The 57,305-nt window shown below is 46.8% G+C and overlaps 1 protein-coding gene across 1 annotated transcript; it reads right to left on the bottom strand.

Annotated features, from left to right (window-relative positions):
• Positions 1-9,824: 9,824 nt before the first annotated feature.
• DESI2 (desumoylating isopeptidase 2) lies at positions 9,825-56,712 on the bottom strand. Its single transcript, XM_030302296.1, has 5 exons — positions 56,465-56,712; positions 25,665-25,737; positions 22,987-23,080; positions 21,201-21,342; positions 9,825-13,130 (listed from the first exon to the last, which is right to left on the bottom strand). The coding sequence occupies exons 1-5, from the start codon at positions 56,504-56,506 to the stop codon at positions 12,897-12,899; spliced, it is 585 nt and encodes a 194-aa protein (XP_030158156.1). The 5' UTR covers positions 56,507-56,712; the 3' UTR covers positions 9,825-12,896.
• Between the last annotated feature and the right edge of the window lie 593 nt (positions 56,713-57,305).

A 57,305-nucleotide genomic window follows, 5' to 3' on the forward strand; every position in this document is an offset into this window, starting at 1 on the left:
CCTGGGACGCTAGAGCCCGCATGGTCCCAGGAGGGGGTGACCCTGCTAATCCTGTTGTTTATTTTCTGTATTTTCTCTTTTCTAATTTTTTCACGTTTACTTTTGAGAGAAAGACGAGAGTGCGAGCAGGGGAGGGGCAGAGAGAAGAGGGAGAGAGAGAGGGAGACCCAGAATCCGAAGCAGGCCAGGCTCCGAGTTGTCCACACGGGGCCCGACGTGGGCTCAAGCTCATGAACCCGGAGATGGTGACCTGAGCTGAAGCCGGATGCTTAACCGACTGAGCCCCCTGGGCACCCCTATTTTCTGTATTTTCTGATGCTCTGACACCTTTGGGTCTTGTAGACCCGGCAGGGGCTGCCCACGTCAGGGTGAGCTATCCTTCCATCAGGATCCTGCGGTCTGGGGCACTCTCCTCCTGTTCCACATCAGCCCAGGGAAGGTTCTGGAAAACTAGGACCTCTCTGTAGCCCGGGGCCTGCTCAGCTATCCAAACTCTCCAGTCTTCTGCCCGCTCAGCTTGCCGACCCCGCCTTGCCTGTCTCCTTCTGGGAAAACCACAACAAAGGCTCCTGCTTTCTCTTGCTTATTCGGCTTCCCCACGGCCCTTGGTTCTCCCCCACGGGCCGGCGTGCCTGCTTCTGGGGATCGGTGAGTGTAACGTCTTCCTGCACGGCCCTCGTTTCTGTGTCTGCGTGTCCTACTGTACCTGGTTAAAATCAATCTGGGTACATTTTTCTTTAATTTTTTTTAACGTTTACTTTCTTTTTTTTTTCGTTTTTTTTTTTTTTTGTTTGTTTGTTTTTTGAGACAGGGAGAGACAGAGCATGAACAGGGAAGGGTCAGAGAGAGGGAGACACAGAATCCGAAACAGGCTCCAGGCTCTGAGCCGTCAGCACAGAGCCCGACGTGGGGCTTGAACTCACGGACCGCGAGATCGTGACCTGAGCGAAGTCGGCCGCTCAACCAACTGAGCCACCCAGGCGCCCCTAACGTTTACTTACTTTTGAGAGAGAGAGAGAGAGAGAGAGACCAAGAACGAGTGGGGGAGGGGCAGAGAGAGAGGGAGACCCAGAATCCGAAGCAGGCTCCAGGCTCCGAGCTGTCAGCCCAGAGCCCGACGCGGGGCTCGAACCCACGAACTGTGTGGGATCATGACCTGAGCTGAAGCGAGACACCCAACCGACTGAGCCACCCAGGCGTCCCAATCTGGGTACATTTTAAAACAGTGGCCAATTTAACTCGTGAATGTCGAGTGCCTCATGTATATTATGCATATTTGGTTAGGCATTTTGGTGCCGCGGCTGCCTCAGGTAGATTTGCCGCATCGTGGGATTTTGGAGTCCAAGTGCGTGATGTGGCGTATAATAAATATTTGGAGCTTTGTGTTCCTCGTGAGGATTTGGCGCCTCCGTGGGCTTTCCACGCATGTCATCTGTGTCAGCGCACAGGTGCTCTATTTCACCCGTGCCTAACGCGCCTCACAGGTGAGGAAACTTCTGTGCTCTAACCCCTCCTAGGAGTCTTGTCTGTATTCTACAGGCTGCTTAACCTGTGAGCTTGCTTTGGGGTGCTTGGGTGGCTCAGAGGGTTAAGCGTCCCACTTCGGCTCAGGTCATGATCTCACGGTTCGTGAGTTCGAGCCCCGTGTCGGGCTCTGTGCTGACAGCTCGGAGTCTGGAGCCTGCCTCGGATTCTGTGTCTCCCTCTCTCTCTGCCCCTCCCCCGCTCACACTCTGTCTCTCTCTCAAAAATAAATAAACATTAAAAAAATTGAAAAAAAAAAGAAGTTAGGGAGACTTGCTTTAACATACACTGAGACTTATTTTATTTTATTTTTTTTAAAGAGATTTTTTTTTTTCAACGTTTATTTATTTTTGGGACAGAGAGAGACCGAGCATGAACGGGGGAGGGGCAGAGAGAGAGGGAGACACAGAATCGGAAACAGGCTCCAGGCTCCGAGCCATCAGCCCAGAGCCTGACGCGGGGCTCGAACTCCCGGACCGGGAGATCGTGACCTGGCTGAAGTCGGATGCTTAACCGACTGCGCCACCCAGGCGCCCCACTGAGACTTATTTTAAAGTCTTAGCAATTAAGACAGTGTATCATTAGTCTGGAGATAGTAAATAGACCAGTGGAAGTAGAGAGAGACGAGAAAGAGACTCACATATGCACGGAAACTAGGAATTGTAAATCAGCGGGTAATGGACAGGCTACTTGGTGCAGTGTGTTAGGGCGACTTGTTACCCGTAAGAAAAACAACCAGATCGGGTCTCTCTCTGCCTCACATACACATACAATCGATTCTGGATGGATTGAACACTTGCACAAAGCAAACACTAAAATATTTAGAAAAACATGTAGAAGAATATCTTTATGGTTTAGGGGGAGAGATGAATTTGCTAGGACAAAAAAACATTTACCATAGAGAAACATACTGATGCTTTTGACTACTTTAAAATGAACTTCTGTTTATCCACACACGCCTGAAAGACCGCGAAAAGAGAAGCCTCAAGCTGGGAGGAACGATTTGCAGTACACAGAACTGTCAAAGAGTAGCCAGAACATGTCAGGATTTCCTACAAATCAGTAAGAAAAAGACACATAACCTCATAGCGAAACAGACAAGGGGTAGGACGGACACGTCACAGGAAAGGAAACGTAAGTAGCCCGGGAACACTGAAGAGTCTCAATCCTGTTAGCTGAGCAGGAAAACGCAGATCGAAAGCACAGCTCGGTGCCAGTTTACGCTGGCACATTGCCAAACGCTGGAGAGTCGGTCAGTATCAGGGACCGGCAGGGGTGCGCAGCAGTGGGAAAGGGAATCTTCTCCGGGGCGCAGACAGCGCTGCAGCCACACTGGCAACACGGTTTCCATCACCACGTGCTGACGAGATGACGCAAGAATGTGACTTTCAGAGGATGTGTCAAATAACAAATCTCGCAGGGGCTCCGGTGTCTCAAAAATGCACTCGGGAGAGAAGGGTCACGATCCTCTCTTGATCTGCGGGGGACATTTTTTTCAAGTATCTATAACCTTTCGGAATACTGAGATGTCGTCTACAGCGCTATAATTAAGCCCGTGAATTATGGGGTAAGACGGACAGCAGGTGTCCCTTAAAGGTTGCCTTCCCCTGGTGGTTATGTTCACGGGGCACGGCAACCATTTCTAACGGGCGGGCGTCTAACCAACCCCTGTTGCTCCAACCAGAGTCGCAAATGGTGGTGAATGCTCGCACATGTCCACTTGACTGGCTTAGAACAAGGCGTTCTGTTCTGAGTTCTAAAACCAAGCCAACCGGATTCTCGGCACTACTTTTGTGCTGTTGAACGTCCTCCGTCCCGGCGACAGAGCTGTGGGAGCGGGGCACGATTCTCACCTCTGTGACTGTGATGTAGTTAGCATCGAGAAAACCTTTTTGAAGGCCAGGCTCTGAAATTTCATCGTGTGACATTATAAGAAAATAGCTAGCCTGTGGGGCTCTGATTAGCAGGTGGAGAGAGGGCTGGATAGGATTTTTTTTTTTTATTTTATGTAATAAAAGTGTAATAAGAAGAGTGCCTTGTTTTTCCTACATTAATAAAGTTGAACAGGTACATTCCTTGTGATTCTGTTCCGAGAGAAATCTTTACACGTGCAGTGGGAGATATGCATTATAATATTCATAGAAGCATTGCTCATAATACAATAAACCAGAAATGGCCCCAAATGCCCATAAAAGTAGAACCTATAAATAAAATTGTGGTTTATTTCTGTGGCAGAATACTACACAGCAGTGAAAAATGAACTGTAGCTACACACATTCATATGCCTGAATTAAAAGATAGAATATGGAGGGGGGCTCGGGTGGCTCAGTGGGTTAGGCGTCCCACTTCAGCTCAGGTCATTATCTCATGGTTTGAGGTTCAGGCCCCGTGTCGGGCTCTGTGCTGACAGCTAGGATCCTGGAGCCTGCTTCAGATTCTGTGTCTCCCTCTCTCTCTCTCTCTCTCTCTCTCTGCTCCTTGCCCACTCACACGGTCTCTTTCTCTCTCTCAAAAATAAATAAACATTAAAGAAATTTAAAAAAATAGAATATGGAATTTGAAAAGTCACAGGTGAACATATACAGTGTGATTTCATGTATATAACATTTAAAAATTTTTAAAGTTTATTCATTGATTTTTGAGGGGGGAGGGGCAAAGAGAGAGAGAGAGAGAGAGAAGAGAATCTCAAGCAGGCTCCTTGCTGCCAGCCCACAGCCCATCGTGGGGCTCGATCCCACAAACTGTGAAATCATGACCTGAGCCTAAATCAAGAGTCAGACATTTAACTGAGCCACCCAAGAGCCCCTATAACATTTTAAAGTAAGTAAAACCAAATAACATATTGTCAAGGGGATGCCTATGTGGGTGTTAAAACCATAAAGAAAAGCAAAGAAATAATGAACACAGAGCTCAGGATGGCGACATCTCTGTGGAGGGAGGAGGAAGCCACCACAGAACGGGATGACTCTTCTGAGGTCCTGCCTGTGTTCTGCTTTTTAAGCTGGGTGGTGGGTACAGGGAGCTGTTCGTTTTACTATTTTTTATTATTTTTAAAAGTTTATTTTCGCGCTTGCGCGAGAGAAAGAGCACAAGTGGGGGAGGAGCGGAGAGAGAGGGAGAGAGAGAATCCCGAGCAGGCTCCGCGCTGTCAGCACAGAGCCCGACGTGGGGCTCGAACTCTTGGAGCTGAGACCAAGAGTTGCACGCTTAACCGACTGTGCCACCCAGACGCCCGCATTTTACTATTTTTAAACTGTACACATGCATCTCACACATCCTTTTGCATACGTATCTTGCCACAAAGATGCCGTTTAAAAGAATGACTGGGACGTGAAGGTGAAGGGTGTTCTGTTGCACAGAGAAACGGAAACGCAGCGCTGTTATAGGGAGGGGGTCGAGGCAGGGTCGGGGTGTTTTCGGTTCTGCTTTTTAGCTGAGAAACCACGGAACGTATTTTATGCTGCTAGGAAATGACCCAGTGGAGAAAGGGAAATGGGTGTCGTGTGACAAGGGAGGAGCTGGCCTTCGGGAACAGTAGAGACCGCCTCCCATGGTGACAGGGATGGTGATTCTGGGAACAAATCCATGTGTTTGCAGATTGGGACATTGGAGGCTGGGAGTTAATAGGAAACACACACGCTGGTCTCCGCCCCTGTTCTGGACACAGGACTCCTGAAACGCTGGTAAGTTCCTACGTGGTAAGAGAACTAGGGGCACCTTTAGTTCTACCGAGGCCACTCGGGGGTCGGGGGGAGTCCTGGACGGCTCCTGGATGCGGGCTGGTCACCTGAAAGGCCAAGCCATGACTAGAAGCTTGGGATTTTCACCTCCCCCTCCACCCCCACTTATCCAGAGAAGGGGGAGGGGCTGAAATGGAGGTAATGATCCATCACACCTTCCTGAAAATCCTCCATAGAAATCCCAATGGTACAGGGTTTGGAGAGCTTCAGGGGGTGGACGCTTCCACATGAGAGAGGGTGACGCACTCCAGCCCCACGGGGACAGATTTCCTGCACTCATGACCTTCCCAGACCTCACCTTATGTATCTCTTCGTGTGGCTGTTCATCGTGTCCTTCATCATGTCCTTTAATACCCTGAGGTCTGTGAGCCGCTCTAGCAGGTGCATTGGACTCAAGGAAGGGGTCGTGGGAACCTCTGATTTGTAACCACGGCAACCAGAAGTTGTGGTCACTGGGGACACCTGCAGTGAGCGGAGCCCTGAACTGGGGGGGGGGGGGGGGCTGGCATCCTCTCCGGGCACCCGGCGTCAGCACTGACATCCATCGCAGGACACCTTGCCGGTGTGGCACAGAATTGCTTGGTGTGGGGACCAGACGTGTCAGAAGTGAGATGTTCTGTGACAGTAGAGGCGCACAGGGGATGCTGAAGCCCGGGTCTTCTTAACAGACCCAACTGCCCAGGTTGCCTTCGGGCTCAAAGACGCACACGGTGAGGTTCTGGGCTGATGTGGGTGAGGGATCAGCTGTGATGGGACATAAGGTGTCACCCGGGGTAGTGCTGGGCTCCCACAGGAGCTGCGTGGAGGGGGCCACGTGGTGGATTGGCCACTGGGGCTGGACCTGCCAGGCCATGATGCCAGAGAGAGGGGCCCAGGCGTGGAGTGTCCCGGCCCGGAGCTGATTTCACTGCTGGCCGCGGACCGTAGGGCCGAGCCTCCCGCAGGGTCTGGTGCTCGCTGAGCCCAGACGTCAGGAGGTGGTGACAGGCTTGTGGCGAAAGAGGGACTGGGACACGGACAGTGGTTCTCAACCAGGGACTGACCACCCACCCCCTGGGGACGTTAGACATGGCAGGGACTGGGGGTGGGGAGTGCTCTGATTAGTCCATAGTCTACAGATGCCACATGTGTGATAGGAAGGATGGTCTAGCACAAGGGACTGTCTTACCCAGTGGCAACAGAGCCCTGGGGAGAAATGCGGGGAAAGGGTGTGGGATGCGTCACCCGTGTGGGTGATGTCCCTGGGAATGGATGAGGACAGGACTGGGGTGGAGGGGAAGACAGGCAGGAGGAGGCGGAGCACTGGGGAGCTGGGAGGGAGGAGGAGGTCTGTGGAAGCAGCCACGAGGGGTGGGGGTGCACACTCTGGGGGGGGCACGCCTGCAGGGGACAGCAGGGTTCACATGAGGCGGAGAGGCCAGGAGACGTTTGAAGACGTGAAGGCTACTGGGGCACTTGCCTGTGGCCAACGGGGGGGGCCCAAGGAGGATGAACAGCAGGCCACGCTCGGGGTCGTGGGGTGTGCAGACTGGGGCAGGGCGGCCCGTGAGCTGGGACTTGGGTGACACACTGGCTGGGCTGGCCGCGTGCTGGGTGCCACCCTGGTGGCCTCTCACAGGGGGGTGGACAACAGTTCAAAGCACAGTCCAGAATCCTAGTGTGTGGATCCGGGGCTTCCTGTTGGCAGCTTGGACGGGGTCAAGTTTATGCTTCGCGTTTTTGGATTGCTCCTTGAGTAACTTAGATGGATTCCGTCAAACCCAGGAGACATTCAGAAAACCATACCACACCTCTTGAATTTTGGAGATTCAGTCACCAGGTGTTGCAGACATTCGTGCGTCTGACTGACGACACCTGCCGGACAGTCACCTCTAAGCAGTTCTCACCTCGGTGGGCAGAGGGGCTGGAACCGCACGGAACAGAGTCCTGAGGTACAGGGCAGGGCTTCTCAGACTTTAGTGCACGGGAATCACCCCAGGGTCTTGTCAAATGCTGGATCTGATTCAGCAGGTCCTGGGTGGGCCAGGGATCCCCCCGTCAGCAAAGCAGTGTGTTTGAATGCAAGGAGAAGCTTTGTGATGGGCTGGGTTGAAACGTGGGCGTTTCCTACGCCGCCCGTGTGGTCTTGGGCTAATCGCCCCTCGATGGTTTTTGTGCAAAGCAGGAATCATGCATGGCCTAGGCTGTTGCGATCGTTGAAGTAATGTGGGTACGGTGCCCAGTGCTGCCCCGGGGAGTACACAGCAGGGGCACAAGAGTCCCTTTACTCCATTGTCTTGGCCACAGAATCCACTGCCTTTTCAGACTCCAGATGACAACTTTTTGTATTTGTGGGGATGCTGGTCTTCTGAGGATGGTCAACTACCTGCTAGGGGCCATGGCCATGGCCTTCCCGTGATGCCTGGTGGCTGATCCTGGGGAAGAGGGAGGCAAGGGTGTCCTTCTGTCTTTGATTAGGGCCGAGTCTGGCAGCCCAGAATGCCTTCGTCTCTCCTATTCCAGTTTGGTGATCTGAAAATCCGTCCCCATTTGGATGCATGATCATTGGCCACATGGACGGAGGGTCCTAGGTGGACGGAATAACTTTTCCTTGTCTAAGTTTTCGCCACTCTGCCCAGTGCAGAGCAAGCACAACAGGTCGTTTCTCCCTCCCTCCGAGGGGTCTGGCTTCGCAACTTTGCCAACTGTATTCCCGAGTCCACCTGCCTGCAAAGCTTTAAGGACAGCCCATCAAGGCTGGTGGCTCCCTCTGTACAGATGCAGCCCCAGAAGCACCTGGAGGTTGCCCAGGCACCAGCTCCCACCGCTCTCTGGGAGTTAGGGGTGTGAGGAAAACAGCCTGGCAGCCAGGCTCCCCTAACTGGGCCCGTGAAGTGGCCAGGAGTGTTTTGTAGAACCAGGCAACTGCTCCTGAATGAGGGGGTCAGGGAGGAGCTCAAGGTACATAAAGGGCTCTACTCCGCTCAACAGCCTGGGACCGGAACATTCCTGATTGGGGTCACAGAGCCCTCCTCATCAGGAGGCGTGCCTGTCTGGCCTCTGGAAATGAATGTCTCTGTGATGAACTTGAGAAGACCCTTCTTCTCATTAGCTTTCCCCCGTGGCCTTGACAAGAAGGGAACTATCTACACTTCCCAGTGTAGGGTCTAGGGGTGATCTTTGGGAGGATTTTCTTTTGGGGAGAAGGATCAAAGGCACTAGTCTGAGAGGGCTCGGCAGTTCTCTGGGTTCAGAATCTGTAAGGAAAGAAACTGCCCGCGTCTCACGTGACTCTTGGAAAGTATAGCACGAAGCCATTTATCTTTATCAACGTATGCTTCTGCAAACTTAGAACAAGGTCAACATCTGGGTGATGAGAGCTTCAGGAGCAGATGGTAAGGACAGTTTCTCAGTGTATGTGGCATCTCTTCTGCAGCCAAGACCAGCTGCTTTACCAGATCTGAGCTTGTGGCCAACTTGTTATAATCTTTTCTTTTTAAGTCTATTTTCAGAGAGAAGGAGCACCAGCGGGGGAGAGGCAGAGAGGGGGGAGAGAATCCCACGCAGGCTCCGCACTGTCAGCACAGGGCCCGATGTGGGGCCCGATCTCATGAACTGGGAGATCGTGACCTGAGCCAAAATCCGGAGTTGGACGCTTAACCAACTGACCCCCGCCACGTGCCCTGCGAATTGTTATAATCCTATGAGAACCTATTTAGATCAGGGTGGGGGTTCTCTTCCATTCCTGTGGCTGTGTTTGAGGGGAGAACAGATATGTTCTAGATTGTTCCTTCTTAGCAGATCATGGACAGGCACTGACCACAAGACTGCCAGTTGGTTTAACGACACTTAATTCAAGAGAAGTTTTTGAGCTAGTGGAAGGGAACACTACTTGGCTAGGTACAAAAAGGCCAGTGGGGAAGGGGGAAGGGTTGGGCCGGAGGTGAACAGAAGCGGAACAGGTTCATAGGAAACAGGGAGTCCCAGCACCCTGGCTTCTGCTTGCTCGACGCCTCATGTGCATGCACATGCGCGTGTGCGCACACAGCGGGGGTTATTCCTCTGTGGGTCTCCCCTCCACACTCTGGGTGGACAGCAGAGGACACGTCTCCCTTCTCAGCTTGCTTTCATTGCCCAAGAGCAGGGGCTGACACACTGCCTGTGAGGGATGTAGCTGTCCTCTCTGGCAGCGAAGGAACCGGGCCCTAGATTTGGGCCAAGAGCAATCATGTGAGTAGATACACCGGGGCTCACAAGATGGCTGACCATGTCTGCATAGCAGATGGGATCCTTGGTTTTATTTTTTTTTGAGAGCGTGCAAATGAGCGAGGGGGAGAGGGAGAGGGAGAGAGAGAGAGAATCCCCCGCAGGCTTCGCACTGTCAGCGCGGGGCTCGAGCCCACCCGATATGGGGCTTGAGCTCACGGACCATTAGATCATGACCCGAGCCGAAGTCAGATGCTGAACTGACTGAGCCACCCAGGTGCCCCAGGATCCCTGGATTTTAAGTTTAGCTCCCCCCCCGCCCAACACAAACACGTAAGAGTTCGTGGTCTGGAGGTCAGAAAGCACTATAAAACGTTTCTTATAAAAGTATTTTTTTTTAATAAATCGATGTATTTCAATGTTGTTAACATGATAGCCCAATGCTATATATCAAGGTAGCAAAAGTGAAATTCCTGGTTTTTTTATAAACACTATGAATGACAGTACATTTGCATTCAACTTCACAAGAGATTATCTTCAGGTTCATGAAGATTCTTTAACAGCTGTAACACCTTTCAAACAGCGAAGATGTGTATCGACTGCGGAGACAATGCGAGTCTAACAACTGAGCTGAGCCCTAAAACCACACTGAAGGGAAAACGGGACGCGATGGCAGTATGGCCAGCTTGCCGAACAGAACCCGAAGAAACACAGCAGGTGTCAAGGTTGGAGTATCTTGCAGAAACCGAGCCACAAGAAGACCACACGTTAGAGCCCTGAAGCAGTGAATGTTTTCTACCCGTTTTGTGATGGAGGGAAGCCGTGGAAACAGAGGCCCGAGCTGCCTGTAGTGTGTCTCCTCGGCACACGGTCCATCGATCGGCTACACCAGAGTTCCCTGCTCTGTGCAAATAAATGCTGGTGAAGGGAGCTGTGCCAGAGCCGTGGGTCAGAGCAACCCCGGTGGGCTTCAGGCATCACTGTGGCTCACCGCCTCCTACAAGGCCAGAGGCCACGTTCCAGAGCTGACGCCCCTCTCAGGGTGGCAACCCCCCCCAACCCACCCAAGGGCGTTGAAACACCGCTCCTGACCCTCCAAACTCTATTTCTGTCCAAACGTGAGAAACGCGTTTCGCTCGGTGACGATGACAGAGTCTCTGACTCCATCCCGTCACGTGTATCTTCACGACTGGGTCTTTCTGAGCAGAGATCACAATTGCGAGAAACAATTCTTTTCCTCCAAGGGCAGGGAGACGCTGGTTAAATGCTAGTTAATTAAGTCCAGTCTCAATTTTGAACTGCAGCCTGGAACGGACTTAAATGAGATTTTCTACAGTGAAGACATTTCTGTATCTTTCAACCTCGAGTACAATTTAGGCTGCGGGCAATCTCACGCCCAGAACCGTATCTGCTGGCTGCCGGCGTGACAACGGGCCTCAGGCCGCCGTGGATTTCTCTGAGGACCCTTTACGCTATTTCTAACTCCGGATGCTGAGGAGAGGAAGTATGACGACAATGAAATCACGTGTGCTGAGGCGCTGGGTTCTGGGGACCGCAGATGGGGGTTCTGGGCTACGCACCAGGGTCTCACTGACCGCCGCCGCGAGCAGCACAGACTTCGCTCGCGTATGCCAGAATGGGTTAGAGAAAACGGTCCTCCACCACGTGTTTTAAAAACACTCCCCAGCAAACCGCATCCAACGCTTTTCACTAACCCGGGTTTCGGCGACAGGACTGTCCTCCGAGCGAGGACACCTGCCCGAGTCTCAGTGTCGTGTTCTGAATCTCGTTCCCGGGCCCGGACCAAGCCTACTTCTCACAAAGATCAGATGCTCGTCTCTTCTTGCTGTCACATCTCTTAAACAGGTGCTCTGCACCCCCTGAAGAACTGAGAATACAACCGTAAAGGCTTTCCTCTCCAGAAACAGAACAGTCAAAAGCATAAATTAGGTTAAGTGGCTTCATCTGCCTCAGGTCACAGCTTATAACCCAAGGTTCCGTTTTCCCCTCGAACAGGGTGTGCTTAGGTTGATACAATGAATCAGAGTCAGCTGATGGAAAAGTTAAAAATGTCCTTTACTGAAAGATATGTATCTTTACAAAGAGAAATAGCAAACAATCCGATCTAGGAGTTTAAATAAAAGGAGGTGACTTTAAAACTAACAATATATATAAAGCTGAAGTCACTGCCTTGGACAATTTATGCGCTCACCCAATATTCTATGTAGGACATTCATTCTTAAGGCAGAAAAATTGAATCTGACATGTAGTGACTTGGCTCTTACATCCAAGGGTCAAACTGGGAGTAGATGTGAGCAGACAGAGTCCTTGCTAACGAGGACTTATCTATCGGTGGTGACAATTTCCTTGTGGGAGGAGGTCACGTAAGAGACACACACTTGAGAGAACAGAAAAAGATGAGTTTTAAGACACACAAACATCCTTTAACGAGAGGTCAATGAGACTAGGTTTTTCTACTCTGAGGTCAAACTACCCCCGGAACGAAGCAACAGAACTCCGACGCGCTCCGTCTGGTACACGAAGTGTCGGGATATCAAATCGTGAACTTTGTGGAGGGCATTACTTCAGGCTCCAGTTTTCAAGGTCTAGTATAAAAGGCAGCCTGAATAGTTCAAAAGCAGTTGAATGTCAACTCCTGCTGCTACTCCCGCCCCGTCGGCGAAATCGTGTGCAGGGAGGTCAGTCCGTATTAAAATATCGATGAAGCCCCCAACACGTGTGCAAAAATACCCCTCGGTTCCTAGCAAGACTATCTCGAACGAAAACCATGCTAACGGCAGAATCAGAGGCGTCATGGGACGGGCCGGCCCGCCCGGGGGGACAGGTGTCAGGGGTGCAGGCCCCCCCGCCCGGCAGAGCCTTTCCCGCAGACCCGGGCCCCGAGCCCTTGGGCTGCGGGAGCTCCTCGGCCTTGGCGTCCCGGTGCCCGAACGCAAACAGAACCACACGCGAACCTAAACGACCCTTCTGGAGCAGGTAGTGGTGGCCAGAGCCGCTCAAGCGCCCTTCGTGTGCCGACTGCGGACGCCGTGGCTCTGGAAATTGTCGCAAGCGGAGGAAGGTGATCCACCGAAGTTCCCGAGACGTGAAGGCTGTCTTCTTTCACGGTGGCAGGAGTCCATGCAAGGTTTGTAAACAGCGATACAAAATACTGTAAACATAACTTAACAGAGCTTGTAGAAAACAGAAGTAAACCCCAATTTACAAGTGGGTAAAAAAAACCGAGGGCGGCTTCGTACAAAGTTCTCCCTCCTGCGCCAAGTGATTCTTTTGATTACAAATATAATCCTGAGCTGAAAAACTGGGATTTGGGGGAGAGCCATCTTTGCATACAAAATACCCAAAGGACGCTTCTTACTCTCTTACTTTTCTCTGGGGACAGTCACCGGTCGGAGACAGTTCTGAGGGTGAGACTTGGGAGACCTTTTATAGTTTGGTGTGGCGCCCGGGTCTGGAGCCCGCCGAGGGGCCGGCCACGGAGGCGGCCGCGGCCGCATCCTCGGCCTCCTCCAGTTCCTCCTGCAGCTCCTGGCTGACGCTGGACTGCAGGGCCGCGGGGGTGAGCCACTCCTTGGGGAGGCAGCTCTGGAGGAAGGGGATGCAGGAGCTGAAGTAGGCCAGACGATTGATCCAGCGAGGAATCTCCTTCCCGCAAAGAATCTACAGAGGAGAAGGGGCGGTCAGGTGAGCGAGGTGAGGGTCCCCGGTCCGGTGCCGGGGTGGGGGCAGGGGACGGGCAGGTGGGGTGCAGGGAAGCACACAGGCCGGGATGACAGGCAGCCGCCACCTCCGGAGGCTTGTCAAGTGGCTCACTTTCTCCACCTACAGCATCAAGCTAATTCCGTCTGGCTCCCTGCAACTGCTTTGAGACTCCATGTCAAGTGCTCCAAACAACACAGCAGGGAAGCCTTGCTGACACAGGGACCAGAGTAACACGCTCCAGACGGTCAGAGCGGCCGGTCTTGGGTATCCTCCCCGCCGTCAGTTGTCCCCTTTCACAGGTTCTTTCCTACTTCCGTCCAGTCTCCGCCACCCCATTTGTCCGGGCCTGCGTTCTAAACTGTTACTTCTCGTGTTGGTCGAGAAAGAAACGTCTCCACGGATGCAGACCTGGCCTTGCGACTCTGCGGTCAGAACCAGGCTGGAAGGCCAGGCTGAGCCTTCGTCTGCAGATTCCGCTAGGGGTGTGGGGGTGCAGGCGTGGGGCTGGGGGGATTCCCTCCCAGCTGACGGTCTGCGGCGGCTCTCTGCCCACTCCCCATCCCTACCCTGTCCTTAGAGGACTCTGGGCCATAACCCACATCCTCGCCAATCTCAAACAGTAAGAATCGGGTCTTCCACAACTAACTTCACTTTTTTGTTTTTTAAAGTTTATTTATTTTTGAGAGAGAGAGAAAGAGACAGAGAGAGAGAGAGAGAGACAGAGAGCACAAGCAGGGGAGGGGCAGAGAGAGAGACAGAGACAGAGAGAGAGAATCACAAGCAGGGGCTCCACAGTTAGCATGGAGCCCGATGCAGGGCTCGAACTCACGAACCACGAGACCATGACTTGAGCCAAACCAAGAGTACGACACTTAACCACCTGAGCCACCTGGACACCGCGGACCTCACTCTTGATCACCCTCCTTCCCGTCTGCAGACAACACGGGGCTGGCTTACTGTGTCCCTGCTTCATTGTCCCCTTGGTAGTCCTGCCTCCAGTCATGTCAAAAATCATGATCCTGACATCATATCTGAATTGATGACCTTGAAAAAAGGTTTCAAAATATCTTATGCTCCCAAATTAGCTAAAATGTAAGTAAACTGGTACTTGCAATTAAGCAACCATGTAGCTTTCCTTCCTAAAGGGGTTAGCCTTACAAGACAAGTTACATTTCCTTTAATACGCAGTCTCTGTCTTAACAAGTGAGATGGCCTCACTCGAGGGAAGATGGCATGTTTTGACCAAATCCGATCAGCTGGCCCGGCAGCACAGAGAGGTAGAGAGTACTTAAGAATACTTGAACATGTCCATGAACTACACCTGGAGGAAAGCCGAGCAATGGACCTTACACAACACCATGCCCGTCCCTCTGCGCTAAGAAACACGGGGGAACGTTTCATGTATTTTATACCCACAGCACGGTTCAGGTATCTGCATACCCGAAGGCTGACCACAGAAAGAGGCGACGAGGGATACGTACAGCCACCGCTGACTCGTCAACAGCCACTTCCTTCATCCTGCTTTTACTCAGCAGGCACCCTCCCTTCTTCCCACGTCCATGTGCTTCCCGGGAGGCTGACTTCATCCCAACCGGGGTGGGGGGTGGGGGGTGTGTGGTGTGTGTATGTGTGTGTGTGTGTGTGTGTGTGTGTGTGTGTGTGTGTGTCCATGCCCTGATCAGGCTAAACAGAGGACAGCAAACTACAGCCTCCTGATTTCATAGGTGAAGTTGCATTAGCCGTGCCCGGGAGCTGAGTTCTCCCCGGCAGAGTGCCATCCGTGACCAGTCCTACAGGCTAAAAGATCTCCCGCCCGGCCCTCTCAGAAGTGTGCTGGTCCTGTACCAAGCCAGCGTCTGTAAACTTTGAGTCCAGACCCACCAGTGAGTCATTCAGCATCAGACTGTAGAGAGGTGGGGTAATTGTGACACTTGTTTTAACGTGTTACGTGTACATGTGTGTTTAGACAGGGTCATGGTGTAAAACATATTTCTTACTGTGGGTAGTGGTTTATGTAGCAAAATTACTTTTGCACTTAAGCTTCAAGCAGTGAGTCCCCTGCTAGAGATCTCCCCCAGAGACACGCTGGCAAAATACGAAGAGATGTACGTAAGGGGATATTCATCACAGCACTGCTGGTAACGGCACGAGTGGCCACCCCAGTCTTGTTCCTCATCTTTTCCCCACTGAGTATGATGCGAGCTGTGGGCTTGTCCTCTACGACCTTCATTATGCTGACGTACGTCCCCTCTATACCCACTTCGTTGAGAGTTTTATCAGTGGACGCCGAATACTGTCAAATGCCTTTCTGCAGCTACTGAGATGACCGTATGATTCTTTTTTCTCATTTTCTTCATGTGGTATATCGCACTGATTGGTTCGCGATTGTGGAACCACCCTGCGCCCTGGGATAAATCCCACTCGATCACGGTACAGAATCCTTTCGATGTATTGCTGAATTTGGTTTTGCTAATGTTTTGTAGAGGATTTTCCATCTTTGTTCATCAGGGATACCAGCCTGTGATTTTTTTTTTTTGTAGCGTCCTGGTCTGGTTTTGGTATCGGGGTGAAGTTGGCCTCACAGAATTTGTTTGGAAGTGTACTCATCTCCTTCATTTTTGGAAAAGTTTGAGGTTAGGTATTACACCTTTGCGTGTTAGTCACCAGTCAAGCCGTCTGGTCGTGGACTACTGTTTGCTGGATTTAACCTCCCTAGTAAATTGGTCAGATTTTCTACTTACGATACAGTCTCGGGAGACTGTATGTTTCTAGGAACGTCTGCTTCTCCTTGGTTGTCCGATCTATGGACAGAATTGTTCGCCATAGTCTCTAAGCTCCTTCGTATTTCTGTGGGGTCAGCTGCGATTTCTCGTTCACTTTTGATTTATTTGAACCCTGTCTCTTTTTTCCTTGGTGAGTTTGGCTGAAGGCTTGTCAATTTTGCTGATCTTTTTCAAAGAACCAGCTCTTAGTTTCACTGATCTTTACCACTGTCTTTTTAGTCTCTATTCATTTCTCCTCTGATCTTGAGTACTTCCTTCCTTCTACTAACTTTGGGCTCTGTTTGTTCTTTTCTAATTCTTTTGGTGGAAGGTTAGGCTGTTTGAGATTTTTCTCATGAAGTCAAGTATTCTTAAATCTGGGAGGAGGGGAAATTCATGACACTTAAACAAAACAACACAACAAAAACCTCTTGATTACTTTTGGAGAAGTGAGCTGTGCCAGCGGTCCCCCAGACCAGCTCCTGGTTAGACTGTGACTTGCCAAGAAACCCACGGGACTGGGTACACAGCTGCAGTCGCAGCTCTCATTTACTACAGGGAAATGGACGAAAAGTGCAGAGGAAACCACGCACAAGCTGTCAAAGGGCCTCTCCCCATGGAGTCACACAGGATACACTCAGGTCCCCCCCCGCAAGGAGGGGGGACAACACATGTGAAATGTCCACCAGGGAAACTCACTGGATACCCAGCATCCAAGGTTTTATTTGTGCCTGTTCGTGTAGGCACCTGCTTCTCAGCATGTGCCAAGATTTGGGGTTCCCTGGAATGGGAGCAGGTGTCTTGCAGAAATCACGCTATGCACACAAGGTCAGGCCTGGTGAGCTGCCCTTCCATCTTGCGACTGTTGGCGGCCCTTCCGAAAGTCAAGTTCTCAGATGCCATCCAAGGCCCCAGTCTTTTATAGGGACAGCAGCCTCTGACCCGTTTTAACTCTTTTTCTACAACCCCCCCTCCCCAAACTTAGCCAAGCTGTTGCAGCAAATATTACCAAAGGACCCTACACAGCAGGGTGAGGCCAACCTGGAGTTTTGATTTCAGTCACACCTTTTAGGGCTCCTGGACCTAGCCAGTTAGAGCAAACCCCACTAAAGCAAACCCGTAAAGGCTGACTTTAGAAAGCCGAGTGGCTTCCACCTGAGTTTTGGTGGGAACCCTCTTCACCCGGCCCGAGGTGGGGTCACGAGAGGGCACCCACACAAGAACCAATCCCAGAGGGCACACGTGACACCCCCAGAACGGGAGGTTTACAGTGTGAGGGCCCCCAAGCAGGGCACGCATGGGTCAGGCAGCACCGGTTGCAAGGCCCCCAGCGTGCTTCCTCACTGGCAGTGAACACCGTGGGACTCGCTCGAGGATGAGGATTTTTGTCCCCCCAAAGCCGGTAAGCTGAAATCCTAACCTCGAACTTGACCGCTGGTACAAGTGGGGAGCCTGGGAGGTGGGCGGGTCATGAGGGCCCAGGCCTCACAAATAGGATTGGTGCCCTTACCAGGGATCTGAGAGCCCCTCACTCCTCCTGCCACCTGAGGCCAAGGCAAGAAGCGGCCTAGGACCTCACTAGAAGGCTGCATCTGCCAGCGCCTGGATCCTGGACATGAGAAAGAACGGTCTGTTGTCTCTTAGCCACCGGGCCCGTGCTGCCCTGTTACCGCTGCCCAAACGCACTGACAGGGCTTCCGATCTGGCCTGAAAGATCAGTCGAATCTTGGAGGGTCTGCCCACAGACAGACCCAAACAGTTCTGTCCGTCCTCGAGACCAGGTTATCGGCCTCCACTCTGTGCGGCAGGTGCGGGAACAGCCTCTCTGCTGTGTCAGCACTGTCGCTGGCTCGCAGGTGAGCAGCCCGGCGGATCCAAGGTGCTCGCAGCAGCTCAGAAAGACAAGATGCAATGGCTGGTCTTTAAGACGAGGGGAGGAGCAGCATCGAGAAACAGGTCATGAAGGCCGCCTCCCTGCCCGCACGCCTCCCCAGGTGCCAGGATTTTGGTTTTCGCGGTCACGAAATCAGTGTGCGCCGTTTGGCAATCCTAACTTTACGCTTTAAAAATTATCCTTTACTCTCATCTGGACTTTTTTTTTTTTTTTTGGTCTGGAAAGGACATATATGAGAACAGAAGCTGTCACTGGAAAATATTTTTATGTGACAAACTAGATGGACACATCGTTATCAGGCACTGGTCAGGACGAAATCCTGAGTTTGCAGAAGATTTCACAACGGGTTTACAGGTCACCCCTCCTTCCCCCTGACCGTTTAGCCTGTGAAGGGCCTAGGGAGGAACACCCCAATTCCGTGGCTGCTGCATTTGGGTGACGGCTCTGCCTCACTAAGGAGCGCGGGGGGAGTGGGGGGAAGGTGGTCTGGATGGCCCCTGCTGCCACCACTGCAGCAGCCGAGGGGCCCCGCTCTCCCCCACTTGCGGGTTTTGGCAAGAATCCCTGGTTAGCGGCACGGGGCCGAGCGGCTGGGCGCAGGGGGCCCTGCTGGGGAACGAGCCCCTCCCGGGGCACACCTGCATGCCACCTGGACGGAGCGGTCAACGTCCACGACACTTTTGTGGCGGAGGGCTCCGCGGACAGGGGTCCAGACCCGCAAGGGTCCCCAAGGAGGAGGCCGGTTCCTGGGCCCGCACCTGCTTTCAGTCTGGCCCGGCGTGGAGCAGACAAGGGCGGGTTTCGGCCGACAGTCCGGTGCAGGCAATCGGGATCGTGATTTGAGGATTTCGAGAAAAGGCCAGGACAGTAATGAGTGAGTGAACACGGTGCACAGCTAGGGAGCCACGTTTCTAAGGTTAATCAACTGAGGTTTTCCTAGGCCCCTTTCAAGACCAGCTGACAAATAAACACGTCTGGCCGGAAAATCCTCACCTCCCCGCCTCAGATAACTGACAGTACAAGGGCTAATCAGTATCTAGAAACCGCGTTTTAAAACCCCGAAGTTCATCTGGAAATTGTCTCTCTCTGTATGTCGTCTGCCTTTCTTTAGAGGCTGCGAGAGGCAAAAACCCTATAAAAAATCCCAGTTGTGGAGACAGGCGTTCGTTTAATAATTGAGACTTAAATCCACCCACTCTGCGGCTGCAAGAAGTGAGAGAGCTGTGTCCACTAACGCGTTTTCTCCCAGTATTCCCGAGACGGTCCCTGCATCCCCTATACAATTACAAGCACGAATCGTTTTACATCAACTCCTATCGTATAATCACAAAATACAAAGCCATTAAAAAATTCCCCTTTTCTTTCCTGACTGGGAATTTCTTCAAACCCCCAGCAGTAAATTTAGCCAAGACAGTTTGTTGTTCCAGCTGTCGGGGGAGGGCCGAGCTGGGAGGGGGTGGGGGCTCAGTAGCAGGGCCCCCCTGTCCCCCTTCTGACCTTGCTCTGGCCCCAGGAACGATTTCATCATGCCCCCATCCATTCGGAGGAGGCAGCAACCAATGGTCAGCATTTCGGGCTCACCCACAACTCCACTTGGGGAATCGGGGGGCTTCCCTTTTCTCTTCCTGCCGGGAGAGGGAACGAAGCTCAGGCATTACCCGGGCTACACGTCCCTGCCTCACGTCAGCGGCCTGGCTAAAACGGCCAGGTGTCCTGGGGCTGCATCTGTCATTCCCAGTTCCACAGGCCACTTCCCCACTCGCAACGGACGGCAGCTGCCCCGTCTGCACACCGAGGACACGGGACTTGGTGCCATCCAGGATCTCTGCTGATTCTCCCATTCGATGGATCCCTGAACGCGTCTCCGGCAGATGGGGTCAAGGAGGCCTGAACCTTCTCTCGGTCCTGGGGAACAACCGGGTCGCCTCCGTGGAACTGGCGTATGCACGAGCCTGGGGGTGCTTCTGTAACTCCCATGTCGGCACAATCACTAGCAAGAAGATTCTGACTCAGCCGGCCGCGCAGGGGTGGAAGCGACGTGAATCTTGCGTCCTATCTGCTGCAGGTCCCAGGGACCCATTCCAGGCCGCACGCAAGCCCGGGCCTGTCCAGAGCCACGCGGGAAGGGATGAGGACCACCGGGATGGCAGCTCGTTCTGTTCCTCACACCCTCCGGTTTCTGCAGGATGGGACACTGCCCTGCCACCAGCCGCCACAGGTCAACAAGCGGAGAAGCTGTCTCAGGGCTAGCGGATTCTCCAGCCCTTATCTCACAGTCTCATGTCTTCCCTTTGGTTTCTGTTTTCAGGTCCTGCAATTCTCAGGTCTCCTGGCTTGGGAGTCCAGAACAGGGAAGGCAAGTAAGTGCCTGTGGGGTGTTCTGTTGGCAGAACGAAATTTCAAGACCGCAGAGATGGACGGCTTGTTAATAATTTTAAGCGCCAGGGAGAAAAATCATACTGGCAACTAATACAGAAAAAGAAGAATCTTGTGGCTAAGTAGCAGAAGTGGTTCAGGCTTTAATTTCTTTCTTTTTTTTTAATTTTTTTAGCGGTGGAGACTTTTTTTTTTTGGAAGTTTATTTTGAGAGGGAGTGAGAGAGAGCAAGGGCACATGTGAAGGGGGGTGGGGTGGGGGGGAGAAAGGGCAGAGAGAGAATCCCAAGCAGGCTCCATCCACACTGTCAATGCAGAGCCCAATGCGGAGCTCAACTCAGGGCTCGAACTCACCAAACGTGAGACCGTGACCTGAGCTGAGATCAAGAGTTGGACGCTTGGGGCGCCTGGGTGGCCCAGTCGTTTGAGTGTCCGACTTCGGCTCAGGTCATGATCTCAACGTTCCCGAGTTCGAGCCCAACGCTGGGCTCTGTACTGACAGCTTGGAGCCTGGAGCCTGCTTCAGACTCTGTGTCTCCCTCTCTGTCTCTGCTCCTTCCCCACTCATGCTGTGTCTCTCTCTCAAAAATAAATAAACTTAAAAAAAAAAAAAAAAAAAGAGTTGGATGCTTAACCAACTGAGCCACCCCAGTGCCCCAGCATTAATTTCTTTAAAGAGGAAGTTCAGGTTGGAAGGGAACGGATTAGGATAAGAAGGGACAATTATCAGCGCTCACCCTCCCCATGGCGAAGTCGTGAATGGGGTCACAGTTTAACGCGGTGCCCACTCGGAAGCCACCGACCTCAGAAAGGCCACTCAGATGAGGCAAAGAACCAGAATGCCACACTTTACACAACACGAAGACTCGGGACGACAAGGAGGAAACGAGCAAAGGAAAGAGCAGTGCAGTGGGCACACCAGCGGAGGTTCTGTGCCTGAAGGAGGCAGGGTGACAGCGGAGGGCGTGTGCCTGAAGGACCGCAGGGTGACACTTGCCTCCGACAGCGCTGAGGAGAAGTGGTTGCAGTTCTTGTGCATCAGGTGGTAGGCGTTGCCCTTGTACTCCTTGCCCAGCTCCTCCACAATCTTCTCTATGTCGTCCTCCAGGAAGTCCGTGCTCCCTAAAACTACAGCTTCTCTTAAAGAACAAAAAGGAAAAGAAAGAAAGAGAAACCACAGCTATGTAAGTTTCAGGTATGGAGAAAGAGCGTGTTTCAAGACTTGCTCATTTCCAGGGATATTCTGACTGGTTAACAGAGCGGAGTTAATGCACTACCACTAGAAGGTAAATCAGATACTTTTACATTTTGTGTTACTTGAGCTTTTGCATTTCTACCATAAACTCTTAAGTCTGTTACTTCTAAATCATACCAATGCAAACTTGGTCATTTTCTTTAGGAAGCAGCGCATCATATACTGAAAACGCACGGTCCCGTTATTTTTACAAGCACCGTGGAAGCAGCCAGGTTACTGCAGACCCAAATCATGCTGCAAATATTCCTGCTCAATAATACTGGCCAGTGAAGAGCTGGCCATAATCTCATTCAGAAATAGTCTTTTACGTTATTGGCTTCTGTGCCACGGGGACACAAACTACCAAACAACTACATTTTTTTTTTTTTTTTTACAGCATTATAAAAACCAACCAACCAACCCCCAAATTAAAAACCAAACACCCTCCACCCAACCCCCATCCTGGAAATGCGACAGACATGATATCCAACAGAAAGCAGAGTTAAGTCAGATACAAATTAGGCATCCAAGAAAACTACAAATACCTAGAAAACCCTTTCATCTAGCAGTCCTGCCAAAAGGGACACCTGAGGAACAGACTCAGGACGGCACTAGAGCAAATCAGTGACAGGCTGGGAGAACCATGAACTTGGTAGTGATCGACATGGGTAGTAGCCCTACCCTGAATTTCAATGTTAACAACCTCATTTCGCTATTTTCCACTTGGCAAGTTAATGATTATAGGCCCAGAAGGTTCTTTAGAGCTCCTTGAAACTAAGGTTCTAAGTATCTCTTCACATACAAACCTTAACTAAGAAATGGAAATTTGGATCATTAAGCATTCAAATTCTCGGTAAGGTCCAGAGTATTTTGGTTTCTCAATAGGCGTACTGCATGCACCTTAACAATAGCTTCTCAGCTAATCAACTGTTCGGGTATTTCAAATGTATCAACATATCCCTTTCATTGGGAAAAATGAAAAGATTACAAAAAAAAAAAATCCTACCATTTCTTTTTCTCTTCATGCATTTTATGAAAAAAATTTTCATTTGTTTGGAGTACAGTTGACACGCAACGTTACGTTAGTTTCAGACGTACAACACAGCGATTCTACATCTTTGTATGCTGTGCTTGCACTCGCCAGGAGAGTAAAGAGGTTTCTAGTAGTGTCAGGTAGGTCACAGCGACCCTTTCTTCCATCTCTCTGCACGGGAGTCTGAGGGGGAAGCTATCACTCACATACACACGTTTTCTAAGGCAGAATCCAAGTTACATACTAAAGTAAGAACATTTCTAAAGTACACAAAATAACTCACGTGGGTCCTGAAAAAAAGCAAAAGACTAGGTTATTTCAGGCACTTCATCTGGCCGATTCTCATCTTTACACAAACTCCGATAGGTTCGACTTTAAAATAAATGTCAGTAACTAAAACAGCGTTAAAGAAACATTTTAACTTCCTAGATTTTAGTCTACAGAGTGACTTCCATAGGCCTGAAAACAAGCTTTGGCACCTAAGACAGTGTAATAAAAATTATCCTCCCTACTTACTTAAATTTAAATGTTTCTCCTAGTTCAGAAGCATTTCCTGGGGAAATTTCAAATATTCCAGAAAAGGGGTAAGGATGGCCACCATAAGCAAATTCTGAAAAGAGAAAACTCATGATTTTTAGTATTTATCACACAAAACTTAACCAGAATGCTGAATTAGCTTTAATAAATGATGAGGATAATAACGACACCATCTAAATATTTTCCAGTTTATCAATGCTTTCACAAATATCTCAGTCTCGTTTAGCTGTTACGTGTAACAACAGTCGATACAAAAGGCCTGATTCTGATAACGAAAGACACTCAAAGGTGACCCTGACTCGTCCCCTCTCGTTGGCAGGAGGAGGGTGACTATCGCAGGTGACCATGGTCTCTCTGCCCATGTGTCGTGTCAAAAGACATGGGCGGTCAGTTCTGCACTTTGCCACTTTCCAAATTGAAGGCATCAAATTTCAAACTCAACACTTTACTGGAGAAACTGACTAACAGTAATGAGCTTTCATGGCTCATGGGTTGAAGGCTCTTGGTTTATCTTTGAATAATGAAACATTACCAAACCTGGAAAACTGAATTCAATCCCCCTCATTCAAGAAAACAAGCAAGCTGCCGAGTTAACGTATACACCTCTCCACACACACTCTCGCGGAAGATCTTTCAGCTCTGCGGGAACTACTTGTACTGAAGGATCATGGGATATAAACTCTCATCCAGAACAGAAGCGGAGAAGGAAGGAATTCAAATTTCTGGTATGAGGTATTTAGATATTTAAGTGGCAAATCTTGGTGGAGTTACTTAAAAAATTACAAACAAATGTTTAAATTAATCTCACCTCTTAAAATTTATTAAATCTAATCGTGAAAGGTCTTAGAACAAAGCATGGGTGAGAACAAGGCACATACCAAGTTTACTTTTGATTCAGACCTTCCAGAAAAAAAGCAAAGGTCTGGATAAGGAAGTGTTTGGCATTCAGTTCTGAAATACACATTAAAACTTATCTTAATGATAGGACTTTATAATAAACCTTGTCGATAATCAGGTTGGATATGGAAAGATTATGTTTAGATTTTTAACTTCCTCAAGTCCATTAAGGAAAGTCACAGAGCCATTTATTCATCTGCTCAAGAAGCGTCATTTACTTTCAGGAAGACATCTGACCTTAGCTTTGCTAAACTTACACGAACACGTTTCCAACCATGTTTCTGAAGACTCCTGAATCATTTGGTGGAGGGGCGCAATGATTAGACAGGTAACAGAATAATGACTGGCACGTAAGAACACCTGGGTTCAAGTCCTAGTTCTAAGAACTATTAGCAGCTGATCTGATCTGACTTCCAGCTGATCTGAGCTTTGGTTTCTTCGCTTGGAAAATGGAGAAAGCGCCACAGGCCCACACGTCCTTCTCTACTTCACAGCAACGGGATCAAGCGGTTCACAACTTGGTAGCACTTAGAAAACTATAACACCAGAGATTCAGTTAAAGGGGAAACACGCAACTCTGGCAAAAGCCAAGTCAAACAAGGGCGCAAACCCACAGATGACGAGGCCACCCGCAGCAACACGTAGTGACTGCTGACTCTTTGGGCAAGAGCCTCCTTGCTTTTGGGGATTAATTATCTGGGAGACAGACAGACAGTGCAGGCTTCCAACTCACACGGAGCTTAAATGGCACATCTTTATAGCGAACGTGTGATACGCTACGCTGCACCCAGAAGCGGCTGGTGTGGAATGTAAGAAAGGGACAGGAGAAGCACCACACCGACCCAGGTAGGTAATGGAGCCTCTTCCTTGCACCAGCTACAGCAGGGATGCGGTCTTCACGGGGAACTCCGGGTGGACTGCAACGCATATTCTCAGGGCCCGCACAAAGGCCACCTGACTGAAGCACGTGACAGACATTTCTGCTACGGGGTGAGTTTAGGATTCAAAATAATGTATTTTTACAACCCCGACAAAAGTGGAAATGTGGTCCGTCTTATGCAGATCATTACTGCTTACAGCTTGACCTGGAGGAAATTATCCTGCACCAGCAGCGGGAATTAGAACAAAGGAAAAAGCTGTTAAAAACAAAGCTGCTTGGTTTGAGTGGCTCCTGACATATTTATCATAATTAAGGGCAATGAAGAATAAAAGGGCTTGGGCTAATGACAAAGGCCATCATTCTTGAGCAAAAAGCTAGATGGAACCAGGGGCAGGATTTGCTCAGTGATATTTTCCAACCTTATAACTACACACTTGCAAGTCTCCAAAAACAAAATTTAATACTGAAATTCCCTCAGGAAATTGGTATTTCAAGTATGACACTCTAGCACCAATACTCTTCCAACCAGAATGACGGTTTTTCAAAGCACAAGGCTTCTTAGGAACTCCAGTATTTGTCAGAGCAAAACTGTGGTGGTGAAATAATCCAAGAAGCAACTGCTTTTTAAGCCGCTGGATTTGGGAGAAAAGATAACTCAACGAACGTTATGTTCATGAACTTGAGTACTTTCTCCTCAAATGCATTCAACTTTGGGCATTTTCCCAGACTGCAGTACAAAATGTGGGGATTTTCTTCTACTTTCTGCAGTAATGTATGGAAGCAGTTGCAAAAAAAGAGGAGGACCTACAGTGATGATTTTGCGAGCGCTTTAAGAGAAAACAGTCTTCGGAAAGCCTGTTCACACGGTGGGTACACATACCTCTGCCGTATACTTCAATTCCTGAATGAAAAACTCCAATTCCGATGGACGAGGTGTATTCATTCATCCAGTACTAGGAAAAAAAGGAGAGATTCAGAATATCTGTTCGTTTAAAACACAGTGCCACACGATAGCAATTATGACCCCTAAGTGCTTCACGGAACATCTAGGTCTTTCTAAGTCCATTTCTCAGTATTTTTCCTTCTGGCCTCCAAACGCCGTGATAAAGGATTGGTCCAATCTCTGCGCCTCTGCTGGTACTATGAATGCCTCCATTTGCAAAGGCTTAGAGCGTAAACCATAAGACCTAAACCTGGTCAGGTTGGGGGGAAAAACGGATATAAAAGCTCTCCTGTGACTTAAAAAAAAAAAAAAAAAAAAAAAAAATCACATATAATTTATGCTTTCACATCTATTTTTCTTCTAGCTTCAGCTTTTCCTTCCATTCTCTGGTGAGCTCCCTGAAGACCGGGAGATGTCTTACTAGTTTTCAAAAACACTTGAAAAACACCCATATGGCATTTCTGTCCTGGCTCAGCCCGAAGCTGGATAATGATAATATAGGAACAAATAAGAAGAGGCACAAAGGCTCCCACAACCTTCTTACCGTCGGCAGGAAGAAAACATTCCCAGAAAAGGTAGTATCTGAACTGGGTTTTTAGGAACCAATGAAACTTCTTCGGATAGAAAGTGGGGGTGGGGGGTGGGGGGTGGGATGGGGCATAGGGGGATGGGGAGAGATGTCTGGAAGAGTGAAGGGAGTGCACCAGCATCGTGATGTGAATGCTGGGGGTGACCGCGGAGAAGCACAAGGACTAGAAAGGGTCTACCTAGAAGAATCGATGAGTCAAGAGCTCATTAAACAAACACTTAGGCGGCACTTAACAGTGTTACAAATCCATTAGATTTCTTCCAGGTGTAGAGGATAATTTGTCTTTAATTTTTCTGGGTTTATTCAAGTTTTACCCTTGGTTCCAGACCCCTAACCAGTTTCTCCCAGACCCAGGGGAGCGCACATTCACATACATTGCCACAGGAAGCATAAATGGGCAAAATCGATTTATTTTGTCCTAAAATGTACCTGGAAGAAAAACGAAGCAGTAATAAGCAAGGGATATTTGAAAAAGAATAAGGAACTTTCTTATCTAGATATTGATACATTCATTAAACTGCTTTAGAACAAGATCCTTGCGTACATGAGAATCTGGTGTATGATAAAGTTGGTGTTTATGATTAACGATAAAGGATGAAATATTAAAAATGTGTTGACAAAATACATTATGCATAAAGATACACTTCATGTACCTAAGAATTCCAGTGTGCCTAAAAATAACCATAGAGAAGAAAATAAAATAGATTGAAAAAAATCTTAACTGAGAAAAGATGACCTAGATAAAAGCAAAACCTTAGAACTTACACCGGAAAACCACAGACGTTCGACAAACACTTCCAACTTTTTATTGGGTAAAACCGCATGAATGACATCAAAAGATAAACCACACACAGGGGGGCAAATTCGTAACACTCCATAGCAAAGATTAGAATGAGCTGCGTCTTCCTCTCTAAAAGATTCTCTTTGGTTCCTGAGTTTTGACAGCAAGTCAGGAACGTCGTCATCTGAATCAGTTTGATTTTGGATACAGCAGTGAGGGTACATATAGGAAGGGATTTCTCAAGACTTTATCAAATCTACGTAATTCCAGAGTTTAGGTAGCAGAAATTCAGACCACAAAGGATACAGTGTACGAAAGCTCCATTAAAAAAATAACCCCCATGGACAAGTGAGAAATCACAGTAGAAATCAGTGGCTAACAAACATGAATGAACATTCTCACTAGAAAACAAAAAAATATTGATGAAAACAGTAAGCTACCATTCTTTTCTTAACCCATCAGATTGGCAAATATAAAAAATATTGCTAAATATTGCCGGTGTTGGTAAGGGTGTGAGGAAGCTACTGCAGAAGTGTGAATCAATGACAGTTAATTAACCATTCTACCTCTTGGAAATCTATTCTATAGAAATACTTGAACATATGCAGAGACATACTCCAGGATATTCACTGCAGCTGTCTAGAATACTGAAAACCTAGAAACAACATAAATATCAGTTACGGTAAATCCGTAGTATAAACTATCATACAGCTCCTAAGGGTGAGGTAACTCAGTACAAAGGGACATAAAAAGACACATAAAGTAAAACACCAAGTCACGATATGTTATCTGTAGCATGGTCACATTATTTGCAAAATAAATAAATACGCCCTTCGTGCATGTTTACACGCTAAATATGGAAAAAATACAACAAAACTGCCATCAACTACAGCAAAAGAAAGTTCGAAGGGTACAGTTCAATCTCTGTTCACAGTTTGGGAAAGGGGCGTAGCTACAGCAGGGGCGGGGGTGCAGTATAAAGGGATACTTTCATTTTTACCTAAACATTTGAAGACAGTTATTGAGGTGTCATTGACAATGTTACACGAGTTTCAGCTGTGTAACACAGCGATTTGATATTTACACACACTGTGACATGGTCCCCCTAGTAAGTCTGGTTCCCCTCTTTCACCTTACAATGTTATTGACGTACAATACATCCCAGTGAGCTATTTATTTTATAACTTGAAGTATGCACTCCTTACTCCTCTTCACCCATTTTGCCCTCCCTTTCCCAAAGACCCTCCCCTCTGGCAACCACCACCCTGTTTTTGTTCTGTTTTGTTTTGTAGATTTCACACATAAGTGAAAGCAGGCAGGATTTGTCTCTTTCCGTCTGCGTCTGCGTTATTTCACTTCTAATACACTCAAGGTTCATCCGTGCTGCAAATAGTAAGACTTCATTCTTTTTTATGGCTGAGTAATATTTACATGCTATACTACTCATATGGCTCAGTTCTCAATCAGTCAATCAACCACATTTGCTTTAGCTGTTCATTCACAGATGGACAACTAGGTTGCTTCCATCATCTTGGTTACCGTACATAAATCTGCAATGAACACAGGAATGCACGTATCTTTTTGGATTAGTGTTTTCATTTTCTTTGGATAGATACCCAGAGTACTGGAATTGCTGCTTATAAAGTTGCTCATGTTTTAATTTATTGAGGAGTCTACATACTATTTCCCATGGTGGCGGCACTAATTTACAGTCCTACCGATAATGCGGGAGGGCTCCCTTTTCTCCATATTCTGTTATTTCTTGTCAGAAGAAATACCTTGTCAGGTAACAGCCATTCTGACAGGTGTAACGTGAGATTTCATTGTAGTTTTGATTTGTGTTTCCCTGATGATTGGTGATGTTGAACATCTTTTCATGTACCTGTACGTCTTTGGAGAAACATCTATTCAAATCATCTCCCCATTTTTTAATCAGACTGTTTTTTGCTACTGGGTTGTGTCAGTTCTTTACATATATTTCGCCCACTCAGCGGGTTGCCTTTTCATGTTGCTGATCATTTCCTTTACTGCACAGAAGCTTTTTAGTTTGATGTAGTTCCATTTGTTTATTTTTGCTTTTGTTGCCCTTGCCTTTGGAATCAGATCCAAAAAAAACATTGGTAAGACCAGTATCAAAGAGCTTATCACCGCCTATGTCTTCTAGGAGCTTCATAATTTTAGGTTTTACGTTCAAGCCTTTAACCCATTTTGAACTGATTTTGTATATGGTGTAAAACAGTGCGCAGCTTCATCCTTCTGCACGGAGCTGTCTGGTTTTCCCAGCACCATTTATTAAAGACACTGCCCTTTCCCTATACTCTATTCTTGCCTCCTTTGTGGTAAATCAACTAACCAAAAAAATGCACGGGTTTATTTCCATGCTCTCTACTCCTTTCTACTGATGTATCTGTCTGTTTTTATGCCAATATCATACTGTTTTGATTACTAGAGCTTTGTAGTATTTGAAATCAGGGAGTGTGATAGCCCCCAGCTTTGTTCTTCTTTGTCAAAATTGGTTACTCAGGTCTCAAATCTGTTTAGAATTATTTCTAGTTCTGTGGACAATGCCACTGGAATTTTAACAGGGACTGCACTGAATCTGTAGATTGCTTTGGATAGCATGGACATCTTAACACTATTAATTTTTTCAGTCCTTGAGGATGAAGTATCTTTGCTTTTTACTTGTCTCCAATTTTTTTCATGAATGTATTATAGTTTTCAGTGTATAGGTCTTTCACCTCTTTGACTAAATTTATTCCTAGGTATTTTACTCTTTTTGATTCAACTGTAAATGGGACGTTTTCTTGATTTTTCCTTCTGACAAGTCTGTTACTAGTATACAGAAACACAACTTATTTTTACATATTAATTTTGTATCCCGCAACCTGAGTTTTTTATTAGTCCTAACAATTTCTATATATGGTATCACGTCATCCGTAATAGCGGCCATTTTACTTCTTTCTTTCCAATTTGTATGCCTTTTATTTATTTTTCTTGCCCAATTCCAGTTATATGCTGAATAAAAGTGGGGAGAGTGGGCATCCTTGTTTTCTTCCTGATTTTGGAGAAAAAGGAGGAGGTTGGTGGAGAACAATGTTTACCGGGTCTCAAAGTATCGTACCCCACATTTCTCTAAATTATAAGAAAAAGAAAGACACCTTTGACAATATGAAAAAAAATATGGTGAATATCTTATGTGGGTGACTGAACAGAATCACCAACAGCTGGACACACCAATGTTACGTGCCTCCTGATGTGATAAAATAGAAAGGCCACAACATTTTCTTTGCTGGTTTTGTCAAGATATGTTTAACATATCGTATGCTTCCATAAGGAAAAAAATCAGTAAGCCTGGACTATGGGATATTCTATAAGTAACCTGGTCTTTTCAAAAATAGTGACATAAAAGTCAAAAGAAGAGTGGTTATTACTCTTTAAAGAAGATGAAAAAGATACGACAACTAAATGCAATGAAGGAACCCTGACTGCATCTTACATTAAACCCCCGTCTTCTTCCCCAAGACTTTATTAGGGGAAATAATAAGGAATGGGAAAATTCTTGGGTGTCATAACAGTACTGTGGTTAGGTAGAGAGAATGCCCTGTTAGGTAGGAAATGCATGTTCAAGTATTTTGAGATGAAATGCTATAATGTTTGTGACTTAACTCTGTGTGGGTGTGAATGCGGGTATGTGTATGTGTAAGAGAGGGTATGAGAAAGCAAACGTGGTTAAAAATTGGTGACTCCAGGTGAAGAGTATACAGACCACTCTTCTTTCCAGTTTTCCTTCTCTGAAGCCATAAACATGTTCAAAATAAAAAGTTAGGGGGAACTAAAGAAAATGATCTGGTTCTTGCCTCCTTACAAGAGAACAGAGGCTTTTTCCATTTTTCTTGCTATCCTCCTCCTTTCTCTCCCTTTTCAGAGAAAGAGTAGAAAACACCACAAGGGGATCAGCTAGTCTGCACACAGTTTTTGCTAGGCTTTTGCAGTCACTGGCTGGTTTCCTTTTCTCTAAGACTTAAACTGCCTTTTCCATTTGAAAAATTCCATTGTTTATGCTGTTTGCAACCAATAATTTGGTCTGTGTACTGTTGATTTCCTTAACAACAGCACTGACAGGCTTTTGTTCTGGATGCAGACAGCTCCGCTTTAAATGTGACCTTTTCTCTTTTTATAGAGTAGCTTCTCTTTCAAAATATAGAATATTCTCCATAGAGATATATCCAAAATGGTTTGTCTGCGATAACTCAAAAGGTTTTACACTCTTAGGAAACGAAACATTTATTTCCATTGAATGTCTAGTATCGCTTAACTTTAACAATTTATCTTTTAGGTGAGCAGTAAATAGCTTTTTCCAAAAGAGCTTTTATAATAAATTTCTATAATGGGAATCTAAATGCTTTATTAACGGAAAGGTTTTCACAAAAATAAAAATCATACACAAACGGTGACTTCTGGCCAGAAGTTAAGACAGGGAGGGCAAGGAGGGGAATGCACTTGCCAGAGTGGGGATCTTGAACTCAGATCTTTTATTTTCTGCCCTTTCACAACTGAAAATAACCTCTCCGATGCTTAGAACTCCCTTAAGTTGCCTGGGTAGGCACTCTACTGCTTTAGAGTCAGAAATGTCCCTGCATTTGAGACTTTACATTCTACAAAAGAAAAATGTGTACGTTTTGATGCATTTTTAGAGTTGGAAGATCTGTAAAATATGAGAAACATAAAAATGAGAGAGAAATGTCCTATCCAAACATCTGGCCAGTCCCTTGGAGTTCGCTCTAAGGAGATCTGATCTCCATAACGTTTCTAATGAATTGCTGACACACGACAATGGCAAATGAACACTTGGTAGCATTCACCTCCACTCTCGGATGGAAAGTTGGACCATCAGGTCAAGTGTTTTTGTTCAAGGTTTTGAAGCCTACAAGTTGCCAGGAAGAGGAGGTCTTAACCCAGAGACATTCCTTTGGACAGTATTAAACAGCAGAAGCTTACCCCCTCCTAACATCATTTTTTTTCTCAAAGGCTGTGTCTCAATATTCTGTGCCGGGCAGGCATTAAAGTTGAGGCTGTTTATTCACTGTTAGCAATAACAATGAGAGACTCGACAGTACTTTGACTCTCATGTTTCTTTGTAGTTTCTATACCTAGAAAGCCCCCAAGTTTAAGAGTTAATTTCTTTGTGAGATTAAAGTAACTATTTACTAGTTGGAAATCTATGACTAGATCTCTTTACTGGCCTTACAGAAATAAAAAGGATTACACGGAATGCTATGAACAACCGTATACCAACTGAGACAGAACGAACAAATTCCTGAAAAGACACAAACTACCAAAACTGACTCAAGAAGAAATAAAAAAATCTGACTAGACCTATAACAAATGAGAATGGAGAGAGAGAGAGGGAGAGAGAGAATAGTAATTTAAACTACCCATGAATAAAAAGACTATACCCAGATGATTTTGGTGAATTCCACCAAATACTTAAGAATCTAGTACCAATTCTTCACAAACTACTCCTGAAGAAAGAAAAGGGAACATTTCCCAATTTATTCTACGAGGTCACAATGAACTTGACACCAAACACAAAGACCTCACGAGAAAACTACAGACCAACATCTCTTATAAACACAGACTCAAAAATCTTCAACCAAATACTAGCAAATTGGCTCCAGCAACATATAAAAAAGGGCTATACACTGTGACCAAGTGAGATCTCTTCCAGGAATGTAAAGTGGGTTTAATATTCAACAAATTAATGTACTAAACCATACCAACAGAATAAAGGGCAAGCCCCACACAATCATCTCATTAGATGCAGATAAGCACTTAACAAAATCCAACACTCTTTCAGGATAAAAACACTCAACAAACTAGGAATATAAGTAAACTTCCCCAGTCTGATAAAAGGCATCTATGAAAAGCCACAGCTGGCATCATACTTAATGGTGAAACACTTTAGGCTTTCTTTCCCTTTGAGATCAGGAACAAAACAGCAATGTCTGCTCTTGCCCCTTCTAAGAGACTGTACTGGAAATTCCAGCCAGGGCAATTGCAGAAGAAAAAGAAATAAAAGACACCCAGATTGGAAAAAAAGAGGTAAAATTATCTCTATTTGCAGATGACGTACTCTTGCATATAAAAATCTTAAGAAATCCACTAAAAATCTATTAACACTAATAAACAAGTTCAGTAAGATTGTAAGGCACAAGATTAATATACAAACATCAACTGTATTTCTGCATCCTAGCAATGATGAAACTAAGAAAATTCCATTTACAGTTACAGCAAAAAATATTTAGGGATAAATTTAACAAAAAAATGTAACTCTGTATCTGAAAACGATAAAACATTATTAAATACCTAAATAAATGGAAAGACTTTCCATGCTCACAGAATATAAAACTTAATATTGTTAAGATGGCAATCTTCCCCAAGTTGACCTGTGGAATCACTGCAATCTCAATTTTTTGTTGTTGTTGCAGAAATTGGTAAGATAATGCTTGAAGTCTAATATCCAAAACAATCTTGAAAAAGTCTGAAGACTGACACTTCTTGACTTTAAAACTTAGAATTGAGCTATAGTAACTGCAGACATACAGATCAATGGAGAAGAAGTCAGTTTAGAAATAAACTTACATGTATGATTAACTGATCCTTAACAAGGGTGCTGAGACAGTTCAATGACGGAAAGAAAGTTCTTTTAAAAAATGAAGCCAAACAGGGTGCCTGGTGGCCCAGGGGGTTCAGTGTCTGACTTCAGCTCAAGGTCATGATCTCCAAATTCTGGAGTTTAAGCCCCGCGTCAGGCTCTGTGCTGACAGCTCAGAGCCTGGAGCCTGCTTTGGATTCTGTGTCTCTCTCTCTGCCTCTCCCCTGCTCGTGCTTGCTCATGCTCTCTCTCCCTCAAAAATAAACATAAAAAAATTAAAAAAAAAAAAAAAAAAGGAAAGAAAGAAAGAAACTCGAACTGGACATCCACATGCAAATGAATGAAGCAGGACCCCCACCTTACACCATATACAAAAATTAACTCAAAATAGATCAAAGACCTACATGTAAGAGTAGCAAACTATAAAACCTTTAGAATAACAAAAGTGTATCTTCATGATCTTATATTAGACAATGGCTTCATAGTTGTGACACCAAAAGCACGAGCAACAAAAGAAAAAAGCAGAATAAATCAGATTCACAAAAACTAAGACACTGTACGTTCAAAGTTCAAAGGGCACTATAAAGAAGTAAAAGGGCAACCCACAGAATGGGAGAAAATAGTGGCAAATCACATATTCGGTAAGGCATGTATATCCAGAATATATAAAGAGCTTTTAGAATTCAAGAACAGGACATATAATCCAATTTAAAAAATGGGCAAAGGATCTAAACAGGCATTTCTCTAAAGAAGGTACACAAGTCAAAACCATTAAATACCACTTCACGCCCACTTCAATGACAATAATCAAAAAGACAAACACAAGCTGACAAGGATGTGGGGAAACAAATCCTCATACGCTGCTGACAGGAATTCAAAATGGCATGGCAGTTTTGGGAAAGTTTGGCATTTCCTCAAAATATTACACCTAAAGTTACTCTATGAGCCAACAATTTCACTCCTGGGTTTACACCAAGAGAAACTGAAAATACACAGTGACACGAAAACTTGTAATCAACATTCATAGCAGTATTACTTAACGATAACCAAAAACCAGGAACAATTGAAATGTCCATCAACCGATGAATGAATGAAACATGATATATGTATACAATGTAACACCACTTCTCAACAAAAGGGAATGGAGTACTGATGCAGGGGACAACATGAACGGACCGTGAAAACATTATGCCACGTCAGGAAAGACCACATAGCGTATGATTTCATTTACACGAAATGCCCGGAACAGGTAACTTAAGAAAACAAAGTATAGCAGTGGTTACTTTCGGCTGGGAGGTCTGCAGGGAAATGGAAGTGTTTGCTAATGGGATGGGGTTTCTTTTCAGGGTGAAGACAAATTTTTAACATGGAGTGTGATGATGACTGTAGGATTCTGTGAACACACTGAAATCCACTGAACTGCACACAAAGGGTGACCTGGATGGCATGTGAATTATATCTCAAGAAAACAGTTCAAAAAACGCGAAGAACAGAAAGAAAGGATCTATGAACTGCAGATGAACAGCAGAAGAGCCTGTCATCTTGTAGTTGGCAAACTTAAAAACTGTTCTATAAATACCAAGTGTCCCCCAAGGACAAATTTTCCTTTGAATACAATACATACTTAGTTCCTTTGGAAAAAAAAAAAATAAGGAAATTTGGCATTATAGGAAAGTTTTCCCACTGTTAGCAAAATGAAAACCAAAAAAATTCATGAAGGAAAAAAAAGTTTCCATTTCCCTGTGCTTACTCTAACAAATGGTCCAATGTAAACTTCAATCTGAGTGAAATAAAATATGCAGATCATGACTGTGGGGCTTTCGACCAAAACAAAAACAATGAAAAATATACAAGCTACTGTAAAACATTTTCTTTAAAAAAAAAGTTTTAATGTTTATTTATTTTAGAGACAGAGAGAGCACAAGAGGGGGAGGGGCAGAGAGAGAGGGAGACACAGAATCTGAAGCAGGCTCCAGGCTCCGAGCTGTCAGCACAGAGCCTGACATGGGGCTTGGACCCCCAAACCATGAGATCATGACCTGAGCTGAAGTTGGATGCTTGACCGATGGAGCCACCCAGGCACCCCTCTAAAACATTTTCTAATGACACAAAAGGTGATCCAATTAGTTCTTGAACTCTTATCCCCAGTCAAAAGCCTTTAAATAGGTTACTTCTCAAATTTCGGACAGCTGCCTTCAAAAATCACATAGAAGCCAGGCTATAAACAAATAACACATCAAGAACAGACAAAAAGATGGGGCGCCTGGGCGGCTCAGTTGGTTAAGCGTCTGACTTCGGCTCAGGTCACGATCTCGCGGTCCGAGAGTTCGAGCCCCGCGTCGGGCTCTGGGCTGACTGCTCAGAGCCTGGAGCCCGTTTCAGATTCTGTGTCTCCCTCTCTCTCTGCCCCTCCCCCGTTCATGCTCTGTCTCTCTCTGTCCCAAAAATAAATAAAAAATAAATAAAAAATAAAAAATAAAATGCAGATTATGGGGCGCCTGGGTGGCTCAGTCGGTTGAGCATCCAACTTCAGCCACGTCACGATCTCGCGGTCCGTGAGTTCGAGCCCCGCGTCGGGCTCTGTGCTGACTGCTCAGAGCCTGCAGCCTGTTTCCGATTCTGTGTCTCCCTCTCTCTCTGCCCCTCCCTCACTCGTGCTCTGTCTCCCTCTGTCTCAAAAATAAATAAACATTAAGAAAAAAAAAAAAAAAAGAACAGACAAAAAGCAACTCTAAATACATATATTCTGGTCAGCGACCAGAATGAACATATGAACAGCAGCATATTACTGCCAAAATTCTTAGAATTTACATGATGAAGGAGATTAGATGTTTTTCTGCGGTGTAATTTTTTTTTTTTTTCCCTGAATGAATTCAGAAGGAAAGAGGGGAAAGCTTCCATGGGGGGGTCGGTCATAGAGAGAGATGCCCTCCAAATGAGTCTGTTCTGATTGGGCTTCCTGGCTCTATTATTAGAGCACAGGCCTGAGAGTCTCCATCTTTAAAAACCGGGCCGGCTGCCTGTGGAAGACAGGTCAACATGCCTTCAAGGTCAGCATGTCTTGTCGAGTCCTTCGCCCTCAAAGTCCTGCCAAGGCTTTGCAGACGATATGGATGGTGCCTGTTTTAAGCGGGGGTTTAATAAGATAAGCGTAAACAAAACAAAAAACTGTATGACAGCTGAGCCTTTTCCTGAATGACTTCAGTTGCAAAACTTCCCTACCGTGATTTAACCGCTATCCTCCCCCCAAGTCCAAGATTTTTGAAATTAACAGTAGGGTTTCTCAGTCCTTCTCTGACATGGTTTCCATCCTTTGTGTTTACTTTATCTCCCCACAGAGCTTTAACAGAGCTTCTCAAACCTGCTATGGAAATTCTTGCTTTTGTAGAACACCATAAAACACTGACATTTTCCAAAAGAAACAAAAAATACACAACATGAGCTCCCAGCCAAGAACACACGTCCATGAAAAACAAACAAACAAAACAAGCTGCTGAGTTAGATATGGCTGGATGTACGCAAGACTTCTGTTAATTTCTGCTGGATGCGTCTTCCCGGATTTTGTTGTCTAAACAGTAGCAGGTGCCAAGGTTTACAGTCACGTACTTGGGAAAGATGGATAACCCAGAAGTGTTTCACCCAAAAGCCGTTCATCACAACTGGAAAAGACCACTTTTACTCCTAAGAGCTTGGTTCAAGTGTAAGAGTACAACTAGCATTCAGGGGACTAGTTGGAGAACTGTCGCTCCCAGAGCTCTACAGACTGACGCCGGGGCTGGCCGTCACAGAGAGTTTATCACACAAAGGCCACACTGCGAGAGAGAAGGGACACAGAATGTCAGGGGCACATCCACAAGAGGTGGCTACGTGCCCAATTCACCCAGTGCTGAGGAAGAGAGGCCCTCAGTGGATCATATGAGAAATCAGACGTTTCTGTCGCAAAGGGAAACGGTCAAGCTGCCAGACGCTCCCACGAATTAGTCTTCTCTCAAACCACGAAACCAGCAAGTTACCACAGTGTCTCCCCATCAACCACCTACTTAAGTCATCTGGATGGAGGGTATCGCCTGGTCAGCTGGCTTCATCCAGGGCGCTCCTTCCCTTCGGGTCTAACAGGAAAGCCCACAGTGTTCCTTTATTCCGGGCTAGATCCCAAGGACGTGGCTTCTGTTACACTTGACTTGACTACAGAGATATCGCTTGGATAGAAAGAGGTTGATCCAAGTACGACAACCCACACGGGCTGAAGAATCTGAATGACAGTGGAAAAGACACTGGGCTGTCAGGAGACCAGAGCTCTTTGCTTTGGTTTCTTCTGATGCACGTATATGAGAACTTCTTCAAGGTCCCCTGTTGGTCTCAAAGAGCGTTTGGATTCCAATTCAGATCCTGGGGCCTGAAAGCCTCGGTTCAAACTCTGGCTTCACTGTTCGCTAGGTGCGTAACCTAAAAAAGACGCTATCTTCTCTGTCCTTATTTATAAAATGGGGATTATTAATAGATAGCATACACCACGTGAAGTCCTCAGAGCGCTACCTGACCCGCCCGGGAAACAGGAAGCGTCAGGAATAGCAAACACGTTTACTGACCATGTGATCCTTCCCTCATGCTTTCGTCTTACCTACCGGGAAATGGCCGTACGCTCATGTAAATAAGCAGCTCAGTGCCAGCTATCTGCTAGATCTCGGAATTTTCAAGAATCTTTGGGAGCCAATGTCAAATTCCCAGGAGCAGTGACTCATTACAGTGAATAGCAAACAACGGCAGAATTAATTTGAGTCTGCTTTAAGAATCCCGCACGCGATCATTTACCCTCTGGAGGAGCACAGGTTTGAGGAACAGGTCTCCATAAGTATGCCAGTGGTGTCACAGGGCGCTCCTACAGTCACGAACAGGAGCGAGGAACTGGAGAGCCACACGTCACTTCGGCACTGGGCCATCACGGCCTGGGGCTTCCCAAGCATACAGAAGAGGGCCGAGGAAGGAGCACGGATTCCAGCTTTACCTCTTCCAACACCAACCGCCACGGAAGTGTAGAGGGCTTTTCGAAGCTTTTTAAGTATTAATAAAAGGTAAAAGGAAACACTTCACAGGAAACCTATCATCTTAAAATATGTGGGAAGGCAACAAATACATCGATAACTGCAATTACTTTTGAGCTCCATCTTGCCTCAATGCAAAACACTGACCTAAACATTTCCATTTATTACTTTAAAGCACTGTTTACAGAAGTGAATTGACTGTGGTGTATTACAGTCCTATATTAAAATGTTACGTTATTCTTCTGACAGAGAACTTTCATTAAACTTCATTTCAGTCAGTGATTTGACTTATCAATGTAATAAAATTTTATGCTTCCTGTTTGAAAGCAGCAGTGAGGATACATGCTATCTCCCTAGTCTGGAACTTAAAACATTTAATATAACCACTTAGGTGCTGGGCCTGACTTCCTCAAAAGGTAGTATTAACTGATCTAAGTATAAAGTATGACGGTTTCCCCTAAAAAAAACCCGTGTTCGTGTGGGTTAAGGCAAGTGTTTTACTTAACTCCCATAAAAAAGGTGTTTAGGGGAAAAGAGAAGGCCTTTCACTTACTGAGTTAAAAATTAAAAATAAACCGCGAGTAGTGGAGACTGGGGTAATTCCCATAGTGCCATCTCATACAAAGCCGTCTTTGACATTCACACTGTTTGACTACCTCAGGAGGTCTTTTTGGTACCACTGGATTGAGTCCTAGATAATCTTACGGCAAATGCTACTTAATAGTAAATCATATTAAAATGCTATCTATAGAGCCTTAGCATCAGGCTAATTGTAAAACAGAGTCAATAAAAACCCACTGAATGAACTGAGACAGACTACTATCTTTTCTAGATGAAACCGTAAGCATCCAGATCTATCTGTTAATTTGCTTTACACCGTGAGAAAGATGGCACACCACATATTCTATTCCATTATCATTATTTCTAAGAATGTCCAGTTTCTTCATTACCAGAGAATGTTATCTAAAATAAGCACATTGGGGCGCCTGGGTGGCTCAGTCGGTTAAGCGTCCAACTTTGACTCAAGTCATGATCTCGCGGTCCTGAATTCGAGCCCCGCGTGGGGCTGTGTGCTGAGAGCTCAGAGCCTGGAGCCTGTGTCGGATTCTGTGTCTCCCTCTCTCTGCCCACCCCCGCTGTCCGCTTGTACGGTCTTGCTCAAAATGAATAAACGCTAAAAAATTTAAAACAATAAAAATAAGCACATCACTCACTTTCTGGGTCTTAGGGAAAAAAATCTTTCCATAACATTAACATTTTCATTACCATGTTATCTATAAATTGTTGATAACCTTAGGTATTAAGCCTCGATCTTTATTTGCTAGTAATTTTTTAGTTAATAGGGTTTCAAGTTTTGTAAATGTTCTGTAAAGCTTTTTTTGAGACAGTGTAACCAAACTTACACACACACACACACACACACACACACACACACACACACACAGAGTCCCAGTGTATGTTTGTTTCAGCAGAACTATTCAGCCTGCACCCTCTTTTGTTAAGTCTCAGTTTTGACGATCCATTTTAAGGTTAGTCCAAAGCTGGCCTTCCCAAGGACTGTGCTTTGAGACTTAAAGCTCCACAGCACTGTCCTGAAGTTCACGAGCATGAGTACACATCACTACGCACTCACAGGAAACTTAAAACCAAGGAAAATGTGCTCCTATGCATTTCACATAACGTCAGTTTCCTCCGCTTTATCAACTAGGCAAACCAATTTTCAAAAACAAATTCCTGTGCTTGTCAAAAAACCTAATTTTTAGGACCCACCACAAGCTAGACCCAGGATGACTGTAAATTGTTTTTTAAAGGAGAATAGATTTTTAGAGGTCAAATCAACGGTGAACCAAATGCTCCTTGAATATTTTTAAGACTAAGCCTATTGCGTGTAACCTACAGTTTGGCTCGATTTTCATCACCAGAGAATGTTACCTCTGGTATAGATGAGGCAGAGTACTGTCAATTCTTCGTCCTGACGGCATATCTGTACCAGAAATCTAAGTTCTTGGCAAATCTTTCCTACGAGGCACTTGGTGTAGTTATCCCAATAGCTGATGTCAGATATTTTGGTAAAATCTTGAAACTTCTCTCATGGCCTATCTGTACTTGACCTGCACTCTGGATTGGGCTCTAAACTGAGCGAGGCCTGAGGCTGAGTGTTCTTTAATTCTAGATCCTCCAGGGGTGCCCAGGTAGCTCAGATGGTTAAGCATCGAACTTTTGATTTTGGCTCAGGTCATGATCTCGCGGTTCGTGAGTTTGAGCCCTGTGTTGGGCTCCATGCTGATGGTGTGAAGCCTGCTTGGGATTCTCTCTCTCTCCCTCCCTCTCTACCCCTCCCCTGCTCTCTCTCTCAAAATAAATAAACTTAAAAAAAAATTCCTGGATCCTCCATGGTGCTGAGAGCACCTACCTAGTAGACTGCTCAAATACTGGATGAATTGAAATGCAGCAAGGAATTTCTAATGCTTTCTCCTTTCGACTGTGACCTATGGAAAAGAGTATCTCCATTCTTTTACTCATGCAGGTGATATTTACTGAACACCTACTATGTGCCAAGCGCTAGCAACACGGTAGCAAATATGATGAAGTTCTGGTTTTCATAGAGCTTGCATTCTTGAGAAGCGTCTTTGAAACTGTAGGTTGCACCCCATTACAGGATCCCGAAATCATTTCGGTGGGTTGGCACCGGCATTATTTCCAATGAGTGAAATATGATGGAATAGGACTTATCAGAGGACAGGACACTGAGTAAGGTGTTTCCTGAACGTTTGGTATCAGTTTACACGTGTGCGTAACGGTGTGATGTAAGTTTATTTCTTAGCTGGTCTAGGATACAATCAAGAGCTACTGTTCTAGGGGCGCCTGGGTGGCTCAATCAGTTGGGCATCCGACTTCGGCTCGGGTCATGATCTCGCGGTCCGTGAGTTCGAGCCCCGCGTTGGGCTCTGTGCTGACAGCTCAGAGCCTGGAGCCTGCTTCGGATTCTGTGTCTCCCTTTCTCCAACCCTCCCCCGTTCATGCTCTGTCTCTCTCTGTCTCAAAAATAAATAAACATTAAAAAAAATTTTTTTTAAAAGAAGAGCTACTGTTCTAGAAGGGTCTCCTAAATTGCACCTCAGTTTAAATCTCATTTAAAAATGTTTACTTGCAGCAAAGCCATAAATGAAGCAAGTTCAACAACCCTGATTCTATACAATGTAGGCACACCTATGTGTCAGGGGCTGCCAGGCGCTGGGGTTACACGGACGGTTAATTCACAGTCCTTGTCCATAAGGAACTCATTAAGCATGTAAGCAATCAATCACAAACCTGTAAGTGTTAAAACAGAAATATGTGCATATGTAGTAAACTGAAAACTCATTTTTGAACGCTACCCTAAAACGTACTTTCACTCACTCTCTTTCGTAGTAACGGTCCATGTAAAACACGTAAATCTCTTTAGGAGTAATTTGCCCATGGTCACATGATGAGCGGCCAAACCATAAACAGCCCAGGCTTCACAGCCTCTACCTACTGCTGCTCCTATTACACAGCTTGGCTTCCAGCAGACAGCCTCATGGGCCCCTCCTTTTCTTTACATGATCTGGAGGCGCCCCGAACAACTTCGGAGTAAGATGGAGATCATGACTATTCATCATTTTTCCTTAAGTGTGAAGTTATGGTGACCCCTCCCGCACCACTGCAAGTAAAAAGAGTCACTGCCTAGCCTTTGCCTTAAATGCCATGTAATGTGCCCACCTGGTCACTAATTCAGTAATGTAGAGACCTCCTGTTCTGGAAACGAACCTTCGTATCTGAAACTCCTCTCTAGCACATCAGGAGGAGAAATCTAGAAGATACGTTCGTTTTGGACCTGAGAATTGCAAGAGTCCTTCAAGCAGACAACTTCCCGTACTACTGGGCAGTAAACCAGGGCACACACGCAGACTATGCTGAGAAGGGCTGGGAAGAACCAGTGTGCTTACCTGGGGGCTGCTTCAACTGACTGCCGGACAATGAGCTAGAAATGAGAACTCCGCTATGGCGTACAAACCAGTCTCGGCCAAGCTGTTTGTTTTCACAACTTCCACAAATGTTTCAAGACTGAGAAATCAGCTCCATTAAGTTCACGTGGCTCAAAGGCTCTCAACGCACAAGGGAAGAGAAAAGGCTTACATAATTAGCCCCAGAGTTACACATACACCGTGATGGGAGATTTTAGAGCTAATGTCAAACACGCAACAGCCTGCTTTCCTGTCCTCGGTAGCGGAACACTCCTTAAGATAAAGCGAGGAAATTCCAAAGATCAAGTTACGAGGTGTTGCAACTGCAGAAGGAATACAACCGGGAGCTCGCTCAGCTTCTTCTAATCCTGCAAATAACACCACTAACACACAGCTGGTGCTTTCTTGTGATTATCATGTGCCAGCTCCCTGTCCATGCATTGGACATAAATCGACCCTTACAATAACCCTATGAATTGCGATTCCCATCTTAGCAAGGAACAGAGGCACAGAGAAGTTAAGAAACCTTCCCAGGTCACACAGGTAAAAAGCAGGAGGTGGGATGCAAATCCACACGGTCTGAGGGATTCCAGACTACACCTCAAAGACAAAGAACAGATTCCAAACGGCAGACGGCAGGCCTGATCAAGGAAGAGGTCAAGGACAGCTTCCGGCTGCCCCTGCCTTAGCCATGACTCTGTGTCACATTGATAGTCCTGTTCAGAACCGGCACAGATGTTTGGGGCTCTCGCTGGCCACCTGACAGGGTGGGGAGGTCCGTCCGTCCATCCTTTCCATCGTCCTGCAGGCAGCCGCAATGAACAAGAGGACACAGTGGAGAGAGGAACAATTTCAGGATGACGGCTCCTAGGAGAACTTCAGGTGAGCCTAACAAACCTTTTAAAAGCAATGACAATGCACCAAGTTCTGGGAATAAAGAGTAAGACCTTGTCTCTGCCCTCAAGCTCACTGCAGAGTGAGGAACTTGACCGTGTGTGAATTACCGTTTGATGCCCAGATAAAACAGCAACAGAAATGAATGAACAGGCCTGAAATAGCCCAGCTCTTGCTCGCTTCCTTGTTAGTCTTTTAAAGTAACACATCTCTAAAGAAGTTGATTAAAAAGACACAAACCTCTGGCTTGAGAGCGTGGTGCCATATGGTGCATGGTCAACGGACAGAATGTCAGAATAAGTCCACTAACTCCTCAGTTCAGAAGGAGAAGGACTGGAAACTATCATAGCACGTTCCATAGCGACTACGAGGACAGCAGGTGAGAGTGTGGACGGTTCTGAGTGAGAGGTCCTTGCACCGAAGTGAGGGGCTGGGATCCAGTACAGAGTGGGAGGTCTGACCTCCGGTAAGGACACGGGTGATTCCCATTCCACGCGCAGGAGGACTGTACCAAGGCAGGGGGGGGGGGGGGGAAGATCATATTCTCTTCAGCTGCTCCTTTCTCTTTGAATTTTTTCTTAATGTTTATTTTTGAGAGAGGGAGAGGGAGAGAGAGAGCACGAAGTGGAGGAGGAGCAGAGAGAGAGGGGGACACAGAATCCAAAGCAGGCTCCAGACTCCCAGCCATCAGCACAGAGCCTGATGCAGGGCTCGAACTCATGAACTGTGAGATCCTGACCTGAGCTGAAGTCGGACACTTAACTGACTGAGTCACCCAGGCGCCCCTCCCTACTTTCTTGCTTAAAGTGAAGCAAGCAGTGAAGTCACCAGCGGAGAGTGACGACCGGGGAGGGGCACCGGAGCTGCCTTGGAGTGGGAAAGTCAGTTGACCAAAGAAATATGGAAGCACTGCCAGACAGCATTTAGGGTCCCCTTGGGGTTTGTGGCCACGATTTCAAAGTGAGATCAGTCAGGATGCCTGTGGGGTTCTCTCGAGCTGCGCTCAGCTGCTGAGATGGGGAGTTCAACTTCACTAGGGTTGCCAGACAAGTATGCCAGAGGGAACGGCAGTAACGGTGATGCCAGAATCTAACTTGGATGAAGGTGCAGGAAGGGAGGGGTCGTTGTAAGGTACTGGCTCACATGATGCGGGGGGCGGGGGGCAAGTGTAAAATGTGCAGGACAAGCTGGGGGGGGGGGCTGGAGACCTAGGAGGAGGTGATGTTATAGCTCCTCTGGAGGCTGAATTCCTTCCTCCTTAGGGGTCCCCAGTAGTTGCTCTTAAGGCCTTCAACGGATTGCATGAGGCCCACCCCCATTATCCTTTACTCAAAGTCTACTGACTTAAATGTAAATTGCATCCAAAAAATACTCTCACAGCAACACCTAATGTTTGACTAAAACCCAGGTACTAGCTTGGCCCAGTGAAGTTGACACATACAATTAGCCATCACAGGAATATTCAGAGGTCAGGGATTTTTTTTGTTTTGTTTTGTTTTTTGCCACTGCCCCTTCAGGAGTTCCAGAAAGCACAGAGTGGAAGTTAGGTGGGGTCAGGGGTGTGGAAATCAAGACAAATAGAGAAACAGCACTTTCCAGGGATGGGAGGAGGAAGAGAACTGTAATGTGGTGGTTAGGGGCACAGATTGTAGTGTCAGAGCTCGGGATGCAGGACTGTGCTCTACCACTTATGGCCACAATTCTGAGCAGGCCCTTCAACTATGCCTCAGCTTCATCATCTTAAAAAGGGATGATGATATGAGGCAATGGCTGGCCTGTAATAATCACTCAAAAAGGTCAGTTCTTGGGGCACGCGGGGGGCTCAGTCGGTTAAGTGTCTGACTTCGGATCAGGTCATGATCTCATGGTTCGTGGGTTCCAGCCCTGCGTCGGGCTCTGTGCTGACAGCTCGGAGCCTGGAGCCTGCTTCGGATTCTGTATCTCCCTCCCTCTCTGCCCCTCCCTCCCCTGCTCACACTCTGTCTCTCTCTCAAAAATGAGTGTTAAAATACAAAAGTTCTTATATTATGGGGAGACTCAATATTCTAAATCTGTCAATTCTCCCCCCAAATTATTCATAAACTTAATGTCATTGCACTGAAAATTTCAGTGAGTTTTTTTGATGAATTGATTCTAAGTTTTATTTGAAAAACGAATGTGTGAGAAACATAAAATGCCAAGAGAGAGCAAGAGAAACCTCCATCACCAGTGTCAAAACACTGGAATACGCAACTAAACATCTGATGAGAGTGTGGGAAGAGGCAACTAAATACAGGACAAGCCCAGAGAGTCAAGAAATAGGACTTCTACATCCATGACAATCTGTTAGAGGATAAATGTGGCATGCACCTCCAATTAACATGGGGAACGATCGATCATCCAATCAACAGTGCTGGGGTAACTGGTTTTCCCCTGGAGAGTAAACACGGGGATTACTTCTATAATTTCAGACCCGAAAAAGCCTTTCTAGGGATGATATAAACCTGAATGGTCATAAAATGATGACAGTTTTGACCATGTGTAATTTAAAATTTCTGTAAGGAAAGGACATAAACATACTTAACAAACTTAATAGGGGATTTAATTTATTTACGACCATCTCATAATTTTTGTATTTGGGCCTATTTGTCTTCCTTTTCCATTTTTCTGTTTTCTCTCCTCCACTGTACGAACTGTGTTTTCTCTGCTGTTTCCCCTCTAGATCCAACTTTATCCCAACACTACTTACACTTACATGACAAAAAGCATTTACACATACAATTTTCCAATACGGACCAAGACCAACCGTATCTGCTGACTTCCCTCCCTCCCTCTCTTCCAGATTTGGTCAACACAACCTGGGACTTAATCGTAACATCATGTTCATTCTCTTTGAAGAGTAATTCAGGACCCTGGCATCGTCCATAACCATATATATCATAGGAACTAGCTTTGCTAACTCCAACTAGCATTGGAGACCATGGCTTTTCCTCTACAGTCACCACCCCATTCTTAAGTTCTTGAGACCTCCAGTAGCCCCCCCAGAGGTGCCAGATACTCTCCACGTCCTTTTGCGCGAGTGACCACTAGAGACGTCAGGGCATTCAGACGGAAATGCTCTCCCTTTCACGACTCCACAGATAACGCTCCATTGTATTTGGGGTTTGGTGTCAGGACAGAGAAGTCTTGATTTTGTTCCCTTGAGGTACCTTTTTTTGCCTGTGCGTGTCTGTAGGACTTTTTATTTCATCCTTAACATTTAAAAGTTAAACCGGGCTTTGCTTGAACGTTCCTAACTTTTAACAAACACTGCCTGGCACCTGATCCTTTTGGAGGCTGGCGAGGCTTCTACTTGAGAGGTTTTCTAAATCTTGCTACTTTCTCTTTAGTTTTCAATCTCCTGTTGCAGTTTTCAGTCAGGCAATGGCACTTTTCACCTCTGCGGAATCTCTCTTGATCTCAGATTGTTCCTTCTCTGGTACTGTCTGCTCAATTTTCGATGACCCTCATGAACCTATCTGAGAACATAAATCAGAAATTCCCCCTAACAGCTTCTATTTCTTGCTGTACATTTACTTTGGAGGCATGTGGCCTGGTTTATCCTCTGTGCTTGCGTACTCTGCCTGGAATGTTCTTTCCCTAGGTATCCACACGGTGTACCCCTTCACCTTTCAGGAATGCCTTCTTCTTGGCGAGGCCCTTCTTGACCACTCGATTTGAAACCGTAGTAGAAACCGCACTGCCCCATCCTGGCCTACGCTCTCCTTCCCCTCCCCCTGCTTTATTTTCCTGGTGAGTCCTACTGCCACTTAATATACCAAATGCCTTTTAGTCACGTCCGGGATTTTCGCCCTGTGCGTCTCAGCCACAGACGTTTTTGCCACAAGCATTTCTGCTGCACCACCAGTTGGCTGTAAGACCATTTTGCCATAAAAGCTAAAATAACTGGTGGGTGGTCGGGCTTCATCTCCCCATGGATGACTCGACTGCCCTTGGCTGGGTTAACGTATTGAAGTTGGCCGTCGGTTTATTTCTTCATTAACAAAACTCCTGTTTTGATGTTGTATAAATCTTAGCTCGCTCTCACGACGATCTATTCAGTGATGCACGGACGTAGTGTTCTTGAAAGACTGGATGGTAACGACTATATGGATCGACTTGACAAAAACACAGTGAGGGAGCCCGCCTACGGGCAGTGTGAAACAGGAGGGTCAGGCCAGACCCCGTGCTGTACTGGGGACAGGGGAGCGTGGCAGCGATGGTGATGGCAGGGCTCCATCACAAACGCATCCGGGCACCAGCACATCGTCCACACTTCCCAGAGAATTCCAGACTATCACCAACATGTGACAACATGCCAGGAGAAAAAAGCAGTGCAGGCGGCTTGCACAATGCAAAGCTCGGTTACGAATCCGCATCTTCGTGTTTGGAAACGGATACCTCTCTTAACGAAGGAAGGAAGTGAAAGAAGGAAAACAGTGATGCTGAGATGAATCAATAGACAAAAAAAAAAAAAAAAGAAAAAAAAGGTATAATACTACAAATGAAAGACTTCGAAGATGAATGCCTGGGTACAATCCACAAAATCAAATCGGTTATTTGTGCAATACTGTCAAAAGTCTACACACGTTTTGAATGTATTCAAATATTTTGTATTTCGCAATAGGATCTTTTAATTTGGTTATTCATTTTTCATGTTTCACTATGTCCTTTCAAATGAAATGTCATTTTTTTGTGGTTTTTTTTTTTTTTTTTTTTTTACAGCAAATTGCCCTACAGTCAATTACTTACATGGTGAAAATGTATGCAGCGTGGATACGTTATTTTACTTACTTATGAAGTATATTCTGTTAATAGATGGCTCAGATATATGGGCTTGGAATTAACCTATCAACTACATGCATGTATGAAATATTTGCATTTTCTCGATAAAAATTTCAAACAGCAAAAAAAAAAAAAAAAAAATCCCATTTTCACCATTGAGAAAAAAAGAATATGTTAATAGGAAAGATGCCAATTCTTCCCAAGTTACTTTAAACTGCACTAAAACCAGTGCAGTTCCAATGAAAACAACAACTTACTGACTGGGTGCGCCTCTGAAAGAACTGAAAGCTGGGACCCGAACAGGTTATTTGTACGCTTGTGTTCAAGCAGCATCATGCACAGTCACCAAAAGGTGGGAGCGACCCCGATGTCCATGGACACATGAATGGATACACACGGCGGGACGCTCTTCGGCCTTAAAAAGGAAGGAAACTCGGACATGTGGTGCAACATGGGTACAACTTTAGGACACTATGTAAAGTGAAATAAGTTCGTTATAGAGACAAGTCCTGTTGATTCCACATCTAGGAGGTATCTAGTCAAATTCGCAGGACAGAGTAGAACTGTGGTAACTAGGGGCGAGGGGAGGGGTAAGGGGAATTTAATGAATACAGGGTTTCAGTTTTGCAAGATGAAAAAGTCCTGGACATCGGCTGCACAACAGTGTGAATATACGCTCCTGAATTATACAGCCATAAACGGTTAAGGCAGTGCATTTTATGTGTATTTTAAGACAGTTTAAAAAAAAAACAAAAAACCAAAGAGACAAAAAAAATGTACGGAATTTTTCAGAAAGCCTAGAAGAGGAAATGAGTAATAGCCAAGAAAATTTGGGAAAAATAATGAAAGGAAACTGGTCCAGCCTAAGATATGCTGTGAAATTATAATAATTCAAATAGTGTAGTAATGAGACTCCCCAATTCCATATGGGCAAGAATTTAGTAGTATCACAACCTAGTGAGCCAAGACTTTTATTCCAAATAATGTGGGGTCAATTCGTTTTTATGTTATTGTTTTGGGGGAAGGGCAATCACAGTCATATACCCAAATCCATTTCAGATTAATTGAAAATTAAAATTATTTTCATGTAGCTCATTTCCCTTTATTATTTTTCCGCCTTTGTTATAGTTTAAGATTATTTATTCTGGCAGACTTCCCTGTATATTCTATCAACCGACTGGATGACACTTGAACAATAATACTTTGGAATTTAAATAATCTTCTAGAAAATCAGCCAACAAAAGGAAATTAAAGTATACATTTAAAAAAAATTCTATCCAATGGAAGAATTCACCTAAAATAGGTTTTCGTTGGTATTTAGTCGTATTTGTTCTAATTTGTTAAATTAAATTCTAATTTGTTAGCTTTATCCATCATCACGAATGTGACCTTGTTGCTGCTACACAATATCCCGCTGCGGTCCGAAGGGCCTGTGTTCACCAACATGCCTGGACCTTTCACATCGGAGTATGAGCCACTCATAAAAGGTTTCCATGTTTTTTCTTTTTAAGTTTTTTTTATTTAAGTAATCTCTACACCCCACATGGGGCTCGAACTCACAACCCCAAGATCAACAGTCACATGCTCCTCTGAGTGAACCAGCCAGACGCCTCTCCATGCTTTACTTCTTGAATACTTCAAATTTTCCATTTTAAGTTACGGAGATAGTATTTATTCCATGACAAGTCAAGGGCCTGCTAAAAGGGAGCACTGAATATTTTGGGGTTTACAAAATACCTTTCATAGATGGTGTGATAGGGAAAGGACTCTATAAGGTGTCTACACCCTAGTTTCCAGAACTTGTGAATCTGTTCTGTGAATCATGGCAAAGGGTCTTGGCAGATGTAATTTAAGTTAGAGACACCTTAACACAGGGACATTACCCTGGCATATCCTCGTGGGTCCCCTTTAATTAAACGAGCGGAGAGCTCTCTGGATGGAGGTGGGCTAGACGCAGGGGAAGGGAGGTCAGACTCTCACATGGCACAGCTCCAGGCCCTCCAGCTGGTCTGAAGACCAAGGATGCAAATGAGGAATGTGAGAGGCTCCAAGCAGCCCAGAGTGGCTCCGACTGGCAGCCAGCACGGAACTGCACGGAACAGCATGGAACGAGACCTCAGCCCTACAACCACAAGCCACCGAATCCTGGTACCATCTGGATGAGCCTGGTGGCAAATCTGTCCCCGCCTAGGCCCACCGACACCCTGACTTTAGCCTTGTGAGACCAGCCCCGCCCACCCGGACGTCTGGCCCACGAGCCATTTCAAACCGCTACATTTTTGGCAATTCGTTTTTCTAGCAACAGAACACAAATCCGTACAGAGATTAAATTCTTTTCTCATACAGACTAAACAAAAAAAGTAACGATACCGCCACAGATAACGTAGGAGGTCAGATTTATGACTGACCGTCCTTTTTTTCTGGTTAGACTCACGGACCCACTGTTTCTATGTCAAGCGGTGAAGCGGCCCTGGGCCCAGAAGCAGACGTGGTGCAAGGGAATTAAGACTAGTTCCCATTAACTGGTTCATCCATGCTGAAATTCTGACAATGTTCTCAGAAAGATGATCTCCCCAGGAGCAACTACTTGTTCTTGGTCTGCGGGTCACGGCTGCAACAGGACCGTCAGAGCCTTGCGGGATCCTCACTCGGCAGCATGTAAAGGAAGACAAAGGTGAGGGGGGCCTCTCAAGGACTGGCTGCGGCTCCAACTTCACTGAATCAAAAGTCTAGCTCCACAGTGTTTAACAAACAAACAAAACAAAACAACTATGTCAAAGAAGAATATTTGATAGTTTTCCTTCCCCGCTTCCCGTGTTCCTCCCCCCCTTCACTCGATCACCCCTTTACAACAACCAAAGCTAAAATCCAGTAATGTACTAAATAGGGGGACAAATACAGAAAGGTTTTTGGCACAAAGGGAAGGGAAACTGGAAGACTGTTTGATGCCATTTAAGTACTGGCACCATTCCTAATAAAACTGCCTGAAGTCCCATTCATTTGGTAAATATTTACAGAACACCTTCTCACGACAGGCCCAGTTCTAGATACTGCCATCGAGGAACCTGGTCTAATGGGACACACAGAATTATGATACACACAGTGGAAGATACGTACAAAGTACAACTAGGGCGCAAAAGTTGGCGCAAGTCTGCCGAATGAAGACAAGGCTGCAGGCAGGAGGCGGCTGGTGGCCGATGCCAGAACAGGACATTCCAGGTAAGACAAGCACAGACACTGAGGCGTAAGCTCTTGTAGCAGAGCCTGCTTGCAGAACTAAACATGTCAGTTCTGAGCACGAAGTGTCTGTGCTGGGGTGGGACAGAGTGTGGGACTGGTGCGAGGTGGGCCTATTAGTCAGGGAGGGGTCACATCATAAAGGGCATTAGACCCAACCCTGCAAGTGAATTTTAGGCACAGGAATGGCACAGTCATCTATGTTTCAGAAAGATGACTTTGGTGACAGAAGGGGAGATGGATTAAAACGAAGTAATGCCAGAGACTGAAGCCAGAAGACTGTTCTACGAACAGAGATAACAAGGACCTGAACTTGAGAAGCAACAGCAGAAATAACGATAAGGTAACCAACTTAAAGAACAATGGGACTAGGGTTTGCAGCTCACTGCCATTCAGGCCGGGAAAGTCAGGTAGCTTCCTCCCAGTCACGGTGGAGCCAACTTGGGACCATTTCTCGGCAAAGGAGAGCAGCCTTGGCAAAGCCTCGTCTGCCTATTAGGAGAGAGGTGCACACAGAAGGCCCTGCTTACCCGTCTTCCTTCACGTCCCACTGAAGATACTATGTTTGCCGCTACGATGGCCATTTCACAGCTATGACGGGACAAACCAGAACAAGAGCCAACGTGATGGGGACAGACAGCAGAGCAGAAGCATGGAGAGTCTGGGTCCCCGATGTCCCAGCAGAGCTGCTGAACCAACCCCGGGGCTGTTTATATCTGGACTCAAAACAAGTACCCTTCCAGTATTAGCTACTGACTGTTAAACTCTCAATTACTTTTAGACAGAATCAACCCACCTAAAGGAGACAGGGCCTGGTGACTGGACTATGAAGGGTTTGTAACACAGAAGAATTAATAGTTTTACATCCAGGGTTCTGGCTTGGGAAACTAAACAGAAGGTCATCAGGACAAAATTACAACACAATAGTGGTGGGGGGAGGCTAGTGAGGGGAGCGGTGGGGGGGTATTAAATGGAGTAAAGGGGAAAATCTGAGCTATGGAGAGAAGGGAAAGGAAAAAGTTCGTTCTGGACATGTTGATATAAAGATATTATGGGGGCACCTGGGTGGCTCAGTCAGTTAAGCATCCGACTCTTGATTTCAGCTCAAGTCGTGATCTCACAGTTCATGAGTTCAAGCCCCGTGTCAGGCTCTCCACTGTCAGCACAGAACCCGCTTTGGATCCTCTCTCTCGCTCTCTACCCTTCCCCCACTCTCTCTCTCCCCAAAATAAATAAAACATTAAAAATAAGTCTGAGTTAGATCTAAAGATGTGTGGGAACTCAGGTCCTCTCCCATGTGCGTGCCCTCACGTTCTCTTCGAGGTAGGATGGAGGTGGGATCGTCTAAAGTATGGCACCAAACTTCCTTGCTTGAAGAGTCTTAGGATGCATTCTTTTTTTTTCCTATTAAGGCTCTGGAGATGTACAGATGCTATTTGAAAACAGGAAGAAAACTGTTTATAGAATGAATCTACAACTATTATCAAGCTACTGCATATTTTTTTTTCTAACCATTCATTAGTAGTCAAGATAACCTGAAAAAGCACAAAATCTGGATCTGTGGCAAATGAACACCTTGTGGCTCCAGCAGAGACTGTCCCAGCAGCTGAAACTAGTCTGAATCACCTGCTCTACTATGGATGCTAGCAAACTGGGAATATGCGAATCACCTCATTCAGAGACTCAGGAAATCACCCAGGACAGGTTTTATTGGTGGTAGATTATCCCCAAGTACAAAGAGGAACATAATCACTGAGAAAGCAGCAAGCAATAATTTAGCAGCACTTTGTAGGATTAAGTAACCTCTTAAGGATTATACTATCCCTCTGTGGGAAGAAGTTAATGCGGGTGACCCTGATACAATTTCTTCTTACATGTGGCAGTTAGGGACAAACAGAAATGATCAGCGATTCCCAATCTAGGGAATAGGAACCAAACAGTCAGGGCTGGAGCTGGTGACAGCCTCACAGACAAGGAGACACAGGGATACAGGCAAGGGGTCCCTATAAACAGTGATTAGAAGTGCAAACCAAAGGTTGATTTTGATGTTTGTGAAGTCTGGACGAGACAGAATGCTGCTAGACGGGGCCTGTACAGACAACAGCAATCCCCATCAAAGGCATCTATGACGCACAGGCAGTACTATCAAAGATAAAAGGATTTGCCCCTGACATCAAGCAAAAAGGTTTCCAAAACCAATACAACTTGGGAAAAGGGAGTATAAAGGAAACAAACTTGCTCCTCAACACACTGGTCTTCATTCAAAAACATACCTCTGATCACGCTGTTCCCTACCGCGAAGATGGCCCCCCTGGTTCAGAGCCTTACCCCCCACCCCTAGCCCTTCCTTCCAGCCCCAAACTAATAAAGTTCTAATAAAACTTTCCAATGTGTCTCTTTCATGCATCCTACACTCTAGTTCTCCTGGGCCAGCTGATTATTTCCCAGGCCGACGTGCGCTCTCCTCTGGCCACCACGATTCCTGCTGACTGCTCTCCGCCTTTACAGGTCCCTGCACCTTCCAGCAATTCCTGAGCCCACAACCACACGTGGTCTGCTTTACAACCTGTTCTGCTCTTACCAAAATCACAAAATCACACTATTCTGTTTTGAATTATTACTACTGTTGTACCTCTCCCATGGTATTCTAAATTCCTCAAAGAGGGAAAGATCATTCATTCATTTTTGTGACTTCTACAAGGTCATAAAAAATTGTAGGTTGCTGAATGACTGACATCAAACAGCCACAGCTTGAAAGCCCTCAAAAGAACACGACAAGGGCAAGATTGTCAGAAGTCTAATAGTTCAACTATTTACAATTCTGATAAACATTCATATGCTGCTTCTCCTCCTATTGCAAGGAAAAAGCAATACGTTAAGAAACAAACACGGGAATTATTCAGCAGAGGAGATCACGAATCAGACTGTGGTCTAGAAATTCTAGATCCTATTTTTGGTTATCTGGGCAGGTTTAATTTACCCTTTTCTCTACCTGCCTCCTCTGTAACTACCCACTTTATAAAAGTGATGTGAGGAATAAGATCTTTGCTAACAATATTTTTAACATCTTTCAGAACACTCCTCCCTTTAAAATGTATCGGTTTAAATATCACCTCTAGCTTTTCCTACACTCACCACAATTAGCAACGATTTTTGTGATTCATAGAGCACCTGAGGTGCAAGGAAGCCCATCATAGGCCAAATAATGTATTTTCAGTTTTATGAAAGCAGCAAAACTTCTCCCTGCCTCGACTTTCAGATTTCTCTTAGTCTATGACGCTCTGGTCATTGTTGCATAACCCTAACTTATAATGGGGCTTAATGATCCAGAAGAAGAGGCATGTTGTGTTCTCAAAAGCAGAATATATGCCGTGAGATGTTTTGTAAGTCTTCAAGAATAGACAAGATACCGAATGCAGATGACGGCGGTGGGGGGAAGGGGGCAGGCGATGAAACAGTAAAAGGGCAATGAAAAGTCTTGAACAGTAAAGGTATCCCACTGACCACAAAAAGTTGAAATCCAGAGAACCACTCCTAACCAGTGACACACGCCAAAGACCTTAACTAGTGCCTTGCGTTTCTAGGCCCTCCAGCTCTATGCTTCTCTACTTTTTTCCTACCACGTTTCACGCACGTCCATCCATCTCCTTCCACCCCCAAACCCCTCCACCAAATCAACAGAGACGTCACCTCAAGTCCCAGGCGGTCTCTACCCCATCCTGACATAACTCCCAGAACAGGACGCTGGAATTCCTTTCTACCCAGGACGCTGCACTGTGAATGTAGAAATTTACACACAGCAAAGGAATACAAAGTTTAGATCTGCGAGGGCGAACCGTGACTCCTGACCTCTCGTATTCCAGCTCCTTCTGCATCTTTCAGCCCACAGAAATAACGAGGAGGGCTTTTTCACCTGCCAAAACACTTACAAGAAATTTTACACACGCAGGCGGAGGGAACCCTTCGCAAAACGAAAACTAGCCAACCGAAAGCAACAAACCCAGGCGTGCATCTAACTGCCCCGATCCTTCTCTGCCGGGTACTTCAGGCGCAATTCCGTGGCAAACCAGTCCTCGGACTCGATCCCGGGTGCCTGCGGCACCCCGAAGTTAGATGACCTCATAAACTCCCCTTCCCTCTCCTGCGGTCACGTCGGATACCTGTTGCATCACCTGCAGCGTGGTCTTCAGAATCTAGCAAAGGAGCACCACCTTGATCTCTATCTACGTAACTCAGCTGGGCTATTTTACTCGGTAAACTAGAGCCTCATTCATCCGAATGAGGCTGCCTCGGAGGCAAGGGGCTGTCGGCCCCTGTGCGCCTTTGGAGAGAGTCTAGCCTAAGCACCGACAGCCGTGAGCTTGGGAGTTTCTGGAGACTCGGGCACCGGGAGCCGTGCGGCTGGGAGAAGCGGCAGAGCGGGGCGGACAGGCGCTCGGGGACGGGGCGGCCCCGGAGTCCCCGGGGACAGGAGTGGAGGTCGGACCCGCGACCCCAGCTTCGCCGAAAGGACACCGCTCGCCCGCCCAGCTGTCGGGCCCGGCGCCCGGAACCCCGGCCGGAGCCCTCGGGCGGACCGGGCAGCGCTTCCCCGCGCGCCGACGTGCGCGGGGATTAAAACCTAATCCTGCTCCCCTCCCCCACCCCCGGGAACTAAGCCGGAGGCGGGGACGCGCGGCAGGAAGCGCAGGGGCCGGGGGCCGGGGTCCGAGCCCCGCGGCCGGAGGACGCCGGCCTGGGCCGCACTCACCATGTCGTACACGTTGAGCACCACTAACTGGTTAGCCCCCATCCTCCTCCCCGCGGCCGCCGCCTCGTCCTCCAGCCGCTCCGTCTCCGCGGGGCCGAGGCCGCTCCCACCCCCGCGGGCACTTCGGGGGGCCAGAGCCGGGCACTAAGCGCACAGCCCGGCCCGCGGCAGCCGGCGCGGGAGCATCGGGGAGCCGGGCCGCTCCCGGGCGCCGCCGACAGGACCCTCAGCGCCGACGGGGCCGGACCTCTGGCGGGCCCGCTCCGGCTCAGGCGCCTCCCCTCGGCGGCGGACACGTGGGGAAAGGCGGGGCCTGAGCGGGGGGCGGGCGCCAGGCGCCCCGGGGGCGGGGCCGGCCCGGCGCGGGGGCTGAGCCCGCCTGCGCTCTGGCTCGGCGCGGCCGCACCTCGGGACCTAAGATGGCGCCTCTCCACGCTGAAGCAGAGAGGGGTCCCAGAAAGACTACAGTTCCCGGCATGCAGCGAGGACTCCGTCGCTCGCCGCTCCCAGCGCAGAGGCCGAATCTCACAAGTACGGTTTCCAGCCGTCGACTCTAACTCCCAGCATGCAGCGGGGCATCCCGCTCCTACCACACCAGGCCTCCCCCGGAGACTACAGCTCCCAGCGTGCAGTGCTGGGGATCTGCGCCGGTCCTCTGCGGTCCGCCCTTGGCGGCAGGTGAAGTCCTCTACCTTCAACCCTTCTTGGTCGGGGCCACTGCTGTTAGTTTCCGTCGTGTTGAGCACGCCGAAGCCAGCGGAGTGTGGCAAAAGACCGTAGCGATGACCCTGTTTTCCAAACCCTCCTTCCTTGCTTATTTTTTTGCACGTGGAGAAGGTGC

This window comes from Lynx canadensis, chromosome F1, assembly GCF_007474595.2.
Source record: "Lynx canadensis isolate LIC74 chromosome F1, mLynCan4.pri.v2, whole genome shotgun sequence".
In the NCBI taxonomy this organism is placed as follows: Eukaryota; Metazoa; Chordata; class Mammalia; order Carnivora; family Felidae; genus Lynx; species Lynx canadensis.

What these genes read in the sequence shown, in the direction of transcription:
- DESI2 (XM_030302296.1), bottom strand. Translation starts at nt 56,506, where the DNA reads ATGGGGGCTAACCAGTTAGTGGTGCTCAACGTGTACGACATG. An exon ending in TGCTCAACGTGTACGACATG is followed by an intron (nt 25,738 to 56,464) that starts GTGAGTGCGGCC and finishes TTTTTTTCCTAG; the next exon opens with TACTGGATGAATGAATACAC. An exon ending in AATTGAAGTATACGGCAGAG is followed by an intron (nt 23,081 to 25,664) that starts GTATGTGTACCC and finishes TTCTCTTTTCAG; the next exon opens with AATTTGCTTATGGTGGCCAT.